Consider the following 72,089-nt stretch of genomic DNA (forward strand, 5'->3'; position numbering starts at 1 on the left):
CACAATTTTTGTTTTTTTTTTTTGAAGAATGAAAACGAACAACATAGGACGCTTGTCAATTTGAAAAGAATTCATTTTTAGGAAAAAAGTGTTTGGTTCATAGCAATATTTTCTCATTCTGCCTATTTTTATCCATTCTTGTCCATTTTAGAATTTCATTTCAGGTAAGAATGAAGAAGAATGAGAATTGAACAAAACATGACCTAAATCACTAACAACATATTAGTTGCTCATGAGATGATAAATACAATGAGGAAGAAGAAAGGAAAAAAAAGGGCTGATGGCCTACGAGATTGATATAGAAAAGGCATATGACATGCTAGAATGGGAATTTATAAAAAAATATTACAAAGTTTGGTTTCCATGATAAATGGATCAATTGGGTGATGCAATGTGTTACTACAGTATCCTTTCAGGTTTTGATCAATGGATCATCCACAAAAACTTTTAAAATTTAAACCAACAGGAGGAGAATGAGACAAAGAAATTAAAAACCAAAAACGTATGGGGTAAGATGCTCCCCTGTTTCTGAGTTTTGAAACCTCTGGGCTCTTTTAGACATTGGAAAACATACCTTCGTAGCAAAGCTTGTTGAATATGTTTTATCGGAACAGATCCAGACTCGTGAAGTGAGTGTTAGTGTGTTACTTATTTTGCCAATAGACCAAAAGTCTTAATATTGATAATTAGTGACAGATAAACAAATTCTAATACATGACATGTAATTGATCAATTTATTATTTTTTTCTTTGGTTCCATGAGTGCTACCCAAACCACTAGGAGGTGGCTAGTGGCTACTATCCCCTGTTTAATGTGGGCCAGCACGATCCACGCTGCCTGGTCCAGAACCCCTCACAAGGGAAGCCCGGCACTAGGCTTGTGGGCCTGTGCTGTTTCGTGCTGAGCCATAGGTGGTACGACTTTTCTTAGAAAATTGAAAAAAAAATAATGAAAAAGTTAAAATAAATTAACAAGATAAATAAGGAATTGGAAACAAAATTTTATTCTATATTTTGATGTATACAATTATTTAATTTATATATGAAATTAAACCAAATTGAAAAATTACAAAAAAATTGGAACTAATTAACAATACTATTGTTGTTAATAAGGCTCAACTTGGAAAGAGTATAAATAAATATGTGTATATTATATTGTAAACTTTGTATTTATATTATACATATTTGTATTTGTATTTGTACTCTTTTCAAATTGATCCTAAATATATATATATATATATATATTATTCTCCACCCATACAATGCAGGACCCATTAAGCTATTGTATTAGTACTTCTAATGTTTCTACTGTGAAACATTTTGGGTTAATGAAATTGGCATACAACTGTTATTTGAATCTGTTTATAGTTGAAAGTTGAAACAGACATACCTTAAAATGCATGCCTGAAAGACTGCTTGTTCAGTGCTGAAATTAATGATTCATAATGTTATGAAACAATACATATCTTTCACCAATTTGTATTGATCAACCCAAAATGTTTTAAGTAAAAACAATAATGGTACCAAACACAGACTTGGCTGGTGAGTGTTTGGTAATTCCTCGATGATCATCAATTCTGAGGACGCCTTCAGTAGAAATTCTGTTGATTTGGCATTGTTTTATATATTTCTTCAGAAATAGTGTTCACTTTCTCTGATTAAATGATAGATCATGTCATGTGAGAGATCTGATTGTGGTATGCAGAAACACTGTTCCCAAATACAAATTGATGGTTTCACAATTAATCTTTGCATTGTTCTGTAAAAGAAGCGCATCAACATGTCTAGTCAATGGGGTCAGGGCTCAGGAAGCAGCATGGAGGAGTCAGTCCCGCAGAAATGTCTATATGGAAAAATATTGCTACTAATGAAAAATCATGTCCCAATGAGAACATTATAGAACAGCCCAGAACCATCAGTAAAGCAAATTAGCAGAACCTCCTCCCCTCTTCCCAATGCATTCCTTAGGCCAAAAGTTAGCATGATTCAGCGTTTCAATTTTAAATAATCTCTAGTCTGCCTTACTGTTTTAAGAATTGAGACTATGTTAGTTGTGAAAATGGAGGGGTAATGTAATTTTTTTCTCCCAAGTCAATTTTATAGATTCCAAATGGAAAAATTCCAGAGGCCCTGAACTAGCTTGTTTTTGATTTCTGCTCTTTTAAGCTTCAAGGTGAATGAAAAATTAGCACGAAGCAATTACTAGTAGAGTAACATAGATTCAATGTTTTAAAACGCATAGACATGATGTGTAGTTTAGAGAGCTTGAGCACAAGGAGGTATTAGTGTTGTGTAGATGTTCTGTATGTTTTTGTTATGAGCTTATGTGGTTGGGATCATATGTAGAGCACAAGGAGGTGTTTGTTATGGGCTTATGTGGTTGGTATCAAGGAGGTATTAGTGTTGTGTAGATGTTATTTTCTTTTTTTTTTTTTTTTTTTTTTTTGAGGTCTAGGGCACAGGTGTGGGGGTGGAGCTGCCGGCTGCGAACAAGCAAATCCATACAATGTTATTCTATTTTTTTGATAATAAAATAAAATTTATCAAAAGAAAAAGAAGTACAAAGGAGAGTGATCAAAAGTTGCTCAAGAGAGAAGAAAAAAACAAACTCCCAAACAAGAAATTCAACCCAAATGCACCTCAACAAAAAAAACAGCAGAAACCCAAAAGCCCAACAATCCACCTAGAACAAAGCCCCACAACCAATAACCCCAAGCAGCCTAAACCAAACACAGCCTCAAAGCCAGCACAATCAAACCCACTTCAAACTCCACAAGAATAATACCCTTTCTCAACAAGACCAAGAAGAAAACCACCCTAAAAATCTGTGACCTTTGAAAGCAAAACATTTCGATGCTTTCTCTATTTTATCAAGTCTTTTCCTTGCTAAAACAAGTACAATGACATTCTAATGATACTATAATAAACAAATTTGGGGAGTTTGCATTCTCTGGATTATATTAATATATAACGGAAGTGTACGCCTCATACACCTTTAGGCTGTAAGTAGTGTACACCTCTACGCTGGAGGCATACACTTCAATTGTTTGTATGCTTTTAGGCTGCGCCTCCAGGCATTTTCTTGCCTGAAAGAAGACAGATCTTTTGGCTTGTAAACGTGCAACTTGATTAGGTTGAACAAAACATATTTTTAACGCAAATGGCGAGGATAATGCATAAAAGAAAGGTTGAGATGATAGCCTAAGATTGAGATGTCACAACATATTCAATACAAACATACATGTTGAGACAACTGACAACACACTGGATGCCATTTGTCAACGGATTTACTTCAATAGTTTTGTGGGCATTTATATATACACATTTAAGATAATAACATAACACCTTCTGTAGCATGATGATCATAACAAAGAATGGGTATAAAAATGAATAACAGATGTAAGAACTCTGGGGGTCAAGAAGACCACTCGCTACCCCGAGTATGTATATCTTAAAGAGTTTCGTTCTGTATAATGTTCTGAATTATATATCCTACACCAGAAAGGAAACAATATATATCAATAGTGAGAATGGAACCTGACAATGTGTGTGTGTGTGTGTGAGAGAGAGAGAGAGAGAGGTTGTGTTTAGAAACGAGTAACAACATTGGCCTTATCATAGTTACAGAACGATCCACGCATGGAACAAGAACTACCATCATGAAGTTGAGCTAGAACTCAAATGGATACAAATTGCCAGATCTGATTCTTGGTTCTTAGATTGGAGATCAACTCTTTGATGTAGATTTTTTACTCACCTTGGCACAAGGCTGGAGTGGAGTTGGCATGGAGTCATGTCTCAATTTTAGATCTTATTAATATGTAATTTTATAAGTTATTCAACATGTAAATTATATAACAATGTGATTATATTTTGTTTTATAATGCATCTTTACATTTCAGTAAATCAGAAATTGATAAACAAATAGTCAATCTAGTACTTACGAAAAATTGGATGTGCATTCCATTTAAGTAATTATTACTTTATTTGAGTCTCATAGGAAAGGACACAAATGTTATTTACAGTGCTAGTAGCTTGCCCTAGTAAGTTTGATCTTCTTCTTATCCCTTTTTTCTCTTCTAGGTATCTTTTGTACAAAATTAGTTGTTTTTTTTTTTTTGATAATTGAATTCACGTTAAAGGTTTTTTGTACAAAATTAGTTGTTAGTAATCTAGTGGTCTTTTTTATATCTGATCTTCTTGTATTGCATACTTTTTTTATAATCCCTTCTTGTAACTTATTTCTTTCTTTTTACCATGTTATTCATTGGTCTGGGACCAAGGATGATGTTGGGGGGAGGGGGGGTAACAGAATGAATCTTGATCATCTATTCCTAATAAAATGGACATGGTTAGAAATAACACTAATATCTTGGTACCAACAAACAAAATTTTTTGGTTGAAACCAACAAATTATCATACAGAAAAAACAAAGGACATACTTCAAATATTCTACAAACTGGGGTTCAGGAAGAAACAACTTTGATTGCTTAGGAGATTAGGAATATTCCGTCATTTCTTTGAGCATGCTAATATATTAAAAGATATTTACCTCTCCAAATCTTGAACGGTTCATCCCACTGTTAACCTCTATATCTGTCATAACTTCCTCAGCTTTTAGCTCTGCATCTGTCAATGTAAGAGCTCTTTGTAGCTTTTTGTGACAGAAGACCTCAACCTCAGCCATGTAAATGGCAGTCACAGGCCGATGGTCAGAAAGCATCTGCTCAGTCCTCTTATAAGTCAATAGCCTCATTCCATTTCCAAATGCAAGAACACGGTCACACCTGAATGATGAACACACATCACAATTAAGAAGAATATGTTGAAATATAATTTTATGCAGCTAGACATGCTTAAATATGGATCAGCAGCAGGATTTGGAATATCCACATATATGAAAATATGATTTTGGTATAATTAGAAGGATAGGTTTACATTTAACATGGTGGAAGATCAGGGATATGGTTTATCTCAAATTCCTCTGACACACCCTACACCTCTGTGATAATAAGGTACAGAGTGGGGGGTAGGTTAATTAATCAGATTTTTTATTTATAGTGCAAAACTAGCTAGAAATTTCCTTAAATTTGTTTACAAGAAAAAGCTTGCTAATATAGAAAACTAAGAAAATTAAGACAATAACAGAATCAATAGGCCACTCAGGTGAAGGAACCAACTAAAATTTGCCTCAAAATGTCTAAATAAAGACTGAAGTCCTTAAGAGAATGGAGCTATTAAGTTCAACCTTGATGGTTTTTAACTTGTGAACCATGGGCCATTTTAGAGGCTATGGTGGATAGATTGTTTTGGTATTGTAAACCTACTAGTGTTGGTGATTCTATTAAAGTGGAGAGTTTGCCCTTATTCTGAGACCTTGGGCTGATGTACTCCCTAGTCCTTAAGTTATGATTAAGCTGAGTAATAGGGTAATTTCTATTCATTTGGATGCCCTTGAATGTTTGCATCATCATGTCAGGGAATTGGTACCATTTGCTACCAAAGTGAACATTTCATTTAAATGGCTTCCAAATTTTGTTGCCCTTTTGGTACAGTCCTAGGGTAGAGAAGCAAGAAACGACTTGGAGGGTTGTTTATGCTTTCTTCTTTCTTGTCTTCTAATAAATTATTTTTGTTATTGATAAAAAAATAGAAAAATAAAAAGAATTATGATTCCTGTACTAGTTTAACATTGAAAATTCTTTTCTATATGCTGATCATGTATAGATGATTTGCAAAGATTCTGATGTATCCCAATTCTCAGCATCGGAGAATTAGTAGGTAAACCAATGAGTTTTCAGAGTGAATCTGATGGGATGGGAGATCCATCATATGGATAGCCGAACCCTGCAGGTAGGTAGGGCGAAATTTCAAAAATCTCCCTCCCATGTGGCAATCACATTCCCTGTTTTAGAAAATCTGCATTTTCGATGATCAATCTTGAACCTAAACCGGACCAGATCTGAAACCAAAAGGTAGGAGAGGGATATACCTGATATAGAGTAACAGTAACTCCCAACGAAGGTGTTCACGCCCAAGGAAAACGCCAAAGACTGCCCCCACTGAAGATGACACAGCGTAGGGTGGAGCAGAATCAGCAGGTGGTTCTTCAGCAAGAATTCGATGGAGGGTGAGTGAGCACGACTTCAGATCAGTTTTTCACAAAAAACTGATATCAAGAACGTTTCTTGATCGCTCCTACAGGTGGAGAACGAACTGGCAATGGCAGCAGCAGGAGGAGAAGGCAAGAGCAGAAGATGGCGTTAGTCTTAGTGGAGCTGTCTTCTCTCTTGTGTCTGTAATCAGAATTGAGTGAACTGGGGTGTGCCCCTTTCCTCCTTTTATAGCCTTAAAGAGAGATCCTCCTAATCCTATTAGGAGTTTCCTAATCCAAATCCTTATTTGGATCTGGACTCTCTTTAAGAGATAAGGATAATCCCTTATCTTATCTACAGAATAAGATCAACCCTCCTAATCTCACTAGGAGTTTCCTGATCCAAATCTTTATTTGGATTTGGACTCTCTGAGTGGATAGGGAGTTATCCCTAACCTATCTGCTGATCTAAATCCCAGAGCCGCCCCTCTTTAATTAATCAAATTAAACCAGTTCGAATTGGGCTTTAAGCCCATTAAGTCTATGCGCTCATTCGGCCTCCAAACTGCTGCCCAGTTGGGTATCCTTGTATGGCGTGGGACCCAAACATTGATCTACACATCAGCCAGATGGGTTCAACCTAGCCTCTCTTACAAGGCTTGGCCGAATTCACTATAGGAGACAGTGAACCCCTGAGCCCATCACCATGGGCTCTTAATGGGCCCAACACTTACACTAAGTGGTCCCTGGGTCAAGCCACCTTATAAAAACCCAAGGACTGTGGGCAGAAGCAAGATTAGCCCATCAGGTATTACCCTCAATGGTCTTACACTTAACCTCTCAGCCCATAATGATCAAACATTGCCCGACAAGAGATGACCTCTCCCTCGGCTGCAAGGAACAATGCTGCACTCTCTACTCACATGGATCCCGGGAATTAAAACCTTTTGCAAACATTTTGAAACCATAATATATATATATATATATGTATGTATGTATATCTTTATATAAATATATTTTACAAAACAAATTTCAACGGTTAAAATCGGTTGCCGGCAGCTTTGGTTTCCATCAGAGAGAGTGCATCCCCAATCATTCACTTTGTCCGACAAAGGGGCTGATTCTGTCACTATGATCACCCACTCAGATGAATTCTCAGACTGTCCCAACATACCCAGGTTTTGACCCCCTCTAAGGATTTCACTGATTGACATATCAAAGATAGCTCAATCCGACACCTAGTGCAGTATCATAATCGAGTCTAGGGGTTAGGTGTAACATTCCAGTTTTGCCCATCAATCTCCAAGGTCTAGGGAAATACTAGAATTCTGGTCCGGTTCAGGGTTTCAAGAAAACCCACACTGCATGTACCTCAGATCTCACCCTAGCAGCTGAGACAAGCCACCCGAACCAACTTGGCGGCACATCAGTGTCAGCCTTGGCAGGATAAATCTCCCCAGATCTATCCAATAGCTATGAAGATTCTAAACTAACACGAGTCTCATATGTGTCCTGTTTAAGGGTATTACACAGAAACACACCATAATAACATGAATCAAATATGTACTTTATTCATTTACATTAAATGTCATAAAGTACATCATTCTGATTGGAGCTAAGGGCATACATTGTCTAACAAAATCTACTCCAGTCAAAATCCAATGTTGACTGACACTAGACATGTATTTAGACTGATTTGCTTGGCAAACAACTATAGCAGGTTGTAATGCAATGTTAGAGTTAGATAATTATGTTTCTGAAAAATGGATTTTTGCTATAGAAACCTAGCCACATGTAAGTATTTTCAGATGATCTTATTATAGTGGCATATGAAGCAAATTACTGATCATATAGAAAGTCAAAATGTTGCCTATCTGATGCTTTTTTTGGAAAGAATCAAGCATATGGAAATTCATTATCATATCATTTCAAATGAATAAGTAATGGGCTACAGGGTGCAAGATCAAGACTAGTGCTCTAAGAGTCCATTCCTCTCACTTTATTTTAGACCTCAGTTATCTAAATACTGGGGGATGGGCTATACCCTGTTGGGTAGCCCCATGAACCCAAAAACAAATAATCTCCAAATGTTGGGATCATTAGAAAGCTTATTCAGTTTTCTATCAGAATAGCCTAATATCACGTATAGACAAGATTTAATCAAGTAGTTACCAATTTAGGAACAAAATATGGGTCTGTAATGGATATATCTACTTTAGGCATATTATGGTCATTGTCTAATAACTTACACTAGATGAATGATTAAGATTCATAAGGTAGGGGTTAAGTTAGGCCTTAGAATTTTTATTTCCTACAAATAGATGATATAAAAGCACTTTAAGGGAGTTTTATCTATTTATGATAAAAAGAAAGTTTTTTCTCTTGGCTTTTAGTTTCTCTGGAAACTTTTGGAACTGCTTGGGTTAGCATCCTTTAGGATGTTTTCCTTTGTTTTCTATCTAAGAAACCCAAGTTTTAATGGTGCTTGAAGTAATTTTACATCATTTTCCTGCTTCTTAGAAAAGGGTGTCATTTTTCACTTGCATCATTTGCAGTCTTGAAGGACCATTAGAACCATGGGCTGGCAATCCTGAGAATGCAAGCGTTGTAATAGCAAATGTTGAAAGGTGTAAATAAATAAAGAAAGCAATAAATACAAATAAGGCAACCTGGAATAATAGCATATTTGTAATAGGTCACTGTAGGTATATGAAAAATTGAACAAAGCAAATAGCTGAAATAATATAAAAAATCATTCTATAAATAGGCATTCATATGGATGAACAAATCAAGAAAATAACTAGAAATTAACAGCAAGACATGTGCGTTTATAGGAGTTGATCTGAAAGCAAATGAACATCAATAGAAATACTGATGCAAAGATAAAAAAAAAAGGTGAAATAAAGCTGAGAAAGTTGCAGGTACATGCCATGCTGGAGTACGCTTCCCAGCCTTTGGGTCTTCTCCACAGTACTTCTCTGAATTGTCCTCATATTTGTATGTAGGTGGAAAATTTAAGGTACCTTCTATCCATCCACCAAATGTATGGCCTTCTCTTATTTCTCTTAGAAGCTATCATAATAACATAAAAGAACTTCAGCACAGCCAGCAATTGAAATTTAATTGTCATCAAACAAAAAAAAAGTATTTGATTGATAAGCTTAAATAAACATGGTGGAACTTCATCAAAAGAATGTTAAACTTCGTGTAAGAAGATACTCCTTGGTAGTCCTAGTGTTCACCGACTTTTAACTAAGGCCTAGAGGGATGTTTGGTACCATGCCAAAGTCCAATTCTGGTTGGTTACGAAACATGCCACGGCATATACACGTTCTTTTAATGGCATGTCTTGTTTTAGAATGAGCTGAGCTTGGTTCCAAAACCCAAAATCTCACAGCATTCCATCCATGGTATTTTATTGTGTTCCAGAATGAGCTACACCCTCCACCCGTAATTCTGCTTCTCAACTACACAAAACCCTTACTTCAATTTTACTGTTGCAAGTCTCTACCGACTCTATGTCTCTCTTTCTAATCCCCCAAAAAAAGTCTCTATGCACTTCTTTTCTCTTGAGCTTTGAGAGGAGAACCTTCATTGAAGAAACCATATCATCGTTTACTCTGTGCTGAAGGTATGCCACATGCTTTTTCCCTCTCATGCTCTCTCTCTGCACTACTTTTTGGATTCATCAAGAGTCCTTTCTCTTCCTTTTTGATTATACAGAATCCAATTTCTCTACTTTATTTTTGGTTGACTTTGCTCTTGTCTGTTCTATTTTGAGATTATAAGGACTGAATCTGTTCTGGGTTTCTCAAATTATTGTTTTTCTTTTGCAAAACATCAGCCAAGAACAAACAGGGTTAAAGAGACATATAACCAATTTCTTCCTGCTTTCTCTACTGGATATTCAAGATGGATTCTGTCTTTTTTTCTTGTTTATTTAAATGGATTCTATTCCAGCCTCTTGTTTCTCTCAACCATTTCATGGGTTGCTAAAAAAGTTATTGAAAAGTAATATAGAAATTAGAAAGCTCAATGACAACAGAATACCAGTCTTGTGGTAAAGTTCCAAGTTCAAGCTGTAAATGAATTTAAAATAATAATGTTTATCAATAATAGAAACTAATATTTCATTAACTTAAAAAATTTATAATACAGTCTTGAGTCTCTTGACTTATTGTCTTGGGCTTCTCTTCCAGTATGGTTCGGGTCCACCTTCTCTAGCAGTTTGGACTCTTAGCTTTTATGACTTTTAGTTGTTTATATTATCAATAATGGCAATTTAAATTTTTTTATCATATTGAAGTAATTGCTTAAAGTATTTTTCTAGAATATTTGTAAAATGTACCGACTGATCACAACACGTGGCAAGGCACATGGTCATGTGGTAATCATATAACACTCTAGTTGTCCACATAACAATTATTAAATAAAAGGTAATTTAAGGTAAAAATGGAGCCAAACAAACAAATATAAGAAAAGACCCTGGTTTGATGCTTGATTAATGGTTTTAGATGTAAATTTATGTTACACATTGTTGGGATTCTTTGCTGTAAATTAGCTATAATTTAGGCTACAAATCAGGTGTAATTAGCTATATAAAATTTTCCTTATTTAGAATAGATTAGGCAAGATTTTCTCTTTTAAAATAGGAAACAAGTCCTAACATTTAGGACTCCAATTGTATATAAAGACATGTTCCGCTGGAATAAACAAATAGGTCATTTAAACCTAATTATTCACATGGTATCAGAGCAACCCTAGACGCCTCCTGTTCTTCCCACAGCCGTCCTAGGTCAGTTCTCTATCTACTGCTTTTCCGGCAGCATTCTACACTGCTTATTCCAGCAGTATTCATCAGCCATCCTAGCTTTTGTCTCATTCCCGGCAGCAACAACAAACACCATCCATGACAAACACCAACGAATCCTCCTCCTCAAACGTCGAAACTGTTATGTTCAACAACAATGGCGGAGACTTTACAAACTACTCATCCACACCCATCACCATCTACAAATTGAATGGCCGAAACTACATCCAATGGTCTCAATCCTTCATGTTTCATGTCCGCAGCAAGGAGAAAGAAGATTATCTCACCGGAAATATCACTAAACCAGATGAAAAAGATGCTGGTTATCGGATTTGGAAGAGAGATAACAGCCAAGTTATGTCTTGGCTAGTGAATTCCATGTAGCCACACATAGGAGAGAATTTTCTCCTATATGAAACAGCTGCAGAGGTCTGGGAAGCTGCAAAAGACACTTATTTTCACAAAGACAACACCCCCGAACTGGTGACAATTGAGGGTGTCTTGCATGATCTCCGACAAGGTGATTTATCTGTGACCGAGTATTACAACAAACTCCATCAAAGCTGGCAGCAACTGGACGCTTTTGAAAAATATTCCTGTGATACTACCGCTGATCTCAAACAATACAAGAAGATAATTGAGAATAAGCGGGTCTACAAATTTTGCTTGGGACTAAATTCAAGTCTTGATGCTGTAAGAGGAAGGATGTTTAGCACAAAACCGCTGCCAAGCTTACGTGAAGCATTCTCTGAGGTCCGAAGGGAAGAGAGTAGACGCCATTTGATGCTAGGGATAGAAAAATCAGCTGGTGGTGGTGAGTCATCAGCCTTGGCTGCCTGAAACCAGCAGCAGCCACGCAAAGGGGGAAGGCCATGGTGTGAACATTGCCGCCGCCCTGGTCATACCAAAGAAACCTGCTGGAAACTCCATGGAAAACCTGCTGATTGGAAGCCAAAGACAGCAGCAGAGAAGGAAACTCGAGGCAACATGGCTGGCAGTTCAGAGCAACTTGCAAATTTTAGCAAAGAGGAACTTGATGGACTGAGAAGGCTGCTGCAATCACAGAAAAATCCACCAGTTGTTGGGTCAGGTTCCATAGCTCAAAAAGGTAACTTTCTTAAGGCTTTGACTGTAAAACAAGAGCACTATAAACCTTGGATTGTAGACTCTGGTACTTCCGATCACATGACAAGAGATAGGCGAGTTTTCCACACATATTCTCCTTGTAATGAAACTCTCACAGTTAGAATTGTAGATGGTTCTTTGGCAAAAGTTGAAGGAATTGGTTCGGTTGTGGTATCTAGGGACATAACACTCAAATTTGTTCTATATGTTCCTAATCTAGACTGCAACCTACTCTCCATAAATAAAACTACCCAAGATCTTAACTGTATAGCTAATTTTTCTCCTTATGCCTGTGAATTTCAGGATTTGACTTCGGGGAGGATGATTGGCGGTGCTAGGAGTCATGCTGGGCTCTATCATCTTGAAGTTCAACCGGATTATGTAAGACAATCTCATCTAGGAGTGAGTGAACCTATTTCTTGTCACAATAATTCTTGTGTGTCTGTTAGTGAGTTGAAAAGTGAAAGTGAGAGGTTGGTGATGGTGTGGCATTACAGGTTAGGTCACCCAAGTTTTATGTACTTATCCAAACTTTTCCCAAGTTTATTCAGAAATAAAAGTGCTAGTTCTTTTTAGTGTGAAATTTTTCAATTTGCAAAACACTCTCGCATTTCATACCCAATTCGGCCATACAAAGCATCGAAACCTTTTTCTATGATCCACGTGATGTTTGGGGTCCATCTCAAGTTCCAAATGTCACAAGAGCTCGGTGGTTCATCTCTTTCATAGATGATCACACACGACTCACATGGATTTTTCTCATGAAAAATAAATCAAAAGTTCCTCAAATATTTAAGAATTTCAAAACAATGATTAAAAATCAATTTCAAACTTTTATTCAAATACTTAGAACTGACAATGGAAGAGAGTTTTTTAACTCTAATCTTGGCTCATATCTATCAACTGAGGGAATCATACACCAAAGTTCCTGTGTAGATACCCCTCAGCAAAATGGGATAGCCGAGAGAAAGAATAGACACCTTCTGGACATTGCTAGGTCTCTATTGTTTTCATCAAATGTTCCAAAACGTTTTTGGGGTGAGGCTATACTTACAGCAGCATACCTAATCAATTACTTCCATCCAAAGTACTAGATTTTTCCACTCCAAATCAAGTATTTTTACAACACTTTCCTCAAAGTCGGCTGATTTCCTCTCTTCAGCTAAAAATATTTGGGTGTACTATGTTTGTGCATATCCATCAACAACATCGAACCAAGCTTGACTCTCGATCCACCAAATGTATCTTTATAGGGTACTCTCCCAACCAAAAGGGTTACAAATGCTTTTGTCCTAACAACCAAAAGTTTTATCACACCATGGATGTCACATTTTTTGAAACCAAACCCTATTACCCCAAAACTGATATTCAGGGGGAGAGTTCTAGTCAAAGTCAACCACAAGAATATCAGTTTTTCTTGGATAGCATAAATTACACACCAGAAACACCGAAAACACCTGAAACACCGTCTCCAAGTGTCCAAATTGAACCTGAACCAAAAACACTTGAAACACCTTCTCCAAGTGTCCAAATTGAACCTAAACTGAAACCAACTGATTCTGAATTTCCCGAGATAATTGTCTATCACAGAAAAAGGGGAGAAGCGAAGGAATTAGAGACTCTAGCAGATTCACAGATACTGCCAGCATCTGAACCTGAGGTAAAAGTCCCTACATCTGACTTACAGATTGTGGAGGAAAATTCTGCAGGTACTAGTTTAAGTGATCATGATAATTCCGATGAGAATCTACCCATTGCACTCAGGAAAGGGGTGAGAGAATGCAGAAGTAGGCCATTGTACCATATTGGCAACTATGTGAATTATGAGGGACTATCTTCATCTTACCAAGCATTCACCAGCAAAATCAATGCTATCTCCATTCCTGATTCAATCCAAGAAGCCATGGCTATCCCAGAATGGAAGAAGGCAGTTAATGAAGAAGTTAGTGCTCTAGTGAAGAATGGTACTTGGGAAATTACTGATTTGCCTCATGGAAAGAATGTGATTGGGTGCAAGTGGATCTTCACTGTAAAAACAAAGGCAGATGGTAGTATTGAGAGATACAAGGCTCGGTTGGTAGCTAAGGGATTTACTCAATCCTATGGCATAGATTATGAGGAGACTTTTGCTCCGGTTGCAAAACTCAACACTATTCGAATAATTCTCTCTCTTGCAGCAAATTTGGATTGGCCCCTCCATCAACTAGATGTCAAGAATGCATTCTTGAACGGGAATCTAGAAGAGGAGGTCTATATGGGCATTCCCCAGGGACTACAGAACTCATCAAACATCAACAAAGTTTGTAGACTAAAGAAGTCACTTTATGGTCATCAAACATCAACAAAGTTTGTAGACTAAAGACAGTCTGATAATACAATGTTTGTCAAACATTCTTCAGAAGGACTGATTTTTGCGTTGATTGTCTATGTTGATGATATTGTTCTAATAGGGGATTATACTGAGGAGTTTCCAAGAGTCAAAGAATTTTTGACTAGAGAGTTTGAGATCAAGGACCTAGGTAAACTCACAAACTTCTTGGGAATGGAAGTGGCTAGGTCTAAGTGGGGCATTGCAGTTTCTCAAAGAAAGTATGTACTGGATCTTCTTAAAGAAACATGTATGCTTGGGTGTAAACCTGCAGAAACACCTATGGACTACACTACCAAACTTGGTTGAAATAAAGAAAGTGCTTCTGTAGATAAGGGAAGATATCAAAGGCTTGTAGGGAAGTTGATCTATCTCTCACATACTAGGCCTAACATAGCATTCTCAGTAAGTGTTGTTAGTCAGTTCATGAACAACCCTACTGAAGAACACATGACAACGGTGTACAGAATCTTGAGATACTTGAAAATGGCTCCAAGAAAGGGACTGTTATTCAGAAAAAAACTCAAGTAGGAAAGTGGAATTGTATTTTGATGCAGACTGGGCAGGCTCAATCACAGATAGACGATCCACTTCTGGATATTGTACCTATGTCTAGGGAAATTTGACAATATGGAGAAGTAAAAAGCAAGCTGTGGTGGCTAGGAGTAGTGCAGAAGCGGAATTTCGAGCTATGGCTCATGGTACTTGTGAAAGAATTTGGGTGAAAAGAGTATTAGCCAAATTGAAGATACCTTATGAGGGAACAATTCAGCTACTGTGTGATAGTCAATCTGCCATCAATATTGCTAAAAATCCAGTTCATCATGACCGAACCAAGCATGTGGAAATAGATCAGCATTTTATCAGAGAAAAGATAGAAGGGAAAGTAATCAAGCCTGTTTACATTCCTTCTAATCTTCAGACTTCCGATATCCTAACTAAAGCACTTCCAAGGGCGCATTTTGAAGATCTTAGTTGCAAACTAGGTATGAGAAATATTTACAACCCAGCTTGAGGGGGAGTGTTGGGATTCTTTGCTGTAAATTAGCTATAATTTAGGCTACAAATCAGGTGTAATTAGCTATATAATTGTTTCCTTATTTAGAATAGATTAGGCAAGATTTTCTCTTTTAAAATAGGAAACAAGTCCTAACATTTAGGACTCCAATTGTATATAAAGACATGTTCTGCTGGAATAAACAAATAGGTCATTCAAACCTAATTATTCACACATAAATATTTTCATTTAAAAACACACCACAGTACAGAACACACCTTTTACAGTGGGGTGTTCAAGAACACACTGCCCCACAGCTTGCAGAACATATGGTGTGTTCCCGAACCATGGTTTTGGAACTTCTGGAACACACCACAGTAGGGTGGTGTGCTCTGATATGAACCACACATTTTCCAGCCACAGTAAAGAACAATCCCTATGTGTTTTACCATCTGGTTGATGTTTTATTTTTTGTGCTTTCCAAGAGTTGTCATAAAATATTTCCATTGTCCAAATGTTAACAGTATAAATACATGATTGCAATAATATTTCAAGTTTTTATCTTTTTTCACACTGATAATCACCATAACAGGAAACATTTAATTGTGGCCCCCATCTTCTGAATGAAGAACAGATTTCCAGTTAAGGGTGGGTCCCCAAATATAAGGGAGGAGCAGCGGTGCATCAACCATTGCAGTAAGCTTCGCAATTTTCTTTGAAATCAGTATTTTCTAGTTTCTTGGTTGTGTGGTTCTCTTTCAAAACAGGATTGTTTTGTCACGGTTGTCAAGGTGATGCCTAGGAGAAAGGCGCCTATGAAAGGGTTGCCTTGCTTAATCACCTACTAGCTATTTTGTACATGCTGTTATTATATATTTTTATATTAATTTTTTGAGATTATGATAATAAAAACAGACATTATTAAACTAAATTATTCAGTTTATGAGTTAAAATACAATTTTCTTTTTATTATTTTCTTATTTGCTTGGGTTCAATCAACACATATATTGGCATCTGCTGTCTTGAACCTTTGAATACTACAAAACCTAAACCAATAAGCAAGGAAGAACATCTCAGCCCCTCTATTTTCTGAATTTTCTTTTCTCATTTTCTTCTCATGAATATATTAATTTTCTATGTTTTAAAATGATGTTTAAACATTTTTTACAAAGATTATAGAAAATCACTAGTGAAAGATGGTTTCTGATTGCTATGGAACCTAGGGAATTACCCTAGGGTTCATAGGTTTTACTTTAATGAAAAATCCAATGCTTAGGCGATAAGGTGCCCCTCTACCACTTGTAAGAATCAAGGAGGGGCTGCAGCTTGCGCCTCTCCCTGGGATGTTGTATGAACTCACTCTAAATCTGCTTCTGAATTAATAAATTTATTATCATTCATCAAAAGGTGCCCCTCTACCATGGTTTTCTGTCCCAGTATCAGACCTGGTACTCATAGAAGAATATACCATTCAGCCTATGACCAAAGCTCTATAGCAGCTTGTGGTTGAAATTCAATCTCTTGGCATTTCTTTCTAGAAACTGGCAACTGGAAAGTAACTTATTTTTCTAGTTGACCCATCTCTTTTACCTAGCCTTTTTTACAGGCAATACCAGCTGAACAGTAGCTAAAAATGGCCATTAGTCTATTATACAATGTTGGTCCTAGCTATCTGGGTCTTGGGAGGGGTATACTTTTTAATTATTATTATTATTATTATTTCACAAAGTTACATCATCCCAACAATCAATTGTTCTAACTTCTAGTATTTTCTTTCTAACCTTCTAGAAGGTTCCATTTCCATCTAAAGAAATATACATATGTGCAATTTCACAAATTTTATTTTTATTAAAGAAAGACAAATAATTTTGAGTTATTCTAAAATTGAAATTGAATCATGTTTAATGCTTTAAACATGTTCTATTAGGAAAATCAATGAAAATTATTTAAAGCATCATCAAGTTAAATGACAAAATAGAAGTAAAGGTTCAATAACCTGGTCCCTCTCAGCCAACTCGGACCATTCGTTTTTGGAGATGAGCTCCAGTGTTTTCTCATATGATAAGTTGATACGGTAGTTCAGATCTCCAAACCATATTATCCTTCTGCAAAGAGAATAATTAGACTTAATAATGCAAGTTCTTTCGAAATAGGATTCATGTAGCTGACCCCATATAGTTGGGACAAGGCGTAGATGATGATGATGATGAATAATTTAAGTTCATTACAGGAAAATAGATGGAATGATGAAGAAAAAGAACTCAAAGACTCGGTGAACTGATAAGTACTATTTATTACGAGGGACATGTATGACTACTGCTATCAGTAGTAGGTCTGCTAACAAGTCCAGTTTCTTGCAAGGTTTAGTAAGTAAACAATTTCCAGCAAGAACATTCTTAAGAAGCAGTTATCTATATCAAAGTGTAAATATTCAGACACAAAGAATATAGTGGTGCTTGGTCTTGGCCTATCTAATACATGGACTCATGGAGAATACAATGTTCCCCAAGCATATTGATGCCTGAACACTTTTGATTTGGTATTGCCTGTCCAATAACCCAGTCTTGAACCGTAAGGGGTAGCCCAGCATACCTCTCAAGGTGGACGCCAAAGAAATATCAGGGTCCTTCAATAAACATACTGGACCAACTCCATGCACATGGTTCAACTCTGCAACCTATCTGAACATCCATATTACTATCTCAAGCAGGTCCCACATGCAGTAGGACAACTCCATATAAGTACCCCGATGTGGTGCACACACTAGGGGTGAGCACTATTCAGTTAAAACTGAAAAACCAAACCGAAAATTTTGGTTTCGGTTTTTTTTTGTTAGATAGTGTATGCCCTTAGCTCTAATCATATTGATGTTTGTCATTTATTGTAAATGAATAAAGTGCATAATTGATTCATGTTATTTTGGTGTGTTTCTGTGTAATACCCTTAAACTTGACACATATGAGACTCGTGTTAGTTTAGAATCTTTACAGTCGTTGGATAGATTTGGGGAGATTTATCCTACCAAGGCTGACACTAATGTGCCACCAAGTTGGTTGGGGTGGCTTGTCTCAGCTGCCAGGGTGAGACCTCAAGTACATGCAGTGTGGGTTTTCTTGAAACCCTGAACCGGACCAAATTCCAGTGTTAACCTGGACCTTAGAGATAGATGGGCAAAACTGGAATGTTACACCTGACCCCTAGACTCGATTATGGTACTGCTCTAAGTATCGGATTGAGTTGTCTTTGATATGCCAATCAGTGAGATCCTTAGCGGGGGTCAAAACCTAGGTATGTTGGGACAGCCCGAGAATTCACCTGAGTGGGTGATCATAGTGACAGGATCAGCCCCTTTGTCGAACAAAGTGAATGATCGGGGAAATGCACTCTCTCTGATGGAAACCTAAACTGTAAGATGGCTGGACCCAAGGACCATTTAGTGTAAATGTTGGGCCCATTAAGAGCCCATGGTGATGGATTCAGGGGTTCACTGTGTCCTACAGTGAATTCGGCCAGGCCTTGTAACAGAGGCTAGGCTGAACCATGTGGCTGATGTGTAGACCAATGATAGGGTCCCACGCCATACAAAGAGAGCCAAGCTAGCCAGCATTAAAAAGAAGTGAGCCTGAAAGCTTAATGGGCCTAAAGCCCATTTCGAACTGTGTTAATTGGATTAATTAAATAGGGGCAAATCTGGGTATGGATCAGTAGATTATCCTCTTATCCACTTAAAGAGTCCAGATCCAAATAGAGATTTGGATCAGGGAACTCCTAATTTGATTAGGAATAGCTGATCTTGATCTGCAGATAAGATAAGGGATTATCCTTATCACTTAAAGAGTTCAGATCCAAATAAAGATTTGGATCAAGAAACTCCTAATCAAATTAGGAGATCATCTCTTTAAGGCTATATATAAAGAGCAAGGTGGACCTGAAAATTACATAACACAATATTGACTGTTTCTGCCTTCAGTTCTTTCTCTCCCTGCTCTTGCCACCCTACCCTGTTCGATCTCCATTTCTTGGAACTGATCAAGATTAGATCTTGATATTGCTTATTGCTAGAAGAAACAATTCTGAAGCTGTGCTCACTACTCCATTCAATTCTTGTTGAAGAATCAAAAGTTCTTGGTGAAGAACTACCTGCTGATCCTGCCTCATCCTAAGTTGTGTCATCTTCAATGGAGGGAGGATTTGGCACAGTCTTTGGGCATGAACACCTGCATTGGGAGGAGCATTTTTGCGTGGATTCCGTATCAAGTATACCTCTTCCTAATCTTGGTTTCAGATTTGGTCTAGTTTGGTTACAAAAACGAACGTTGAAAATGCAACTTTCTAAATTGGAAATACGATTCCCAGATGGGAGTAAAAAATTTTTGAAATTTCGCCCAACCTTCCTACAGGGTTCGGCCATCCATATGATGGATCTCCCATCCCTTCAATTTTTTGTTCAGCTTTTGGTTAAGCCGGTTCAGTTAATTCAATTTTTGGTTAATTTGGTTTTTGATTTCAGTTTTTAGAATTAGAAATTTGGTTAACTGAATTAACCGAACTTTCTATTATTATATATAATATATAATATGTAAGCTATAATATATAACATATTACATATTTATATATTAATATATAATAAAATGAAATTTGATTTCATAATATATAATATATACTATATATTATATGTTACAATATATATACTAGAGTATACATTATTAAAATCTGATTTTACCGAAAACCGAACCAAAAATTTCAGTTTCTCTATAATTTGGTTTCGGTTCTTTTAATTTTTTTAGTTGGGTTTTTAACTGAATAAACCGAATGCTCACCCCTAGTCCACACAACATCAGCAACTTCACTTAATGCATAGGCTGTCAGTGTAGCACCCTGAACTAGCATACCTAAGGGTAAAGGGTTCTTTGGCCAACCTCAAGTGCCAAGCCAGGCCAAGTCATGGTTCCAATTAAGGTTGCATTGATAACACGGTGGATGCATACTTTGTAATAGAAGGTTTCAATCACTAAGCTAGATTCCTTTTGTCTTTCCTTCTTTTGATCAGCAAGGGAATTCATTAGGCACTAAGAAAATTAAAGAAAGTATAACAGGTTGGAGCATTCCAACATAACCCAAGAAACACAAGTTTAAACTCTTGCCCAAAAGAACTGAGGTCTATTAACCCCCTGTTTAGCCAATACATCAGCCATTCCATTTGCAGTTCTCCTAACCCAACCAAAGATAGTGTTGAGCTCCCTTGAGTAGTAGGATATCTTCATAAAGGCATGCTTGTACATCCAATGAGCTGAATTGATTTTCCTTCTCCAAGATAAAATTAATTTTGAATTCCCTTCCACAACTATCTCTGGGAATCCAAGCTGTTTTGCTAGTCTAAGTCCTTGCAAGTTGCAACAGTGCTAGCAATTCAGCTTTAATTGAGTCACCATTACCAAATGGCCTGGAGTACAAAGCCACCACCGAACACAAGTGGTTCCTGAAAACATCCCCTATGCTTGCTCTGCCCGGATTACCCATGGAACTCCCTTCTTTTTGTTTTTCCTTGAAAGGTTAACTTTGGAAGAGGCAGAAAGCATCCTAATAGAGAAATTGGAAAGTAAAAGTGTTTAGGAGAATGATACCTAAATTCAAGTAGCTCTACTCAGCTCAACTGGATGACACCTCAATCAGTTAGTTGAATTCCCAAAATGTTTTTAAACATAAAGAGAAAAGAAATACAGGATTCATGACATATGCAGATGAAAAAATGTTTATTATTAGCTAAGACACATTAGAAAAAACAAGGATTGGGAATGTTCATATTAGATGTACATACAAAATAAAAATAAAAAAAAAAAAGTCTTCAATTGACTTACTCATGGTCATGGATGGATTTTGGAAATTCAACACCAGAAACTGAATGAAAGTTTGTCCTCCGATGTATTTCTTGTACATCAGCATTTCTTTTAAGTTCATCCCCTTCTTTTTCACCTGCTGTTAGGTGACTACAGATGAAACAGAAAAGTGTCTGATAGATAGACATGCTAACAGATATGGATCCCTGGAATATATAAAAACTTATCAAGATACAATTAAGTTTACCAATGGATAGATATAAATGATTAATACAGCTCAAGTCAACAACAATTATAATGATAATAATGATGATAGTTGAAATTAATTAAAATTTTTACGTAAATTTATTGAAAATTGAAGTGATTATCACAACCCACCAAAGAACAGAAACAAAATATCTGAACTTGTAGAGAAGTCACATCCTCTGCATCCATGGTGCAGAAAAATTTCTGCAACCACCAATGAAGTTATGCCACATCGTTCTTTTTGAAATTCATTAAACTTAATGGATTCCAGGCTATTAACGGGCATCTGGACTCCAAAAATGCTAAAATACTTAATCCCGCTCTCAGATTTCTATATCCTCTGTCTCGTATTCTCCCCCCCACCTTCTCTATTCTCCCTCGAGCTCCTCTCTCTCCAACAACCACCCGTCTCACTGATGAGAGTGCTGCTGCAACCATGAACCACTGCCAGTTTTGCTCCTCACCAAGTCATTCTTCCTCCAGCTCTGGTTGCTGTTCTCAATCCATCATTTTTCCTCCGCTGCAACTGCAACCACACCCATTGCCAGCTTCTGGCCATTCTCACAATACCAAGCAATAGGTTAGAGCCCTAACCACCATGACCATGCAAGATTTCTCTTTGAGATTGCAACTTCTGTGCAGATGCCTTTCCCACTCCTGGACATATTCTCTCCCAACAAGAGCTTAGAAAACCTTTCCTTCATCATTTTGACTTCTGGAAGCAGAACCCCACTAGTTAAAGTACCATGTTCAGAGTTCATGAGGAAGAATTTTGTCACAAAATGTACAAGTTAAACCAACTCACCGGAGTCTGAACCTCATGAAGCAGTGGATTTCTGTCAACAACTTTGATGGGTTGCTTTGTCTCCAATTTCGCAAAGCCAATGCCATGACTGTTGACAGATTCGGTGATTGGCAAGCCCAAAGTAGTTTGTTCATCAGAACAACTGTTGTCATCAGTGGGTTCTGCTGAAGTTCCAGAATTGGTCCTATAGTATCCAAATGGATCACCGCTCAAAGTAGAGAAGCTGGTGGTTTCCGTGATTGATCTATATCTAACTGATCCCTTGAGGAGAGAGAGGGATGATAACCTGGGTCATAAAGATCACTGGTGTTTGAGAAGCTGTCCATCTTGAATGTCAGAGCTTGACTTTTATCCAATCCTCAGACAACCATATACTACAATACCTCGGCAGGCTCAATTTTCAAGATTTTGGGAAGCATTGCTGGAAAACCACCATTGATACTTAACTGGGAAGAAGATTAAAATTACGAAAGAGTTCACATTCTTTGGTGTGTCTACAATCCAAATAACTTACTGAATTAGCATGAGAAAATTTTGGATATAAAGTAAGCTGTAATAGAATTCCAAAAAGACCAAAAGCTGGAGAACTGGAAGATTTGAAATTCAAGCCAACTGTTGTAAAAAAAAAGAAAAAATCAAAATGGTCCCCCTTTCTTTCCTCACCTCTTTGAACTTGTACTACTTAATGTAGCTGGGGAATGTTTGAAACTGTTTCCCTCCCAAGATACTCTTTTTCTCCCCTCCTGCTTTTCTCCAAACAAATTCATCTCACCACCATTATCAGTGAACACAAATTGTAGCCATCTGATCAGAAGACATGATTCTAGTGATAGAATGAGAATGAAACAGCACATACAGAAGATGACTTGTATCCCTTTTTCAAAGGCTTAGTGAGGAACAGCAGCCAGAGGGCAGAGGGGGGAGAGAGGAGGAAAAAGGGCAGAGATAAATTTGACAATAGGGTTTTAAGTATTTTGGCCTTTTCTTTGGAGTCCACACACCTGTTAACAGTCTGGACTCCGTATTTAATGGATTTAAAAAAAAATGATTGGCATAACTTCATTTGCAGTTGCAGAAAATTTTCTGCACCGTGGGGCGTGGGTGCAGAGGGTGCGAGTTCCCTTGTAGAAGGTGAAAAAAATCAATTTGTCATTGATTGCAACAATCCTGTATATATGCTTTTTTCTTAAACCTTGTGGAAAATGGTGTTATCATTATATAGAATGGCATCTAATGGTCGTAATTACTCTACGTTCAAGTTGAAACTCTACAAGATATGTATACAAACAGATATGGTAAACAAGAAATATATAGTGATTAAGAATTTAACATGTGTTTAAGATAAAACATAGAACTGTAGAAGTTGTTTATGCTCATTGATCTTTAAATGAGAACCTCATTGTAATAAGAGAAAGCAATGTGTATGGTTGTTCTATGTCCAGTTTTCTTTTCAGGAGTCACATTACCAATGGACAAGACAAAATTTATTTAGTAGACACAAATTATGGAGACTGGTCTGCTGTTATAAAAAGAGTTCATAGAAAAATATGATAAATCACTCACTAGGACAAAAGGTTGCCACAAAAAGATGCCATCAGAGAGATATTTTCAAATGTTTCCCATTCAATAAGGCTTCAGCCATTTGCCTGAAGCAGATCTTGACATTGTTGGCAAATTAAGCTCTTACTAATATTATTTCAGTTGTAGACCTAGGGTCTGTAGAAGAAGAAGAGAGAAAAAGGAGAAGAAGAAGAGGGGGGTATCAAAGAGAAGTGTGTGTGTGTGTTACTGTTCACACCCTCAAAATCACTATTTATATTTTGAAGAGAAATTACAAAAAAGCCAATATTGGGTAACCAAATACAAAAGGATGATGAAAAGACTAAAACACCCTTGCCCAAGCATTCTCAACATTCCTCCTCAAGCTGAACATATATGTCAATCATGCCCAACATGAAAAGATTTTTAGCAAACTTTGGATGGTGAACACCTTTAGTGAAGCAATCAGCTAGTTGGTCTTCCAAACTTACAAATGGAAGGCAAATCTCTTTGCTAGCAATTCTTTCTCTAGTAAAGTGTCTGTCCATGTTAATATGCTTTGTACGTGAAGATGAACAAGACTGCTATCAGTCTTGGACACTAAGGAATTTCAGGTTCGAACAGAAGAGAAAGTGAAGAAGAAAGAGGAGAAAGATTAGTGAGAGAGCAGTAGAACACAGGTTTGAAAGGAAGGACAGATTCAGAATGATCTGCCGCCGCCACTTCAATTTAATATTTATATGTTATGCTAGTTACATGAAAGGACATATTTGCCCTTGGTGTTTACATCATAACACTTAACAATATAAAAAAGCTGAAAAGTAAATAACAGAACTAGAATAACAGAATAACATAACAGATAGACTAGGTATATTCTACCCTACGGACAGAGTGGCCCCACACATCAATTTCTCTACACTCCCCCTCAAGTTGGGAGTAAATGTTTATCATTCCCAACTTGGATAGATCCGCTTCTAGCTTCTTTCTTGATACATCTTTAGTGAGGATATCTGCTAGTTGCATACTGGATGTGATGTAAGGGAGGCATATTTCTTGAGATGAGACCCTCTCTCGTACAAAATGTCGGTCAACTTCAATGTGTTTGGTTCTGTCATGCTGCACTGGATTATGTGCTATATTAATGGCTGCTTAATTATCACAATACAGCATCAGAGGCTTCTCATACTCAATACCCAACTCCTCAAGTAGAGATCTTAGCCATAGGATTTCAGCCACTCCGTTGGCCATGGACCTGTATTCTGCTTCAGCACTAGACCGGGAGACAACACTTTGTTTCTTACTTCTCCAGGAGACATTGTTTCCTCCCACAAGGGCACAATATCCTGAGGTAGATCATCTGTCATCAACACTCCCAGCCCAATCGGCATCTGTATAGACCTCCACCTTCATGTGGTTATTGTTCTTGAACAGTATACCCCTACACGGGCATCTCTTCAAGTAGGCTAAAATTCTTTCTGCAGCAAGAAGATGTGTGGTTCTAGGAGAATGCATGTACTGGCTGACAACACTAACAACATAAATAATATCCGGCCGAGTGAGGCAGAGATATAGGAGCTTTCCTACCAACCGCTGGAACATAACTTTGTGTTCAAGCAGCTCCCCACTCTCTGCACTAATCTTGTGGTTCTGTTCAATGGGTGTATCTGCAGGTTTGACACCCAGCTTTCCAGTTTCAGCCAACAGATCTAAAACATATTCCTCTGAGAGACAAAGATCCCCTGTTTAGATCTAGCAACCTCAATGCCCAAAAAATACCGTAGTGTACCCAGATCTTTCACCTCAAACTCTTGATGAAGGAGCTGTTTGAGGGAATCAATCTCATGGCTGTCATTTCCTGTCACCACAATATCATCAACATATACTGCAAGTAGTGTCAGTGAAGACTCCACCCTCTTGATGAACAGTGTATGACCTGACTGGGCCTATACATAACCGAACTTTCCAAGAGCTAGTCTGAATCTGTCGAACCAAGCTCTAGGTGACTGCTTCAAACCATACAATGCCTTATTGAGCCAGCAGACCTTCTTACTTGTCTCTGTATCATAGTATCCAGGAGGCAACTGCATGTAAACCTCTTCCTGCAAGTCCCCATTCAGGAAGGCATTTTTAACATCCATTTGGTACAAAGGCCAAGTGTGGCTTGCTGCAAGAGATAATAGAACCCGAATGGTGGTCATCTTGGCTACCGGGGCAAATGTCTCCAAGTAATCTATACCATAAGTCTGAGTGAACCCTTTTGTAACTAGCCGAGCTTTGTACCTCTCAATGGATCCATCCGCATTGTGCTTCACAGTAAATACCCATCTGCATCCAACTGGTTTCTTTCCTTTAGGCAAGTCAACTAGCTCCCAGGTATTATTTTTCAACAGGGCATCCATTTCAAGTTGCATTGCACCTCTCCACTCCGGGACTGATAGGGCCTCTTGTACTGTTCTTGGAATAGGGACATTGGAAATGGAACTAAGGTAGGACCTGTAGGTAGGAGATAGGCGATCATAGGATAAAAAATGGGAAATACAGTGGGCTGTAGATGTGGTACAATGTCATTTCCCTTTACGGACTGCAATCGGAAGATCAAGGTCATCTGTAGGAGGTGAAATGGCAACGATAGAAGAAGTCTCTGTGGGTCCTGGGACTGTAATGTCTGAACCTGGAGCCGTAGATGAGATTGGAGCTGGCCTGGACTGCTGATGATCGGGATCAACCTGCCTGCACCGCCTGTGATAGACTCTCAACTCCTGATCCCTCTGACCACCCTCACCATTGCAGCTCCCCCTCAACTCCTGATCCCTCTGGCCACCCTCACCATTGCAACTCCCATCACCCAATGGAATAGGTAAAGGAACTACCCCACTCTCACTGCTCTCCCCCTGAAGACAAGGACTTAAACCCCTACTCTCACTGCTCTCCCCCTGAGGAGAAACCCGAGGATAATAGGGTGTCTCCTCAAAGAAAGTGACATCCATGGAGATGAACTTCCTCCCTATGACAGGATCATAGCAGCAATACCCCTTTTGAGTTTGTGCATAACCAAGGAAAATGCATTTGGAGGCCTTGGGTTCAAACTTGGAGTGATGGGGTCTGAGAAGCTGAACAAAGCAGGTACAACCGAATGTTTTAAGGGGAATAGAAAACAACTCCTCATGTGGGTATAGAAGGGAAAAAGGAGATCGCAAATCAAGAACCCGGGAAGGAATCCGATTAATAAGATATATTGCCGTGAGGATAGCATCACCTCAAAAGCGAATAGGGACATTGGAGGTAAACATAAGACTTCTAGCCACCTCCATGATGTGCCTATTCTTCCTTTCTGCAACCCCATTCTGCTGAGGTGTATGAGGGCAAGAGCTCTGATGGATAACCCCATTAGTAAGAAGGTAAGATGCCAATGACTTAGCAAAGTATTCCTTTGCATTATCAGATCTAAGAACTTTAATCTTGACATCAAACTAGGTTAGGATCATTTGGTGAAAGTTTTGGGTCAGGGCGGGAACCTCATCTCGTGAACGCATAAGATAAACCCAAGAAAACCGGGTATGATCATCAACAAATAACAAAAAATATCTGTACCCACCCATAGAAGGAATGTGATATGGCCCTCAAACATCCGTATGCACAAGATCAAAAGGACGATTACTCCTTTTATTACTCAATGAATAAGAGTTTCTACAATGTTTAGCAAACTCACAGCTTTCTACAATGTTTAGCAAACTCAGGGAGAGTTCTCGTAGGAAACAGACTCTTTAAGGACCGAAAAGACAAATGACCCAATCGGTTATGCTTTGGCATAACCGAACTCACACTCTGGGAAACAAGTGACCTCTTACCCACAGACTCTTCCCGACGAGAACTCTCCCTGAGCAGATAGATCCCATTCGTCTCACGGCCAGTCCCAATCACCTTCTTCGTCTCCAGGTTCTGAAAAAGACACCGGTCAGGGAAGAATGTTACTGAGCAGTTCATGTGTTTGGTAATACTACTGACTGAAAGGAGGTTAGTATCAAGCTTAGGAACATGTAAGACAGAAGACAAGGAGATCGTATCTGATAACTTAATGTCCCCCTTCCCAGAAATAGGAACCAGGGAGCCATCAGCAATAGATACTTTATCCCTACCAGATGACAAATGGTAAGAGGTAAACAGTGAAGGCAAGCTAGTCATGTGGTCGGATGCACCTGAATCTATTACCTAACAAGGTTCAGTAGTACTTGGAGCTGAGGCATGGTAGGCTGAAGCTAGAGTAACTGAATTTACGGTTGTAATCTGACCACCCATCTCAGAAACACTGCCATAACTGATGCTTCCAAAGCTGCCTTCTGCCTGATTTTTAAACTCCATCTCGGTCAAGTCTTAAAACAACACTTGGACTACCAATCACAATCAAAAACAGTATAGGCCTGATCTGTATTCACAGTGTATGTGCACAAAACTGGGATAACTCTGATCTGAAATCAACTAACAAACACAACATTGGCTGTCCGTAGAGCTCTAACCCCTTTAAGAGAGTTCAAAAACCCCAAAAAAACTCTGAAAAACAGCTTAGAAGGAGGTCTGATTTGCCTTTGCAGAATTAGGGTTTTAATCAGTCCTTAAAGTGATCAATTCAGTTGCACAATCTAATCAGTACTGTATAGATAGACTTGCAGTAGGGTTAATATGAAACCCTAGAATCTGATCAATGCTAACAATAAACTTGAGGACAGCTCTACAAGATTCAGTCCAGCACTAGGGCTTGCCGCAAGATCACTTTCAAACTTCTAGTGCAGAAAGAAACAAGGCTGGGACAGTTCGGTGTAAAACAGTAGGGTTTTAATCACAGCAGAACAGTAGGGTTTGCTGTAAAACCCTAGTGAATCGAAGAGATGAAAACCTAGAACGGTTCAGCCTTCCTCTCCAGATAGGTCCAACCTATCTTTTCTTAGAAAAGTAGATGACTTACAAGAAAAGAATTGTTCGCTGCCTTCTAGGGTTACCCGAACCCTAGTCTTCTCTGATCCTTCCTGACCACCAATACTCTGCAACCATAACAAAACTTCCAACAGCTGCTAGCACTTCTGGCGATCTCCAAGAATCAGTCTGTGAACTCCACCTTTTCAGCTTCTAGTCCTAGGAGATTCTCATGTGGTCGGCTGGTATTAGACTCACATAAGAAACCCTAACTTGGCTCTGATACCATGAAGATGATCAAGACTGCTATCAGTCTTGGACACTAAGGAATTTCAGGTTCGAACAGAAGAGAAAGTGAAGAAGAAAGAGGAGAAAGATTAGTGAGAGGGTAGTAGAACACAGGTTTGAAAGGAAGGACAGATTCAGAATGATCTGCCGCCGCCACTTCAATTTAATATTTATATGTTATGCTAGTTACATGAAAGGACATATTTGCCTTTGGTGTTTACATCATAACACTTAACAATATAAAAAAGCTGAAAAGTAAATAACAGAACTAGAATAACAGAATAACATAACAGATAGACTAGGTATATTCTACCCTACGGACAGAGTGGCCCCACAGCTGTGGGGCCCACATCAGTTTCTCTACAGTACGATCATGTTGAACAGGATTGTTAACAATATTTATGGTTGCTTGATTGTCACAATATCATTGGAGTATCTGTTTGGATGCCCATCTTAGTCGATAAGGTCTTCAACCAAAGTAGTTTAGAAACTCCATGAGCCATTGCCTTGTAAGTCCCTATTAAGGAAGGTATTTTTCACATCCATTTGATATAAAGGCCAAGAGTAATAGGCAGCAAGAGACGTGATCACATGAACAGAGTTCATTTTAGCAACTGGAGCAAAGGTTTCCAGATAATCAATGCCATAAGTCTAATTGTACCCTTTGGCACAAGTCGAGCCTTGTACCTCTCAAGCCATCTGCCTTGTGCTTAACAGTGTAAACTAGGAATGGCAACAGGGCGGGTATGGGGCGGGGCATCCCTTCCCCATCCCTGCCCCGTGGCTAAAATCCCCTAACCCATCCCCGCCCTAACCCCGGTATCGGAGTAAAGATTCAACTCCCATCCCTGGCCACATTGAGTAGGGGAATCCCCGACATGTACCCGCCTTGCTACCATTGAACTCGGGGACGGGTAATCCCCGACATACCCGCCCCGTTGACTGTAACTCCAAAATCTGTTCTACTCTCTTGCTTTCTTTTCATTTAACTAAGGTTGGTTTGATGCTGCTGTCAAATCTACAAGATGACATCAATAGATTGTTTTCTAAACACTAAAGATTGGTTCAGTTATAAACACTAAATATTGTTTTCTCGTATCAAATTTTTATTTTATTTTATTGAACCTGTTTTCAACCTTTCATAATTTCATTCAAAGTTTAATGTTATGGTCATTGTTGGAGTCATGGAATGCTTTAAATAAACCATGTCTTTAGATGAAAATGGCACAAGGGATTGAAGTTCACACAATAACAAGCAGGAAATCATTAATCAATTTCAAAACTTGTAAATGATAAAATGATTTTGGAATAATCATACCACTGCAAAGAATGATTCTAGAATATGGAGTGGCCGAGTAGAGGGAAAAACAGAGAGGACGGCGGTCTCAGTGTCTCATTGCTGCTATGGCGGTCGGTGGGCGATTTGAGACTAAGAGAGGGAGAATGGGAGCACAAACCCTCCTCGGCAGTTGATGGCCGAATTGTGAGAGGGAGAACGAACTTTCATTCTCCAGTGGTCGGTGAGCGAATTGTGACTGAGAGAGGGAGAATGGAGCCAAAAGCTGAAAAGCACAAACCCTTCCCAACAGTCAACGACCGAACTGAGACTGAGAGAGGGAGAACGGACTTCATTCTCTGGCGGTCGGCGGGAAAACTGTGATGAAGTGAAGTGAAGTGAAGTCTGAAGAAGAAGAGGTGAAGTCGTGAAGATGAAGTGATGACGGACTGTAGTCTGTGGTCTGCCAAACTAAGAAGAAAGTGGCCGAGTAGAGGGAAAAACAGAGAGGACGGCGGTCTCAGTGTCTCACTGCTGCTATGGCGGCCGGTGGGCGATCTGAGACTGAGAGAGGGAGAATGGGAGCACAAACCCTCTTCGGCAATCGATGACCAAATTGAAAGAGGGAGAACGGACTTCATTCTCCGGTGGTCGGTGAGCGAATTGTGACTGAGAGAGGGAGAATGGAGCCAAAAGCTGAAAAGCACAAACCCTTCCCAATAGTCAACGACCGAACTGAGACTGAGAGAGGGAGAACGGACTTCGTTCTCCAGCGGTTGGCAGGCAAACTGTGATGAAGTGAAGTGAAGTGAAGTTTGAAGAAGAAGAGGTGAAGTCGTGAAGTCGTGAAGATGAAGTGATGACGGATTGTAGCTTGTGGTCTGCCAAACTAAGAAGAAAACAAAACCTAATTCAGTAACTTACAAAATCTATATATATAAGGGCATTAGTGTAATTTACAATCGGGTTTGGGAATTTATATGTAGACCCCATTCCCGACCCATCCCCATTTTTTATCAGGGAAAATCTACCTTTTTCAGGTCAAGTCGGATCGGGGACCTGGTTTTGTGGGTAAACTTGCCATCCCTAGTGTAAACCCACTTACACCCAATAGGAATCTTATCCTTGGGTCAAGGAATAATCTCCTAAGTATAGTTCTTTATTAGGGCCTCCATCTCTTGGTTCATAGCTTCCTTCCAATGAGGGTACTGAATTGCCTCTGTAACACTGTAAGGGATGGAAACAAAAGAAACGGCAGAAATATAGGCACGATAGGAGGGTGAAAGAGCATCATATGACACATAGTTAGTAATAGGATACTTGTCGCATGTCCTCTTCCCTTTTCATAAGGCAATAGGAAGATCAAGGTTAGGATCAATAACAGAATTATCAGGAGACTCAAGATTACTTGAGTTCGAGATATCAGATTGTCATGAATGTAAAACGACCAAAAAACTAGGAAAGTGGAAAAATAAAGGGAGAAGAAAATCTCCCAAAAATTGTATAGGGCTTAGAAAATTACGGGACCACTTCTTGTCACTCCCAAAATGTAAAACAACCCAAATGGTCTAGGGTTTGAAGAAGAAGAAGAAATCATGTTCTCAAGCATTCTCAACAATTTCAATGGAAAGAAATCATGTTCTCAAGCAAATGCATACCTCTCATGGTTCACGGGTCGGTCCACGGGGAAAACCTCCTATTTTCCCTTGTTCCTTCCTGCTCCTGATGAACCTATCTTGGCGCCTCTGGTGATTTGTTCAAGAGATCACCAACTCTCCTAACTCACTTCTTTAACTGAATATTCGATATCCTCATTCAATAATGGTGTCTCCTTAAATAGGAGATTACAAGAGTCCTAATCTTAGGGAGTCTCCTTGCTGAATAGGGAGACTTCCAATTCTATCTTGCTAAGGATAAGATAAGCTAATCCTAATCTGATAATCTACTAACAAGATAAGATAAGAGCAATAAGATAAGAACAATAAGATAAGAACAAGCAAGATGATCCAATCTAATCTAGATAAGGCTGTTGTTGCCGAACTGGGTAGGATGAGAATCATTGAATCATTACTGCTACTGGCGGTGGGTCAGGTTCCTGTTGTTGCCGGCGGCGACGGTACGTCTTCCCGAGGAATGCGTCCATAACATTACTCCCCTCCTGGACTATGAGCTTGTCCTCAAGCTCGAACTTCGGATATGTGGCGTGGAACTCTGCCAATGGGATCCATGTGGCTTCGGCCGATGGTAAATTACACCATTCCGCCAAGACTTCAAGAATTCCACGATTGAAATGAGAGAGGGTGACAGCTTTAGGTTGGGGAACCAGTTTGCCATCTTTCAAGGGTGGCAGAGAGGGGACTTGGTCCGGAGGAACACCCGTAAATGGCTTCAGCAAGGAGATGTGGAAGACATCATGAATCCGGCTGGTCTCTGGCAATTCCAGCTGGTAGGCCACACTGCCAATCCGTCGTAGAACCTTGAAGGGCCCATAGAACTTAGGGGCCAGCTTCGGGGCAGCCCTGTGGCACAAGGAGCGTTGCCGGTAGGGCTGGAGTTTTAACCAAACAAATTGTCCTAGATCGACTGACAGTTCCCGGTGGTGCTTGTCATAGTTGAGCTTCATGCGGAGCTGGGCCTGCTGTAAGCGAAGGTGGACGTCGGCTAGGAGGGCGTCGCGTTCTTGTAAGGAGTGATCAATTGCTTCCAAATGAGTAGAACGGGCTCGTAGGACAGCAAGCGGGGAGGATCCTGGCCATAAACGACGCGAAAGGGAGTCATGCCGAGGGAAGAATGGTAGGCTGTGTTGTAACAGTACTTGGCCCAAGGGAGCCAATCCACCCACCGTCGCGGTTGATCGCCTATGAAACAACGGAGATACATCTCAATTGTGCGGTTGACCACTTCCGTTTGACCGTCGATCTGTGGCCGATAAGCTGATGAGTAGGCCAGGGTGGTGTCGTGTAGCCGAAATAACTCCTTCCAGAAGGCACTAGTGAAAACCGGGTCCCTATCGCTGATGATGGATTCTGGTAACCCATGTAAGCGAAAAACATGTGTAAAGAAGGCGAGGGCAACTGAAGTGGCACTGTACGGGTGTGAAGAGGAATGAAGTGGGCGTATTTAGAGAAGCGATCGACTACCACGAAAAGAACTGATTTGCCACCTACCTTGGGTAGTCCCTCAATGAAGTCCAGGGAGATGTCGGCCCAGATCCGTGTCGGAATGGAAAGGGGCTGAAGGAGGCCTGCCGGGTGTAGGTTTTCCCATTTATGTTGTTGGCACGTGGAGCAATTCTGGACAAAATCTCGAATAGAAGTCTTCATACCTCGGCAATGGAAATCAGCCCGGACGCGGTGTAGTGTTTTCTGAACGCCTTCATGGGTGGAGTTATGGATGTTGGTGATGATGGTGGGAATCAACGGGGAGTCTGGCAGAAGATGGACTCGTCCCTTATATAGTACCAACCCGTCTTGAAGTGACCAATTGGGGTCGGTAGTGTCAGACTGGATCTTCTGGACCAAGAGCGACCATTCCGGGGACTGTGGTGCTGCCTTCTTAATGTCGTCAAACAAAGAGTTCCGGGGTTGGGAAATGCCACACAGAGCCATCGCGTCTTCATCTCACCTAGACAAGGCATCAGCTACGCGATTTGAGGACCCCGCCTTGTATTCCACCCGGAAGTCGAACCCGAGCAGTTTGCTAACCCAATGCTGCTGAGGGGAAGTGGTGAGACGTTGCTCTAATAGGTATTTGAGGCTGTAATGATCAGTTTTGACGACGAACGATCGCCCCCACAAATACGACCTCCAGTGCTGGACGGCTCGGGCTAGGCCGATTAGTTCGCGCTCATAGGCTAGAAGCTTCAGATGCCGATCGGCCAGTCTGCGGCTGAAGAAAGCGACCGGGTGCCCTTGCTGCTGTAATACGGCCCCGATACTTCGAAGGCATCGCACTCGATTGTAAATTCGAGGGCGAAATTTGGTAATTGCAAGACTAGGGTGGAAGACAGGGCATTTCGCAGTGTCAGAAAAGCTTCATCGGCTGCGACGTCCCACCGGAAGGAATTTTTCTTTAACAAGTTGGTTAACGGGGCCGCCAATAATCCATAGTTCTGTACAAATTTGCGGTAGTAACCCGTTAATCCGAGGAACCCGCATAAGGCCTTGGCTGATTGAGGCTTGGGCCATTCTTTTATAGCCTGAATTTTGGAACTATCAACTGTCACACCCTGCCCATGGATGACGTGGCCGAGATAAAGAACCTGTCACTCCCCGAAGGAGCACTTGGACCGTTTGAGGAATAATGTGTTGGCGTAGGAGCTCGAAAACGGTCCGCAGATGGTGCACATGCTCAACCCATGATTTGTTGTAAACGAGGATATCATCAAAGAAAACTAAAACAAATTTGCGTAGATGGGGCTAAAAGACCTCGTTCATTAATGACTGAAATGTGGATGGGGCGTTGGAGAGACCGAATGGCATGACTAAAAATTCGAAGTGGCCATGGTGGGTGCGAAAGGCAGTCTTCTTCACGTCATCGGGAGCCATGCGAACCTGGAAATACCCGGATCTGAGGTCCAACTTAGAGAAATACTGAGCACCATGCAACTCGTCCAGTAGTTCGTCCACAACAAGAATAGGGAACTTATCTTTGATCGTCTGGTCATTGAGTTCTCTATAGTCAACACAGAACCTCCACGATCCATCCTGCTTCGCCACCAACAGAACCGACGAAGAGAAGGGGGAGTGACTTTTGTGTATGATTCCTTGTTTCAGCATCTCTGTACACTGTTTTTCTATCTCGTCCTTCTGTAGGTGAGGTAGCGATAAGGCCGGACAACGACTGGTGCTGAACCCGCCACCAAAGGAATGCGCTGAAGTCCCATAAAATCAGGCCTAGGGTAATTAACCATTTGACCCCAAGAATAATATCGAACCCATCCAATGAGAGTACAAATAAATCAGCAAGAAACAATTCAGAATTTACCTATATCGGCACATCCTTACAAATTCCTGGACTGTGAACTCTCTCACCATTTGCGACGGCTACCTGTAATCGTGGCCGGAGTTCCATTGGTAGTTTCAACTGAAGGGCGGCATGTTCACTTATGAAGTTGTGTGTGCTCCCTGAATCGACGAGAATGCGCACCGGTTGACCTGCTATCTGTGCCTGTAACTGCATGGTCTGAGAGGTTTTAATACCGATGATCGCATGGAGAGAGATCTCTGGCTCAAATATGACGGGTTCTTCTCCATCCTCCTCTTGTTCATCGATGAGGAGGCAAAAAAGCCTCTTGCATCTATGTCCTACCGAGTAGAGGTCATCACAGTTGAAACATTGGCCTCTCGCTCGGCGTTCTGCCATTTCTACCCTGGTCAAACGCTTAATGGGTGGAGCGGCCATGTTACTACCTGTACTTGTCACTGGTCTAGAGGCGGTGGTTGTGTGAGATTTCAGTTCCCGGCTGGTAGCAGAAGAGGGTGCCGTTGTTGCTGATCTTGGGGGTACCCATGAGTTTGGTGGATGACCCACATTAAAAATTCCGCGGCTGAGCTGCAGCTTGCACTCGAACGCGCGGGCTAAGTTCATGACTGTGACCAAATTTGGGGGATTCTGCATCTCGACATCCACCCGCAGGGGTTCTGCTAGCCCTACCGTGAACATATCCACTTGCTGGTCGGGTCGCACGGAGGATGCCCTCGCTTGGTGGGTTTGGAACTGTCGCTGGTATTCAGCCACTGTGTCGGTCTGTTTAAGGTTAATCAGCTCGCCTAGGGGGTTGCTGGTCAGTGGGGGTTCGAACCTAAGAAGGCAATAGGACTTAAACTGGGGCCAACTGAGCCCAGGTTCTTCTTGCTCTAACCGATAAAACCAAAGTTGTGCTTCCTCTATTAAGTGAAAGGCGGCTAGACTTACCTTATCCCGGTCATCTGTCCGTTGATTCCGAAAAAACTGCTCGCAGCGATACAGCCAGCCTAAGGGGTCTCCGTTGCCGTTGTACGACGGGAATTCCAACCTGTGGTACTTGAGGATGACTGCGGCTCCTTGGCTAACAGACTGCTGTTTGCCGGAAGACTCTGGAAGATCTGGTCGGCGGCCGTTAGCGGCTGTCCCTGCTAGAAAGGAATAGCTCCATCAGACGTCGCAGCTCCCTCACTTTGTCTTTGATCTCACAGACTTCGGAGCTGGTCTCCACGAGTTGGTGCTCGAGGTCGTGGACCCTGGATGGTAGCTGTTCCAGATCTCCCATGACGCCTTGCTCTGATACCAAGTTGTTGAGGGCCCGGGAATAGGATCTCGTCACGGGTCGGTCCACGGGGAAAACCTCCTATTTTCCCTTGTTCCTTCATGCTCTTGATGAACCTATCTTGGCGCCTCTGGTGATTTGTTCAAGAGATCACCAACTCTCCTAACTCACTTCTTTAACTGAATATTCGATATCCTCATTCAATAATGGTGTCTCCTTAAATAGGAGATTACAAGAGTCCTAATCTTAAGGAATCTCCTTGCTGAATAGGGAGACTTCCAGTTCTATCTTGCTAAGGATAAGATAAGCTAATCCTAATATGATAATCTACTAACAAGATAAGATAAGAGCAATAAGATAAGAACAAGCAAGATGATCCAATCTAATCTAGATAAGGCTGCTGTTTCCGAACTGGGTAGGATGAGAATCATTGAATCACTGCTGCTGCTGGCGGTGGGTCAGGTTCCTGTTGCTACCGGCGGCGACGGTACGTCTTCCCGAGGAATGCGTCCATAACAGTTCATGACCTATCTAACTACTTCTTGAGTCCCTTCTTGCTTCTAACTTATGAAGGACTATTGCTTTAAGGAAAAGATCATTTAATGCACATTGTAAAAGTGGGAGTTCATTCAATAGCCAAACTCACTAATTACGACTACATCCAACTTGGTGCAGCTATCTCCAGTTTCCCAAAGTTAAATTTGAATGGGCTTTCCTAGACATCATATCCAAAAAGGTAGATCCAACCAGGCATAGGAGGAACACGTAAAAGCTTACTCTTCATACCCCTTCTCCAACACCTCTAGAAAGGATTTCAGCATCTCAGTTAATTGATCATAGAACTCATCTGAGAATTAGTTGCTCTATTTCCCTAGGTTATGATTACTGACAAATCATACTCAGGTTCTAGGACTCTAGGACCTATTCTATAAGATTATTAAATCCGCTGCAGCTTATAACCAACTACTTAGTGGCATTTTCATAGCTCTATTTTTTTTTCAAAAAGTATGAGAAAGATTGGTCTGAAGTGGGTAAGGCACATCAAAGATCCAAAGATTAATTTCACAGAATCATGGAGCAATTTCTTTAATGCAGTTTATAATCTTGTGGTTAGGCCACAAGTCACAACAGTGAATCAAGAATGAATTTTTTGCTATATACAGGTTAAGGCTGTGATTTTGAGTCCCAGTAGAGATGAATGATCCAGACATTATAGTTTGATCTTAAAATAATCAAGACATCTTGTAGTATTCAATTCAAAATACATAAAACTTGCATGCAAATATGCAATACAATGAAATCCATGAAATACAAATTGCTTAAAAAATGCACCTAGCTATTAGTAGTTTTCTCAATAGAAAAAGAAGAAACTGACCTTGTTACCAATGTAACCCATAACACCAACGCCAACAGTAGATACCTTCAGGTTTTGAATATGTCTCCTCAAGCTTCTGCGAACCCATATAGAAAGGAATATCCCTACCATTTGCTTACTTACTATTCTTACAAATGGTGATCTTTTCTTCTGCTGTAATAAAGGTTCCCGATCAAATTTTGCAAGCAAAGCTGTCTCTGATAACCATCTATAATTCCAATTCATAGATGTTGACTTGAAAGAATAAGGCAGCCTCAAAGACTTAGATGCTCCAAAAGATTTAACTGATTTAAAGGGAGTTTGTTTATTGAAAACATGCTTAGCTAGCAATTCCATTGGGGGCTCTGGCCAGCTCAAACCAATCCTTTCTCTCCCACTAAGTGTTTTGGCCAGTTTTCCTTTTTGTTGGGAAAATGATGCTTCAGAAATTCCAATAGAATTCTCTACAGAGAAACAATTTAATCTATCCAATCTCTTTTGTTTAGGAAACTGTTTCTGTAAATCATCAACCATGGATGATCCTGCATTAGCATGTCCAGTCTGATTTACAGCTGTCATATCATTTAACTGGTTTGTACTCATGGTGGGTCCATCCACAATTTCATCAAAATGATCACATTCTTTATCAACTGGCTGCTCTATCTCATCGCTATCACTATCAGTTTCAGGCAGTATTTCATCTTCAATATCTGGGACTCCAGCTGATGGCTTAAACCTCGATGGAGAAGGAGGATCACTATAACACTTGAACTTTTCTCTAACTGGTGGAATTCTATTCAATGTTTCACGAATGATACTCTCCCATTTTGGAACTGGGCGACTATCCTCAGCGCCAAAAATGTTCCCAGCATTTAGTGGGACAATCTCTTGAAAACTGCACTAATAAGGAATTATTATAATTCTAAGTCAAACACCACCAAACATAAAGTTTGAGTTTTCAGACAATAATGTTGGTGAAATAACTAGTGGATGAACAAATAGGGAAAAAAACTCCATTGTCTAGAAATTCCAAAAACCCTATCATTAAAACATTTATGCATGTCCGAAAAAGTTAGGACAACTATGCTGAAGAGAAGACAAAATGCTTGCACAGGAACAGTTTATCATCTTAACAAATAAAATCAGAGTTAGCAGAATTTTGGAAAATAAATTCCAAAATTTACCCAAGCACATATATATCAGCAGGCTTATCCATATCTAGCCAATCTTTGATATCTAGATCATCAGGTGGAAGTTTCCCTCCAACATTCCATGTCCCAATGCAAATCCTAGAAAGAAAGGAGAAGAAAACCTATCAGAGTATGGATCGAAGATTGACTAAAAAAAGTACTAAGACATACTTGTAATTGGAAAAAAAAAAGAACACTACAGTTTTTGACCCAGCTTCATCACACATGAGAAGAGCAACCTACTTGAGTTCTTTGGTGTCTATGTATTGAGACCGAAGGGTCTCTGAGTTCTGTCTCCTCAACCTGGGAAAAGTATCAGAGGTCCCTACAAGTTAAATCCAAGAAATTATTGAATGGAAGAATGTGACAGTATGACAATTCTGCATAAAAATGAATAAAAGGAAACACGGAATTAAAAAAAAAATAACGATAAAAGACTAAGCATATCCCCAATAAAGAATACGAAGCAAAAAAGTTACCTTATAAAGAAAAGCAGACACATACATGGAATAATAATATTCATGCTAATACCTTCAGTAACAAGAAAAACAAGAAAGTGTGCAAGGAATTAATAATTTCGTAGGAAATTCTCACTTTTCTCCATTTTCTCGTTTATAATTAAATTTTAAAGTTGCTTCAAGTGTTATAAACAATATTCTCATAAGGATTAAGGACTTGCCTTTTGGTCATTCACTTAATAGAGCTAACTTTTTTCTCCCCCTTCAAGTAAAAACCAACTCATTCCGAAGGCCAGGTTGTAGAGAGAAAGAAGGAAAATGGTTGGGGAGTTGGGAATAGTTTTCCTTTTCACAAGGAAGACCAAGATACTTTTACTGCTACACATATGGGTAACCAATAGAAATAAAAATAAATAAATTGATATGTACATTACCATTTGGATAGAATTGAAATTCATTCCCTTTCTTGCCCCAATAGGATTCTGCAAAAACTATCATATAATCAACGTTTATACATCTTCAAACACGAAATTCAAGAAAAAAACCGAATAAAGGGTCATTCAAACTCGAGTTCCTCATACCAAAACAGGAAAAATGACACCCAAATTAGGTTTTCTTACTGTTTCTTCTCCTCACCTTCGAGATCAAAATCGTTGTCGCTATCTTCGTCTGTATCTGCGCTGTAATCAGAACCTTCCGTGGTAATGTTGAGCCACTTCCTTAGAACAACTCTGGGCCAGAAGAGCTGTAGGCACGAGCAACCGAAACAACAGAGTTCAGCCCAACTCCACTGCAATTTCCCGATTAATATAGAAAAAAAAAAAGGAGACAAAATCGTCCAAGAAAAATTAGTCAAAGCTTCAAAGAATCCCAAAAGAATGAAGGAAACCCAGATGATGATGGTTTAGAAAAAGAAGAAAAAGAAGAAGAAGAAGAAGAAGTGTACCTCGGATTGTTTTCTCGGTGACTGCTTCATTTCTGCAAGAGAGAGGGAAACACAGAAATCGAGAGGGCAATAAGCACACCCCCAGTTCTCTCACTGTCAATATTAACTGATCCAGAGAAAGGATCACAAGCAGTTAAGCTTAAGCGAGAAGAGTAGCAGTTGTTGAAGATTGGACTCGAGAGGGGGGTGTGCAGGTTAACAATAAATAAGCGGTTGAAAATAACGGCCATGGGAGGAGGTAGATTGCTCGTTAGATTCATTCAAAGTCTCAGGCTCTCGGGGTTCTCAGCTCTCAAAGAGTGCCGCCGAGACGCTGAGTGAGACACGCGCCCTCTTTCTGACTTTCTCTTACCAAAAACTTCCATTTACTTTTTCTTTAAAAAAGGAAAAATTACTAGTAACTACCATCTACTTTGACTGATGACACTTAAGGGCCCGAAATTTTACTCGCGACAGAAAACTACTCTATATTTTCATATTTTAATATTTAACTGGTGAATGACCCCCGTATTAAGTACGGGAAGTTCATTATATATATATATGAATAAACATTAATGATTTCATATATATATGAATAAACATTAATAATTTTTAGTACCATTTTTTATTATTGTTTATAAACTGTCATTTCTTAAGACATTCATACAGTTTACGGCTCCACATAAATTGACCCTTATATGTCAAACTTGTAAAATTATACGGGTCACTAAATTCAACTTGAACCATTTATTACTTTAATTTAACCATTATTATTATTATTATTATTATTATTATTATTATTATTATTATTATTATTATTATTATTATTATTATTATTATTATTATTATATTTTAGTATTTAATTTAAAATTTTTGTTATATAGTAATAATATTAACTAAATTTGTAATTATTTAAATATTTACTTAAAATATTTTTTCCAACTAACTATAATTATTATATAATAGATTTTTTAATTCATATTTTGCATTTAGAAACATTAATGATTTGGCTTAGCAATTTTAATGATTGTTAATAAATATTGATTCTTATTTAAGGTTTAATTACTGTATTCGGTAATTATTATGGGGCATGCTTTGAATAAACATTGATGATAATTGATGATTGTTATTTTGTTTTTTTATTATTTACTTAATTAAGTACTTGATTATTATTATTATTATTATTATTGTTGTTGTTGTTGTTGTTGTTGTTATTAATTATTTCTATAAATAATTGATTGTTATTATTATTTACTTAATTCAGTAATTTTTGGCAAGTAATTATTTGTTTAATTTGAATTATTTCATTTTTTAATTATTTATAATAGATATTTAAGGTAGTCTATTTATTTGATTTAAGAGACTTACCATGTTTTATCTAGACAATGACCCCAAACCAAGTAAGGGACAAGTACAGTATCATTTAATTTGAAATTTACTATTTAACAATAAAAAATCAATGCCCTATTGAGCAACCCACCCCCAAAAAAAGTATCAATAACTTTGAAATCATTAATCTATTTATAAAATAGTAAAATTAGATGGATGTTTAAAACAATATCACTAATACTGCTTAATATTTAGGGACATATGAATGGATAAAATGCATTTAAATAATATCCACTCAAAGAGGCAAAGAATGAAGAAAATCATTCAAAGAGCTGCTAAGAAAAACAATCCATGCCAAACAACATTTGTAGATGCATCCATCCTCTGAAATACGAGAAGAAAAATATATCACGTATGGTTACAATCAACTAATAATTTAATCAGGACTCCAAAGTCCATCCAACAGAGGAAACATGAAAAGAAAGGAGAATAATGAGACCATTCTAAGTATGGAAGTCACCTCCAAGTTAGGTGGCAATGTTTCTTTTGGTCGATCATGGTTACGGATTTTAAGTTTAATCTCCCCACAGTGCACGTAGACTGGCTCGAATTTATCTTTAGGAAAAAGGTAGGGAAACATGCACATAACAAAATGGTATGTTTGAATTATGGGAATTGGGAGATAGAAATAAGAAATGTAGGTTGAAATTATAATTTTGGGCATGTTGATGTGTCAAATTCAAGTCAATTAGAATACTCATAGATTTTTAGTTCATTCACTTAGTAGCAATTTGAATATTTTTTTATTGCATGTCTTTATTGAGTAATATAGATTAATAATATATTAATAATTATGAAATCAGTAATAATAATAAGTATATTATTATTACTATTATTTACTAATAATATATTCTTATTATGTGTGTATTGATTTTGAAATCAGTAATGTTAAATTATCATTATTATTATTATTATCATTATGAAATGATTAATTTGTTATAATTATGATTTTTAGATAATTCCTGAAATAATAATTGCTTTTATATTTCTTTTAGTTTAACAGTAATGGATAATTGCAAGTTTATAATTTAACTTTAATCATATGAAATATTTATTGGAGAATAATAATAGTATTAATTATAATTAATAATAATAATAATGTAAATAAGTAACACTACTTATATATTTATAAAATAATTAATATAAATAAAAAATGATTTTATACCGATTAATAATTAACATTATTAAAGTACTTATTAATTATCATTAATTAATTAACATTCCGAAGTAATAATTATCATTATTATAATTAAGGAATTAATTATCAGTAAGTAATTATAATCAGTAATTAAATTTTATCAGAAATCATTATTATTAGTAATAATTAAGTATAATTATTGATAATAATAGTACAAATATATAGTTATAGTAATTAATATAATTATTAATTATAATTACTAATAATAATATAATTAATTATTTCATATAAATGTATGAATTATAATTTCTGCTAATAATTCTCATACAAATAATTAACATTAAATATTTATTTTCAAAATAATTAATATGAGTTTATATAAATATAAAATGATTATTTTTGAATTATTAATTACCATTATGAAAATCGTTATTAATTATCATTCCGAATTAATAATGAGAAATATTATCAGTGATTATTTAATATCAGTAATTAAGTATTAGCATTAATTATCATAAGAAATTATTATAAGTAATTAATTATTATCAGTGAGTTATTATTATTAGTAACTAATAGCTGAAATTAATTAATTATTATTAGTACTCCTCCCTTTCAAAAAGTTGACTCATCATCAATGACAACATCTTAATAAATACATAATTTGATAAAAATAGGTAAATATCATTAATTTATTTTTTTTATCTTTTGAAAAACTGAATAAGAGAAAAATAAAATGGTTAGCATTGCAAATGAAAAATTATTTGGATTTTTGTAAAAAAAAATTATTGAACATAAAAAACCAATTATTCAAAAATAAAGTCTTTAATCAAAGAGTATTTAAAATTATTTAGTAAATAATAATTTTAAGAAATTAAAATTATTAATTAATTATCTCTCCGAATTAAAATGGGTAATTTCAGCAAATAATTTTAAGTAATTAAAATTTTCTATTAACATTTTTTAATAATAATCAGTATTATTAATAGATTAATAATTATGAATAATAATACGTGTATTATTATTAACTAACAATATATTCTTATTATGTGTGTATTGATTTTGAAATTAGTAATATTAAAGTATTATTATTATTATTACTACTACTATTATTATTTTATTTTTATTTTTATTAAGTAATTAACTTGTTATAAATATGATTTTTAGTTAATTCATAAAATAATATTTGCTTTTATAATTCTTTAAGTTTAACAATATTGAATAATAGAAAGTTTTATAATTTAACTTGCACTAAATGAAGTATTTATTGGAGAATAATAATAGAATTAAATATAATAATAGTATTAATTATAATTACTTGCAACAATAATAATGTAAATAAGTAACACTAATTAGATATTTATAAAATAATATTAATATAAAATGATTATATCTCAATTAATAATTAACATTATGAAAATACTTATTAATTAATTAACATTCTGAAGTAATAATTATCATCATTAGCATTAGTAATAATTAATTATAATTATTGGTAATAATAATAATATAATTATATTAACTAATATAATATTATTAATTATGATTACTTATAATAATATGATTATTTCATATAAATGTATGAATTATAATTTTTTATAATAATTAAAATTAAATATTTATTTTCAAAATAATTAATATGAGTTAATATAAATATAAAATGATTATTTCCGAATTATTAATTACCATTATGAAAATATTTATTAATTACCATTAATTAATCATCATTTTGAATTAATAATGAGCAATATTGTGAGTAATAAATTATCAATAATTTAGCTATATTTATTATAAGAAATAATTTTCAGTAATTAATTATTATCAGTGAATAATTATTATTAGTAATTAATAGCTAGAATTAATTAATTAGAAGTAGTTAGCAGTAAGTAATTAGTAATTAACAATAATTATTATTAGTAACTAATAGTTGTAATTAATTAATTAAAAGTAGTTAATAGTAATTATTATTAGTAATCAATAGCTGGAATTAATTAATTAGTTTAGTAGTTAGCATTAATTAATAACACAATTTCCTTTTTCTTAGGAAATGATTTAAAGTGGGAGCTTTCCACTTCACACAACTTTGCATGGTGGTAGGCTCCACTCTCTATGTTAGTGAGCTCTTTTCTTGAATTTCCATTAATCAAAGTTTCACAGGTGTTCATTTTGTTTAAATCTTTGGAATGACATGTGTCTGCATGTAAGTGAACCACATGTCTAACTGTAGGGGAACCAGCCGTTAAGTAGGGCTTTCAAAAAAAGCCATGAAGTAGCCAAAAGATTCTCATAAAAGAGATGATACCTGAAAAAACTTTAACCAACCAACAGGTATAATAAAAGTGGTAATCAATCACTTGGGTTTTCATTAAAATTTATGGACTATTTTGATTGGTCAAATTTTTCTGATATTACATCTTTTCAGCATTATAGATTCTTCAATACTCTTTTCATAATTTTAGAAATATTTTACCCTTTCATTGAGCCTTAAAATCCTACTTCTTAACCTTTTCTATCTTCTTTCACACACTTGGACAAGGAGAGCTTGAGGTGATGTTTGGCATCGTGCCGTTTACAGGCGTTATATCAAAGAAAGTGGTGCTTCAAATAACACTCTCTTATTTGGTATTATTTTTCTAGAAACCACGCATTGAAAAATCGGGAAAATATGGTTTGGAGCAATGCCAAATTCAATATTTTCTAAGAAAATGACGCATTGCTACCAACGATACAATGATGTGACACCAATGTAACATCATCTTGGATGTTGGTTGGATAATATAGATCAATGTTAAGAACATTACTGTCAATACTGGTTCCAAACAAAACCTGAATCTACACTAATAAATTTGCTTCTACCTCATCAATCCTCAGTTCTCAAATTCCCATGTAGTCGATAGAGAAAATAAACAACAAAAAATCATATATAAATAAAGTATAAAATGAAATGCTGAAAACATAAGGGATGCACACAAATGGCAAATGTGCGTTTTAGTAAATTTACCTCACAGTAACGTCAAGAGCGCTGGAATTTGAAAATACAGGATAGCACTGTTAGAAGTGAAAGTTTGGGCCTTGAGTATCCCTGCCCCAAATTGTAGGAAATTCCTGTAATTTTCAAAAAAAAAAAAAAAACACAGAAGTATTATTATCAATAGGGCAGTGTTTAGCAAATTAAAGAAGCATAATTATGCGGAAAATTACAAGTGCTTGACTTTGGACTATAACAGTAGTTGCTTAGTTCACAATCCGAAAAGGCCATCTTGTCTCCATTTGTTGACCTAATAATCTTTTCATCCTGCAAGTAATCAGCCAGACTTAAGTGGGGAGAACAAAAACTCTAAAAGAGTAGATTAGGAAACGGAAGCAGCGAATAATTTTGACCAGGGCGGGAAAGGAATGCTTCCTCAATAAAGGGGCTAATTGAAAATGTATCCATCACTAGACACTAGGACGGTGGTGGCATATAGTTGAATGGTGTGTGGGACTAGAGTCACTTCTTCAAGGTGTTTTTGTCATGTTAGTGCCAAATTATTTATTTTTGTTTGATTAAGCATTTCCAAGCCATTTTAAACAACACTGAAGGTCTCAAGTTATGTGAAAGCAATTTTTTGGAGAAAATGTTAATTTGATGTTTATTGTAATGGAAACAACATTTTCATCTTTTTGCCTATAGCGGCTAATGACACTTAATTGACATCAAATAACAATATAAAATATATTCATAGCCTAGAATTATGTAATCAAATTATAAGGCATGACCATTGTCTAAGAAAATGAAAATAATATCAAATACTTTTTTTTGGTAGATAACATCACCTGGTTTATGAATCTTTTTCTTACACCAAGTCTAAAATATGAAATAATTAAAAGTTAAAGAATTGAAATGAGAAATTTGGGATAATTTATATAGTTTCAACCTTTTGATCTACACAAGAAGCTTTATAGATTGGATGGTTTGGTTTGGGTCACCGTATACTTATCACATCCCACTTGCTTGATTTGAATCCAGTTTCTCAAATTCTTTTTATTTGTCAATATCTAGAAATCTAAAATGGTAAGACATTGTTGCAAGTTTATCTCGAGTTGTTGACATTGGGTTAGGATGCAAATGGATTGGATCGGATTTGATTTGAGATATATTCAAATCCAATCTGATAATGTAAATCCTATATCATATCCAATCCCATAATCTGATAAATCTTCTCAATTGAAAGAGGTCTATATGCAATTGTCACCTGGATTTATCACTATGGGGGAGGACAAGGTTTTTCAGCTTCAAAAGTCATTGTACAAGCCTCTCGTTACTTGTTTGCCAAATTTTCCACTACTTTACTTGAAGCTGGTTATACGTAGTCTAAATCTGATTATTCTCTATTTATTCAACAAATTGGTGCCTCATTTACTGTTGTTATTGTTTATATAGATTATGCATTTGCCCTCGGCAATGATGCGACAACCATCAAGAAGTTGAAAGATGCGACAACCATCAAGAAGTTTTTCTCAACTCTAGATATTATCGTAAAGATATGGGCCAACTAAAATACTTTATCGGCATTGAAGTAGCGCACAATCGTGATGCCATTTTCCTCTATCAACAGAAATATGCCATGATATCTTATCTGACGCTGGTTTCTCTAATGCTCGATCTGCTGCCTTCCCTATGAAACAAAACAACAGTTTGGATAGAGATGACAATCCTCTTCTAATTGATCCATCCAAGTACAGACGCCTGATTGGCCTACTGCAATATCTTACCATTACCAGGCCCGACTTAGTCTTCTCTATGAATCTTCTCAGTCAGTTTCTTCAACATCCAGGTCATTGGCTTGCTGCACTACATATTTTATGCTACGTTGAAGGCACCATTGGTTTTTGAATTCTGTTATCTTTCTCTAGCGCCCTCTCATTCTAAATGCCTATTGTGATAGTGATTGGGATGGGTGCTCTTCCACCCGTAGGTCAATCATAGGCTATTGTATATTTTTCGGTACCAGCCCCATATCCTGAAAATCCAAGAAGCAAGTTACTGCTTTCAGATCATTTGCAAAAGCAGAATATCGAGCAATGGCCACCACAGCATATGAGATTCAGTGGCTCACGTACTTGCTTCATGACTTTAACGTTTCTTCCACTCCAGCTTGTCTGTTTTGTGACAATCAAGTCCCCTCTTTCTATCTCCAGCAATCCTATGTTGCTGATGTAATTGATTGCCACTTGGTATGAGAAAAAAAAAATTCAATCTAGACTCATTCAACGATCATTCATCTCATCCGCTCATAAGTTGCTGATGTATTCACCCAACCCTTGGTCATAAAAGCCTCATATTGCACATAGACAAGTTGGCTCATATACCCTTCCAACTTGAGAGGGAGTATCATCATATACATATGGCACATGCGAATTAGGATCTGCTCCTCACACAGGATGCCTCACAACGACCTCACAGGCATATCCCACCATGCATTGGGAATATCTCCTGTAAATAATAACACATAAGTACGGGAGATGTTCCCAATGCATGATGAAATGTGCCTGTAAGGTTAGTGTGAGGCACCATGTGTGAGGAACAGATTGGTCTCGGTGCATGCAACAATTCCAGTCCTATTAGGACTCTATCCACTGTTGTAATGGCACTATCTTATCCTCTCTCTCTCTCTCTCTCTCTCTCTCTCTCTCTCTCTCTCTCTTTCATCTCTATTTCTCTTATCCCTTCTCATTTCTATCTTCTACGATACACTTACACACAACTGTATGAATAATAGTGATTATCCTTTTTGTTTCGATTAGCATATTAAGCATCCTACCAGGACCATCTCTCAAGCAAAATCTATCACCAACCAACACAATCTAGAGGGCTCATCTCTCTCCCATTAGTGCCCAAGCCTTTGTTCTAGTGGAGGTAATTGAACCTTACTCACGTTTCTAAATGGACTAGTAAACGTGTATGTACATTTGCACGTGGCAGTATCTCTAAGACAAAACTATTTATAATGCATGGGCAGTTAAATAGTTATAAGTGGGTAGTTTCTGAATAGTGATGAGTGGGCATTTCCTGAAGTGAAAATAAAGGATGTATGCCCTCTTTATGCCCATTGTGTGCTTAGACAAGAGGAATAGAAAATGTCCAACAAAAACTCAAAAAAAAAACAGAGAAATTTGCTCTTTTATAGATAATATAGATATAGATTGCTCCACGTTAGGCTTTGGACTAGGTAAAACTTGGGCCATTTTATTGTTGGTGTTCTTGGAGGCTCTATCAAGCTTTTATTTTGGAAGGAGATTCTTGAGTCATCACTTAATTAGGCTCTATTAGAAGTCACTCACTGGATTCCTAGGCACCTTCTCAATCGCTTATCAAGGATTGCAGAACAATCCTTCCTTCTTCTGACGCTGTGGGAAATCGTACACAAATGCACAGAGATGCAAATCTAGTTGTCCATATTCTAGCTCATCATACTTTGTTTTCTTGGGATCTAATTCCTCTTGATTTTGTATCAATCAAATGCTTTCCTCGGCGATTTACCCTTGTATCCTTAATTTAAATGATTGATGAATGGAATTGCCTTCGGGCCTTACCGAAAAGCTAATGCACCATTTTGCTAAGGCCCAGTAGTATGTGTTCATGCCAATAAATGCTTTCTCTAACCTACAGAAATTTCTATGAAGATAGGGGGACTGCCACTACAACTGTACAACCATGGCTTGGTCTTCAAAACTATATGGTTAAATAAAATTTTAATTTATAAAGCGACAAGTATTGCTCTAACTCTGGTATTGTTTCCTAGTTCAAATTGGAAAGTTTATATCCTTCAATAACAATTCATACTTAATTTAGTTTTTTATCTTAAATAAAAATAGCAGAGAATAATATCGTTAGGCCCAGATCGGACCAGGTTGCCGGCCATTAGAACTAACAAATAAAAGACTACTTTTTATGCTCTTAGAAATGTTGATTTGGTCAAATCTACCTAAGATAGATAGGTTTTAATTTTATCAATTATAATATATAATATTTATTATTTTAAACTTATTTTGATATAAAATATCTTTGAAAGAAAAAGTGGAATTATTTGCTATCTTTCTTTTTTTTTTGCTATTTTTTTTATTTTATTTAGAAAGACCGATAAGGATCCTCTTCTTCTAGAAAAAGTGGATTGTTTAATTATAAATCAAATCTAATTGATTCTCTTCAATCAAATAAAAAAATTCAATTGGTGGGGCTTCTCTTTCAATTACATAGGCTAAATAAATTTTAATTCAAGATAAGTTCTACTCTAGTTCTGAAACTGTTTTGCTTCCTACTAGAAATGAGGAAGTTATCTCATATGTTTGAATTATAAATTAAACCTAATTTTGTTCCTTTGGCTACTTTTTGTTTGCAATGCAAATCTGAATCGGATCTAAATTTTGCACCTGGTTCAGTTTTGCATTGATTTATTTGTAACTATGATTTTCACTCTTGCCTCATGCAAGATCTGCATTGTTAATAGATGCAAATGAGACAAAATTTTGCATTTTTTTCGTCTCATTTGCATCCATTAACAATGCAAATTAAATTTTGCATTTGAAAAACTGGTGGAAAATTTGCACTACTTCCTCCTAAATTCCCTCCCATATTAAGTGGGACCACATCAATTTGCTTCCTACCTTAGTCCCAACAAATAATAAATAGCATTGTCTCATTTGTCTTTCATATAAATTGGGGATCCCATCATATTACTTTATATTTACTTCTTACAAACAAACCAAAATAAACCAAGATTTACATCCTATTTACTTGTGATTTTTTTAGGGACCAAAACAAGTAAAGTCAAATCTGAAACAAATTAATAAAGAGTAAACCAGGAGGTGTTGGCCCAATGTGTATATTTTGTTTTTAAAACCAAAAACAACCACCACATCAGCCAAATTATATAGCAGTTTTTTTTTCCAAAACAACACCATACACTGTGCTTTTTAATTACAAATTAAATAAAACTTAATTTAATCTGGAAAAAAACTCTACTCTGACTACTGCATAGTAGGAATGTGCAATGGGACGGATTTGGGGCAGGGATCATATTCTCTGTCCCTGCCCCCAATTCTGAAATTAATCCCCATTCTCGTCCCAGTGATCCCTATCAGGGAAAAAAAATTGTCCTCCATCCCCGATCCTCACGGGGATGGATTCTCAATGGGAATCCGAATCCTTGAATTTTTTTTTAGATAATAGTATTTTTTGAAAAGTAAATTTACTTAAAATATATAAAAAATTTAAATTACAAATAATGTTTTGATATATATATATATAATCTGAGTCATGGTGGGGTGAGGACCTCAATCCTCATCTCCAACTTTAACCCTGATTAAGGATTTCTATTAATCCCCGTCCTCGTCCCCATTCCCGCCCCCACTAAAAAAATCTCTACTCCGACCCGATGGGTCGGGGAAGTCGGGTCCTCATCGGGGATGGAAAAATTGTCTATCCCTACTCCATGATACTACTTGAGTCATGTTTGGTACCATTGTCTTTCTATACATAAAATAATACAACTGTTATATTATTTGAGGTTGTTTAACAGGTATACAATTAAAAATGCATGAATGAGACGCCATTTGTAAAAATGACAAATTGACATTCTATTTCTTTTTTATTACTTTATTTTTTGGAATTATGAGGCCACACAAGGGAAGGGGGTGGAGACTTGACAGGTGGATTTGATCCCGAATTTTGTAACAACCCACCATAAAACCTACCAAATAAAATATGTCATGTAGCAACTGAAAGTAACTCTCATATGTGATGTAACAAATTAACAACACATATCTCTGGCCAATTTATACTGAACATTTGGTCTCAAATAAAATATTCATATAAATAGTTGCGTATGGTAAAAAGTTATTTATATTAGCTAATGCTAGCTCATCAATACAGGTCATGCATGGTCGTTAATTAAATAATAAATGTATATATTGAAGGCCAAAGATCCAAAGAAAAAAAAAATTGGTTGGGAGTTAAAAGACAGAAATAAACGAAAGGTTCAACTCTATTCGTTTGGACAGTAAAGCACTGGGTCCCTAAGCTGTTCGTACTTTTTGATCACATTAGTGGTGGCCACCAATCACAAGAATGGATCTCAAGCTACTCGGTTGATCTTCCGACCAGCCCGTATATAGGAACCAAGGGAAAAGAACACCCACCAAGTTCTAACAAGTAGCCAGGCTGTGAATTTCAAGTCAGTTTGCATGGTTTTAAGACCGACCCAGTCAGGGGTTCGGTTATCGGGTCAAACAGTCTGACTGTTCAAACTTAATGGTTGGCTCATTTTAACAAAAAAAAAAGTTAAAAAAGAAATAAAAAAAAAATAAAAACCAGTCAAAACCATTCGAATGGTTCAAATGGTTAATTGTACGGATCAACGGTTTATTAACTAAAATCAACGATTTTTATGAAAAATCCAGTTTTGAGAAGAACTGAAACCAGTCGCCTGACCGATTCCCAGTTTTTCCGGTCCAACCGCTCAATCGGGTCCGATTTTGAAAACCATGTCAGTTTGTGTAAAGCGCCTTCTAATAGAGAATTTACTGTCTTTTTCCTCTCATGGGTTGTGTAATGCTTACAGCATAAATTCTAATTGGGTCAAGTAGGAATCTGAATTTGCTCTTCACAAAGCACATCTCATCAATCAACCTTGTATCGCTTTTAAGTGTCCATTAAAAATATCTTTTGTACTTTATATTATCATTTATGAGAAGATATTTTCAATGTGAGTCGCACTATGTGAGCATCAAATTTGAATTTGTCTAAGTAGAGATATTTTCTGCATGAATTGTTATTTTTCTGCCACGTTGAGGCATAGTATGGTCAATCTAAACCGTCCATTTATTATAATTAATTCTTGATTTTGGCCAATTCATTACTCTTTCTGCATGAATTAGCACTTAGGTACATTTGCATTTATGTAGCATAGAATAAATAAATAAAGAATGATAAGTTTACATATGGATATTACACATAAATCCCACAAATGCATCAACAACAGTAAGTCTAAGGCTTAAATGACCACAAACAAAGTATAAATACATAACTTTAACTAAAGAAAAAGTATAAATATATGATAGAAATACATATTTTAATAGTTTGTATGACGTGAGAATTACTTCTTTAGTTTTTTTTTTCTTTGCTGCAAGAATTATTTGATTAGTTGATTAATTTTAAAACATGAAGAATGAATTAAAATATGCATGGATATATTGAGGAAATTAATACAAATCTTATTATTATTAATATATTTAAATATACAAATTTTAATGATCAATTGAAATTGTGTTTCTTATTTGGGTAAAGCTATGATGTCGGACAGGTATGATACTAGAAGTGCTTTTGACCAATCAAAACCCTCCGTGAATTTTAATGAATAATACCTGATTGGTTCACTTTTATGATATTCATTGATTGGTTACCAGTTTTTTTTTTTCATAGTTGAACCCTTTTTATTTTTTGCTTTTTTTATTTTTAGTTGATGTAAGAATTTTTCTAGTATAATATTCAAACCCTTTTTTGTTTTTTTTTTTCGATTTTTAGTTGATATAGCACTACAATATCAACAATTTTGGTCCATATATATTATACGTTGCGATACACACCCAATATACTGAAATTAGGCTATTCCTTCCATGCCCCATGCATGTATATTCCAAAACCGGTCAGTAGGCACTGGTTGATACATTACATCAAATCTTGCCCACAGGAAAAATATATGGAGCATATATACCCAGCTTGGACTCCATGACAAAGATGATAAGGATTACGCCAATCAACCCTATTTGGCAGGTACCCGCCCTACCTGACTCAATGGAGCACTTTTTTCTTCTCTCTCTGTTTTTTATATGAATTTTGGGACGGGGATGGGTTTTGGGATTTCAGAATCCAAGGATAGGTTACCTTATTACGACAACTCTGAGCCTGCTGAATATGTATATTGAATTTACTAAATCCTTAGTATTTAAGATTAAATTACCGATATGCCAAGGGATATATACCTTTTAAATTAGAAATCCTAAGCTTTTCTCATCCCTTATGTGAAGGGTTATTGATAATTTGTGTTTTCTACATGCTCCAATCAAATAATTGGAAATTTTGGTGTTTGTACATATTATTTTGTTGGTTTATTATTTTATTATTTATATATAATAGGAAATTAGATGCGAATTTTAAACTTGACTCACTAACCTGACTTACCCCACCCTCAAATGTAAGGAGAGTAGGGTTGGAGAGGTTTTGGTGAAGGTATGAGTTTAGGAGGTTTAAGAAGGGGACGAGGGTCTACAATTTACAAAACCCTCCCAAAACCTAATCCCACTGCCATCCCTATAATGTGTAATATATAAATATATAACACCAAATGAGAAAAAAAAAAGAATGTTGCATTTTACTTAACTATGGCTCCATTGGCTCCATTTGAATAAACCTTTACTTTTGAGTTTTGGGACGTGGGAAATAAAATTGAACCAAAAAAGTGTTATGAGTGTTTGCAAGAATTTATTCTAAAAGCCTTATAATATGAAATCAAAACTTTTTTAAACCCAAAGAATAAAGCCTAAAATTGGGGCTAGGGTTTTATGCTTGTAGACTTTAGGTTGCATTTGGTTGAAGTGTAAATTTCATTTGCACTGGTGTAAATGAATGGAAGTGCAAATACGTTGAGTGTAAATTCAAGCTTGTTTTTATATTTTACAAAGTAAAATATAAATTAAAATGGTGTGGACTCACCCTTAATGCAAGAAAATGGAGGTAGGAGGAAGGCTATTTGTTTGGCAGTAGGGTAAGAAGCAAGATGATATGGTCCCCATTTTATACAAGAGAGAATTAAGGTAAAAGGAAGGTGGTGCAAATTTTACATTAACTTTTGAAATATGAAATTTGCACTGTTAGTAAGCACAATGAGATAAAAAGTACAAATTTTGTATTAAGTAGAAGTGCAAATTATAGTTAAAACAAATACATAAAAAATTGAACCATATGCAAAATTTGCATCTAGTTTAGATTTCCATCACAAACAAATCGAGCCTTAAAAATACAAATCCTGGAAAATTGTCCAAATAGGCAAATGCAACCTAGATTAGCCTTACTCTATGGATAGAACAGTCGCATTCCTTGGCAGTGGAAATTCTAAATCCAACTCAATATCTAATTACAACACCCCATCTCATACCCTTAACTGGATCATTACCCCTATACCCTATTCATCCACTCTACATTAATTCACATCCCGTGTGTAGGGATGCTCATAATTTGGTTAATTGAACCATGGGCTAATTTTTGAAATTGAATTGGGGTTATTGGTTTTTGAAAAACTGGTAATCGAAATCGAACCAAAGCCGATCGGTTAACCGGTTGATTGGTTTGGTTAACCGTTGATTTTTTGGTTTTTTATTATTTACAATATTTATTATAAAAATATATATAAATATAATAAAATACTAGAAATATATATAATATTATATTTTAAATAATAAATAATATACTATATATTATAAATAAATAAATATTTATATATATAATGCATATTTATTAATTTATAATGTATAGAAAATATAATATATATATATATATATATATATATATATATATATAATACATATATATATACCAATTAATTCGACTAACTGTCGGTTTTTTATTTTGATTAACCGAAACCGAATCGATACCTTTGGTTTTTTTTTTTAAATATTAAACTGAAATCGAACTGACCAATTTAATTAACCAAATTTTTGGTTCGGTTTTTCAAATTTTTTTGCTCACCCCTACCTATCTGCTTGATAAGGTTGCTTTCTCCAAAAGAGAAAGAAAGATAGAAAAGCCATGGTCTTTGGAGGCTTGAACCTTTTGACTTTAAATAAATGGACCTTCACCATATAGACCATCACATGCAGTCATTGGCTTATGTTTGGTTTGATAGAAAATAAGAGATTCCCTCCAATTTCTGTTCCCCTCTCATTCTCTATCGAATCAAATGCAAAAAGAAAAAAAACTCATGGCACAATTAATTGATGTTTACTCAACGTAAGAAAGTACTTTCAATTTTTCACATGGATGTTAAAATCACCTCAACCAACATTCCAATTTTTCAATAGGAGATGTAGCCTTGTCATCTGCCATGAAAAATGGATCGTACTTCCTTCGAGTTAAAATTTCTTCCCAACAATAAAACTATTCCAAGATATTCGAACATGATCTGCATCCATCCGCACATCTCATATACGGTGGGTCTTATTTCATGGTGGGTCCTAATCTTATGGAAAGATGTGGGAATACGGATCATGTTGGAACGGTTTTTTTTTGTTGGAGGAGATTTGAAGGAGCTATTTATTTTTTATTATTTTTCAATTTATTAATGATATGCTCTACTCCTATCGTTATCTGATGCGAAATAACACCAATATACCATGCCCCACTCTGAATTGACAAGGTTTTCTAACCTTCCAACTGTAACTCTCCCCTCCCTTATTCCAATCCAATGGTAAACAGCTAATTTCAGAATAGTAGCTGACCTGCTAATTTCAGAATAGTCGGTGATGCTAACAGAAGCATCAACTACAGAGGATGGTTGGCAAGTCAGCTGTGTACAGCAATGCATAGATCTCCTCATGGAGAGACTGAATCCACTAACCCTTCGGCCAACTTACACTAAGCCGGCAAAGACACATGAGCTTCTTCTGTTAGCGGAATTATCGGTAATCTAGTAATTACTGAACCCTAGACCCTAGAGAACTAGATTAACTTACCTGGTAATTGCAGAATTGTCGACAACAAGAATTCAATCAGTTCGATCTTTATATATATTGATCACGCACTCACACCAAAAAACAAAATAAGGAAAAGAAAAAGACGAAGAACTGAAGAAGATCGAAATAGAGAGGATCAGATTTGAATGCTTCTAATCTTTAATATAATCATCATTCCAGTCAAGAACAGATCCGAACAGCAATTATTAATAGGTAGAGAGATTAAAAGAGCGGAAGAAAGGAATGAAGACGAAGAAAGCAAAATGCATGGGAGAAGAAAAGAAGGCGATTCGCACCTTTGAGCTTGAGTTTTTGAATTGGAGTTTTGTTTCTACTCTCTTGCTTTGCCTGTGGAAGCTAGGAAAGCTACCTGTGAAAAGAAGAGAAGGAAGACTGAAGGATCACTCAGTAGCGAGTAGCCGAGTACAAAGTCGTCGTCGTTCTGGTATGAAGTATGAAGTACTTGAATCCTCTGCTTGAGAAAGGCTCACAGAGCAACTTACTACTGCGCGTCTGCGCTAAGAATTCTGGTCCATTATTCCATTTATATCTGTGATCAGAATATGGCATCCAACTCGGCTGCGCCACGTGGGCTCCCCGATAGCACCCTCTGTTTATGAATTTCAATTACGAAATCACCCCTATATCTGCATGCAATTACCAGACTTCCCGCTTACTTCCATTAATTACTCTTGAGACGGCAGTATTTAGAGGGCTGAAACTTGAAAGTGATAAAATCCATTCGGACAATATTCTTATAGCGCATGAAATATAAAACATAATGAAAAAATTGTGCGGACGGCCTGGCCTGTAACATAGACATGGAATAGGCGTATGATAAGTGATGGTGCGCGATATGAAAGCTTGTTAGAGGAGCTCGGATGCCGGATTATGTAGATCGTTTGGCTGAGTTGTAAAAGAGGAGGATTAGAGTATTTGGGCTACTTTATTTATTGTAGGTATTCCGATGCTTAAATCAGTGAATTAGAGTTTTTTGAGAGTTAGAGAAGTGCTAAATTGTGTGAATCTTATGAGGTTAGAGGTGAGACCCTTATATAGACGAGCTACCGTGAGTCTCACAAAATGCGTTTGGGATCTTTGGCTCATTTGGTTCGGAGATGGTTTTACACTTGAAAGTGGGCTCTGTGTAAGCAGGTAATGTTTATCCAATCCCACCCGAAGAGGGCAGGGTGATAACGAATTCTTCCTACGTGGCATTGTGATCTTGGGGAATTCGAAGGCGATAGCCCGCTTAAGGGGGAGGTCACTCGGCACGTCAAGTAGGTCGCTAATCGAAAACATGTCAAATCAGTGGAAGCAAGTCGCCTCTTACGCCGACTTGAGGTCTTTACTAGTTGTTCGCAGTTTGGCCTATCGGGGTGGTGCCGAGGTATAATTCTACTATTCTGAAATGCCATGTGTCATCATATCATTGGAGGACCAAATTACCCCTCATCAATTGCCCTCCACTCCCAAGTCCAATGTGATCAGTCCGATGAGGGAGTAGTCTTAATCCAAGGTGATTTGGTCTGACTTTCGTCCTTGTTTGTGGTTTGACCAATGGCTTGGGATCGGGTTGGCTTAGTCAATCTGGCCAAGGCACAAGGTAGCGTACCGGGGATCCGCGAACGCCACACAACCATTAGGTTACGTGGATGTCAAAAACACGCTAAACTGATTTTTCCTCGGAATTCGAACCGCTGGATCCAACTGATCTCAATTGTCCATAGTTCAGTTCATCCGTCTATAAATAGGAGCATCGGGGGCTCATTTTTCTCATCCCTATCTTTGGAGTTCTGGTGAAATCGCAGAGTTTGGCATTGTCGGAGTTGTCTGTGAGTTCAGTTTACTCATCCTAGGTGAGTCATCTCCCTTAGTTCTACTTTATTCATAATGTCTGATAGTGAGTCCGGGGAAGAGAGGGGTCCATCCTTCTAGGCCAAGGAAGGGATCTCAGATCAAGACCGACAAGGTTCTCATAAGAGGGCCTCGTCTTCCCGTAGGGCTATAGCACCGGACCAATTCGGTCCCATTGAGCTCTCTGTCGAGAACGTCTACGAGCTCGCAACTCAATATAGGCTTCTGGATTAGTTTAGATATTCCCTTTCCCTTTGGTAGTACCCGTGGGAGCACGAGGAAGGCTAGGTCGCTGTCTTCGAGAAGGCACTGAAAGTGGGTCTTCGGTTTCCCCTTCATCCACTTATTCTTGAGGTGTTGAACTAATATAACATTAGTGTTCAGGTCATGGTTGAACTAGCCTTAGACGACACATGGCCGCCCAATCATCGCTCGACCACCTCGGCCATGTCAGCAAGGCCCAGCTAGCTCCGCGACATACACTGACTCTGCGGCCATGACCATGCTACGCTATTACTGTAGCCCCCCATCTTATCCTCTCAGCCATGTCAGCTACACGCCACGCAAATAAGCACGACCAAGGATAGGAGGAGGGATGAGGACAACTCTGTTGGGGAATAGGACTCTATCCCAAAGACCTTGGCGGTTAACCTCATCTCGACAACCCCGGAAGCCCAATCCACTAGGATACGGATCTCCAGTTATAAAAAGGTACCTTCTGCTCAAGGGATTCCAACTTTTAGCATCCATACTGTTACTCTGCTCGGACCAACACCCTTATTTCTTGGCCTGACCATTCACCACCTTCTACTGACTTGAGCGTCGGAGTATCAACCCGGGGATAACTCCTTGGACCTCTAACATCCTTTCTTGATCACAGGTCTTGAAGCATGGCTCCATCCTTTCACCTCGGCTCCGCCCTGTTTGAAGGACTATTTGACTACCTTCCTCGGTTCGTACACCACCTCAGATCAAGTAGCATCAGATTGGCGCCACTTGTGGGAAACACACAAAAAGCCTTTCTTGAAATCTTTCTCCCTTATCGCGCAACCAAGAAAGTGATCAAGATGCCTAAGAATCAGTTTGATCCCCATATCGGGAATCTCATCGTCGTAGCCCTCCACACCAAGAAACCCTACAGCCTCCAGTCGTGGTTGACCCTGCGTAGTTTTGGGCAATGCAAGAGAAGGTCGACAAGATGTTTGAGATGATGCAAACGCTAGGGTCCGCGGCACCGCCTAATTAGGCCATCCCCCCTCATGCCCCGACGCGCACAAAGGACGGTCCTTACCCCAAGGGCCCTAAAACGTGCCGGCTAGACAAGAAAGAAGTGTGGTTCCATCAAGAAAAGCAAGACATGGCAAAGAAGTCTGTCTCCTCAGCCTACTCTCACGAACCCAACAACCGCAATAGGACACATCAAACTACGCAGATCCCCGCTAAAGAGAGGCTCGGCAAGCGGACACCACTCCGTGTGGTCTTCGTTGTTGAGTCCAGTTCGGTAAAAGACCGCTCTGCATGGCCCAAGAAGGAGAGAGCCATGCGTACCGCAGTCTCGTACAATAGGGACGCCGAGATTCGAGAACTTCGACAACGCTTAGAGGAGTTGGAGCGCAGCCAAGTACATAGAAGCATGGTACCGCCTGTAGATCAGCCCGTGCAACCAACTACACAAACTTTTAAAGAGCCACCCTTTGTCCAAGAGTTCGTAGACGAGGTGCCTCCTACAGGATGGTGGGAACCTCAACTTGACAAATACGACAGGAATACCGACCCCACCGACCATGTCGAAGCATTGAAGGCTCAATTGATGTTGCATGGATCTTCCGAGGACCTGATGTGCAAAGCTCTTGTGGCCACCCTCACGGGCCCAACCCAACTTGGTATTCCTCTCTACCTCCGTGCTCCATAACATCATGGGAGAAGTTGGAGACCCAGTTCCGAGTACAATTCACAGCAAGCCAAAAGCACTAAAAGACTTTGGCTAGCCTCATGCAAGTGTGACAGAGGAAGACAGAATCTCTCAGAGACTACTTACCGTCATTCAGCACGGGCTCCGCCCCTCGCCTTTCAACTTCTCCAGCTCCAAGAACTCTCTACAGACGCTAGTCGCATTGATGAGGCATGCATAAAGTACATCAATGCAAAAGAAGCCCAGGCGTAGCTACAGGACAAAGAAGAAAGGCCCAACAAGAAGAGGAGAGACATAGAGGAGCGGAAGTCAAAGAGATCAGATCAGGACCATAAGAGGCAGGACCGTCGGCCTGATCGCAGACCACCAACACCTTCGCCGACCTATTGGAACTTCACATCGCTGAACACACTGTGGTCTGAAGTTCTGATGCAAATCCGTGACCGCAACTATGTCTGATGGCCCGAAAAGATGAAAACATAGGACAACAAGAGGAATTGCAACAAATATTGTGAGTTCCACAGGGACCACGACCACGACACTTACAATTGCTTTGACCTCCGCAACCATATCGAGGACCTAATCAGGCGTGGGTACCTTGTCGGATTCATCGACAAAAACGAAAAGCCAACATAGGAAAAACTACATGCAGAAAATGCTCGACCACCACCCTGAGCTCCTCCTGTCGGCGTGATCCATGTGATATCCTGGGCGATCGCCACAGAAAGAGAGAGCAGCTCGGAATGCAAGAAATATGCGTGACTATGTGAGATTGACAACCAGGGACACAAAAAGAGGTATGACCAACCAATCACCTTCACCGACAATGACCTCTGGGGAGTCCAGACCCCTCACGACGATGCTCTAGTGATCACAGCCGAGGTTGCCAACTTCGAAGTGCGGCACATCTTAGTTGACATTGGAAGCTCCACCAATGTCCTCTTCGAAGAAGCCTTTGAAAAGCTCAGCATTGACAAAGACCGCATCACCCCCATCAATACTCCCCTGATGGGCTTCTCTGGGGAGTCCCTTTTGCCAACTGGGAGGATAACCCTCCCTTATGATCGGAGATGGTGACGTTACTGCACCATGGTGGATTTCATCGTAGTCCGCTACCCCTCATCATACAACGCCATCCTCGGCATACCAACGTTCAATACTCTACAGGCCATGATTTCCACATTCCACCTCGCTATGAAATTCTCGATCGAATATGGTATAGGGGTAGCACGTGGAGACCAAAGAACTGCATGGAAATGTTACTTGTTTCCAATTTAGGACCGCGCCCGGCTACGGAAACACTGATGGCTGAAGTCTATGATCTACGGGATGAGGTGATGACACAACGCGACCAACCTGTTGATGACCTCATCCAGGTGCCGCTCATTGAGGAAGACCTTAAGAGGACGGTCTGAGTTGGCTCTCTCTTGGACAATCATCTCCAAGAGGAACTAGTGCAGCTATTAAGGGATCACGCCAACGTGTTTGCTTAGTCGGCAGCAGATATGCCAGGGATTGACCCCAAGGTCATCACACACCGCCTGAACACCGACCCTCGCTACTAACCTATCAAGCAGAAGAAGAGAAGCTTCACTTCAGAGTGGTGACAAGTGATCGCCGATGAGGTGCAGAAATTGCGCGACGCCGGTTTCATTCGGGAAGTAAAATACCCCGAATAGATAACCATTGTGGTGATGGTGAAGAAGGCCAATGGGAAGTGGAGAATATGTATCGACTTCACCGACCTAAACAAAGCCTGCCCCAAGGACAACTTTCCCCTACCGAGGATTGACTAGCTCATTGATGCAACAGCAAGGCATAACTCCTAAGTTTCAGGGATGCCTTCTTAGGACGACCAAATTCGGATGCACCCAGACAACTAGGAGAAAACGGCCTTCATCACCGACCACAGGCTATACTACTACAAGGTGATGCCTTTCGGCCTCAAGAACGCCGGCACTACCTATCAATGACTGGTGAATGAGGTCTTCAAGGATCAACTTGGCCGAAACGTGGAGGCTTAGGTCGATGACATGCTTGTGAAGAGCAAGAAGGCCGAGCATCACCTTGTCGACCTAAAGGAAGTCTTCGACACCCTCAAGAAGTACAAGATGAAGTTGAACCCGACCAAATGCACCTTCAAGGTCAGCTCTGGCAAATTCCTGAGGTTCATGGTGACATAGAGGGGAATTGAGGCCAATCCAAAGAAAATACAGGTCGTCCTCGACATGCAATCACCTTGGACTCACAAGGAAGTGCAATGCCTTACCGATAGAATAGCTGCCCTTAGTAGATTCATGTCCAAATCTGCAGACCAATGCCTGCCCTTCTTCAACGCCCTCAAGCGTCTAAAGGACTTCTAATGGACCGAGGAATGTGAACGGTCCTTTCAAGAACTAAAGCAGTATCTGAGCTTGCCGCCTTTCCTCACCAAACCGAGCCTAGGGGATGAGTTGTTGCTCTACCTCTCGGCCAGGGACGAGGTCGTTAGCTCGGTACTAGTCAAAGAGGAAGACCAGGTACAAAGGCTGATCTACTACACTAGCAAAGTCCTATGCAGTGCAGAAACCTGGAAGAGATGGCCTTGGCATTGGTCACCTCGGCATGAAAGCTCAGACCATACTTCCAGGTTCACAGCATTCGGGTGCTCATCGACCAGCCCCTCAAACAGGTAATCTAGAGGCCGAAAGCATATGGCCACCTAATCAAATGGAGCTTGGAGCTGAGTGAGTTCAACATCGACTATGCACCCCAACCCACAATCAAGACCTAGCCCCTGGCCAATTTCATTGCCGAATGCACCTTCACTACCGAGGAACCGACCCCGATGCCATAGGTGTGGACTCTACACGATATTGGAGCATGCCCTCAGGTTTGAATTCAAAGCATTTAACAACGAAGCTGAGTACAAGGCCCTGATCCTTGGACATTGACTTGCCCTAGACCTCGGCTTTCAGAGGGTAGAAGCATTCAACGACTCTCAACTGTTCATATACCGTATCCACGGCCAGTTTGAGACACAGACACCCACAATGGCAAGCTACTTACAGAAGGTGTAGGAGCTCATCCAAAGGCTTGAGAATTTCAATATTTAACAGATTCCTTGAGCTGAGAACATCCGAGCAAACACTTTATCAAGGTTAGCTAGTTCGTCAAAAACAGACCTAGACTCGATAGTGCGGATAGACACCCTGGCCCAACCGAGCATCACACCAATGGCCCTAGTCATCCTCCCAATACAACACGACCCATCCTGGATGGACCCCATCACTCAATACCTCTGGGATGGAACGCTTCCAGAAGACAAGACAGAAGCCAAGAAGCTCCAGCGCAGATCAGCTTGGTACTGCCTTATTTAGGGACAACTTTACCGCCGCTCACATACTCTCGCATACTTGAAATGTCTTTCCCTTGCCGAGGCCGACTATGTCCTCAAGGAAATACATGAAGGCATCTATGGAGATCACCCCAGCACCCGAACGTTGGCTCATAAAGCACTCTGGAAAGGATACTTTTGGCTGATCATGAAGCAGGACGCAATACAGCTCGTATGGAAGTGCAACAGTTGTCAGCGGAACTCTATCCTTCACCATCAGCTAGCGATCCCCTTGAAGCCAATCACCAGCCTATGGTCGTTCGTGTAGTGGGATACAGACATCCTCGGCCCCTTCCCCACCATGGTTGCACAAAAGAAGTTCCTCTTAGTGGCAATGGACTACTTCACAAAATGGGTGGAAGCCGAATCACTAGCACGCATTACCGTGCACAATGCTCAGAATTTTTTCTGGCAAGGTATTGTTTGCTGGTTTGGTATTCCGTGGTCCTCATCATAGACAATGGGACGCAGTTCATTGACTGAAATTCGAAACTCTCTGCACCAATCTAAAGATTGAGCTCCAAACCACCACCGTGCATCAACCTTAGAGCAATGGGTAGATCGAAGTAACCAATCGGACCTTATTGCGCGGCTTGAAAACATAACTTGACCAGGCCAAGGGAAGGTGGGTCGAGGAGCTGCCAAACATACTTTGGGCATATAGGACTACTCAGTGGACAACTACCGGAGAGACACCCTTCAGCCTGACCTATGGGGCCAAAGCCATGGTACCCGTGGAAATAGGCTCACCGACTCTCCGGACCGAGTTTTATGATGAAGACCAGAACGACGAGGACCTCTGTGCAGAGTTAGACCTGGTGGAAGAACTGAAGGATTGAGCACACGTCAAGATGGCAGCACAACAACAGAGGATGGCAAAATATTACAACTCTAAAAGTCCAAATATGGGAGTTCAAAATAGGTGCCATCATCCTCTGCAAAGTCATTGTGCTCATGCTAAGAGAAGGTAAGCTCAGACCAAACTGGGAAGGTCCATATAGAATCACTAGAGTCCTTGGACCCGACACCAATACAAAGGAGTTGGAACACTAGGAACCTCCGAATTTACTACCAATCATTCGCTATCAATAAAGAATTTGTTCAAGATACATGTTGATTGCCCATTACATTGCACACACGCACTACGTACGACACACGACACACACACACACACATCACACACAACACTCGCTGCGCAATACATGCCACGCAACACACGCGTAGCTTGGCACACAACACTGACTCAACTGATCTTTGAACGGCTGGAGCCCGCGATAAGTAGATCGGTAGTGCATTGCCGACGAAGCAAACTGCCTCAACCATCCATGACCCTAACCTAAAGTGGAGAACACCCCCACCCATTGGGGCATAAGGGCGGTCATTAAACTCCACACACCCTCTGACTAACAGTCAGACCAAAGCTAGCCGAGCAACAACTAGGCCCCTGAAGAGCTAGAAAAGCTCTTGAGACTAACAACTGAGCATCCCTAAAGATTGAGAGCTCGGAACATACTCTGGTCACCTAAGCCAGAGTCCAAAAAGATCTCGACTAACTTCCAACCTTGGTTCCGATAAGGCCGAGGACTAAGACTTCACTGAAAGAATGGTAGGATCCATCTAATGGACGCCATAAAGGTTGCGGAATGGGTGGGGCGAATTTCAAAAATTTCCTACCTTCTCCCAACTGGGAATCATATTCCCTGAATTTAGAATACAATATTCAAGGATCTACTTGAACCCTAATCAAACCAGATCTGTACCAAAAGATAAATGGGAGGATTATACCTGATCCGGAGAAGCAGTATCTCCCAAAGTTGGTGTTCACGCCCAAAGAATGCTCCAAGATCTGTCCCTGCTGAAGATGACACAGCTGTGGATGGAACAGAACCAACAGGGTGTGTCCTACACACTGGATCCTTCACAAGAATCCCCTGGATGTACTAAACACTGAATTCTTTCAGTCTTTCTTGCAAGACTGATGTCAAGAACTGGTTTCTTGACTTTCTTTTCTGCAAAGATCAAATCTTGCAACAATGCAGATGGCGGCGGCAGGAGGAGATTTCCAGAAACGAAAAGGCTGAACTGTTTTCTTTTCTGGAGAGAATGAGATCTAATCTCAATTCGCAGGAACCTTTCTTGCTTACCAGAACCTCTTGGATCGAAATCTGATTTCCCTCTCTTGGTTCATTCGAAAATCTCCTCTCTTTTCTTCTTGATTAAGAAATCTCCTAATTAGGAGTTATCCCAATCCAAATCAGTATTTGGATAGGGGATAATCTTAATCCCTTTCCCAGATAGAGTTAGCTTACTCCTGATCTTATCAGGAGGTTACCAGATTCAAATCTGATTTGAATTTGGTCTCTAAGAGTGGATAAGGCTAAGAGCCCAATCCTTTTTGCTAACTTCAATCTCAAATTCGCCCCATTGATGGGTGATCATATCAGCCCACTTCGAAATGGGCTTTTGGCCCATTAAGTATTCAGTGTTTAATTAGTTTCCAATCTGCTGCCCAGTTGGGCTTCTTTGTATGGCGTGGGACCCAAGCATTGATCTACACACCAGCCACATGGGTTCGGCCCAGCCTTTAATACAAGGCCCAGCCAAATTCATTGACAATCTCAATGAACCCCTTGAGTCCATCGTATGAACCCTATGGGCCCAACACTTACATTAAGTGGTCCCTGGGCCAAGCCATCTTATAAAAACCCAGGGACTGTGGGCAGGTGCAAGATTAGCCCATCAGGTATTATCCTAAATGGTCTTACACTTAACCTCTCAGCCCTTAATGATCAAGCACTGCCCGACAAGAGAGGACCTCTCCCTCGGCTGCAAGGAACAGTGCCGCACTCTCCTCTCACATGGATCCCGGGAATTAAAACCATTTGCAAACATTTTGAAACCGTACATATATATGTAAATATATTAATTTTGCAAAAACAAAATTCCAACGATTGAAATCAACTGCCGGCAGTTTGGTTTCCATCAGAGAGAGTGCATTCCCGATCATTACCCTTTGTCCGACAAAGTGGCTGATTCTGTCACTATGACCACCCACTCAGATGAATTCTCAAACTGCCCCAACATACCCAGGTTTTGATCCCCACTAAGGATCTCACTGATTGGCATATCAAAGGCAGGCTGATCCAGCACCTAGTGAAGTGTCATAATCGAATCTAGGGGTCAGGTGTAACTTTCCAGTTTTGCCCATCTATCTCCAAGGTCCAGGGCAAGACTGGAAATCTGGTCCGGTTCAAGGATTCAAGTAATCCCATGCTGTATGTGCCTCGGGTCTTACCTTGATGGCAGAGACAGGCCATCCCAACACTTGGTGGCACACCAGTATCAGCCTTGGCAGGATAAATCTCCCCAGACTTATCCAACGGCTGTGAACATTTAAAACTAACATGAGTCTCTACAAATGTCTAGTTTTAGGGTTTTACACAGAATTAAACCAAACAACATGAATCAAACATGCACTTTATTTATTTCCACTAAATAACAAAAGTACATCAAAATGATTGAAGCTAAGGGCATACAAAACTGTCTAACAGCTCCCACTTGCACTTAGGTCCAATCTGGTACAAGCCGGAGTCCCATACTTTCCACGTGTTTCTCAAACACCTTCTGTGTCAGTGGCTTAGTCAATGGGTCTGCCACATTATCCGCTGATGCTACCTTTTGAATTAGGACGTCCCCTCTACCAACGATCTCCCGCAGTACATGGTACTTCCTCTCGATGTGCTTTGACTTCGAGTGGGCCCGAGGCTCTTTAGCCTGGGCGATCGCTCCATTGTTGTCACACAACAACGGGATGGGTGATGTGCTGGATGGAATCGCTCCCAATTCGTGTATGAATTTCTTCATCCACACGGCTTCCTTGGCAGCTTCACTTGCGGCAATGTACTCGGCCTCGGTTGTGGAGTCTGCAGTGGACCCCTGTTTGCTGCTTTTCCAGCAAACAGCACACGATCCTATCGTGAAAACATACCCAGATGTAGACTTTCTATCATCTGGATCCGACTGGAAATCGGCATCGGTATACCCTAGAACTTGCAGTGAACTACCATCGAATACCAGACAAAACTCTTTCGTCCTTCGAAGGTATTTGAGTATGTTCTTCACAGCGGTCCAATGCTCCTGTCCTGGGTTTGCCTGGAATCTGCTTACCACACTCACCGCCTGAGCTATGTCCGGGCGAGTGCACAACATGGCGTACATGATGCTCCCCACAGCTGAGGCATAGGGAACGTCTCTCATGCTCTCAATCTCCTCAGAAGTCTTGGGAGACATCTTCTTGGAGAGAGTGACTCTGTGCCTGAAAGGAACGTTTCCTTTCTTGGAGTTTTCCATGCTGTATCTTTTGACAATTTTGTCAATGTAAGCAGCCTGGGATAATCCAATTATCCGCTTCGATCTATCTCTATAGAGTCGAAGACCCAGTATGTATGAAGCTTCTCCAAGATCTTTCATGGAGAACTGCTGTGATAGCCATACCTTGACCGAAGTCAACATTCCTACATCATTCCCAATGAGTAGGATATCGTCCACATACAAGACTAAAAAGGTGATCTTATCCCCACTGGATTTCCTGTAAACACAAGGCTCATCCGGATTCTGCTCAAAGTCAAACGTTTTGACTGCAGAATCAAAACGGATGTTCCAACTCCTAGAAGCCTGCTTAAGTCCATATATGGATCTATTAAGTTTACATACCATGTGTTCCTGACCAGCAGCAATGAAGCCTTGCGGCTGCTGCATGTAGATATCTTCACTAAGATCTCCATTCAGGAACGCTGTTTTGACATCCATTTGCCAAATCTCGTAATCATGGTACGCTGCTACAGCTAGCAGGATCCTAATGGATTTAAGCATGGCCACCGGTGAAAAGGTTTCCTCATAGTCGATGCCTTCTTTCTGAGTATACCCTTTCGCCACCAAACGAGCTTTAAAGGTCTCAATCCTGCCATCGGGGCCCTTCTTCCTCTTGTAGATCCATTTGCAACCAATTGCTTTTACCCCGGAGGGCGGATCCACTAGAGTCCAGACTCCATTGGTCTCCATTGAGTCCATCTCTGAGATTTCCCTCCTATCCGTAGCCTCTTCTCCTTCCTCCCCATCCTCGCCCCCATCGCCCTCATCAACAACAAGGTTGTTAACGGCGGGCGGGGTCTCGTCGTCATACACATCCCAAACTTGCATGACGTTAGCTAGCTCCGGACAGTGACACAACGCCCTCCTCCGAAAGACGTTGAATCTCGCCTCATAGGAGCTCAAGGTGTACTCATCCATCTCTTGCCGGTATTCAATCGAGCCACCACCACTTCGGTGGCCTCCTTCACCACCTCTCTCTGCCTTCAGCTCAATAATCTGTTGCTTTAAGCTTCGAACGATGTTTGCTTGCTTGGCTATTTGATTCTTCAGTTTGGCCACCCCCGCTTCCAGCGCGGCAGTGCACTCACCAACCACCTGAAGCTCGGCCAATTGAGCCTTCAGGATCAAGTATTCGATGTTCTCTCTCTCATACATGCCTCACAGATCCCAAAGACGGTCCACCAGAGCAATTGGCGAGCACGCGTTTTGTGGGCAAGAAACGATTTTAGCATAGAGAAACTTAGTTGAAACAACAGAAACAAGTATGAACTTACTTGAGCCGTGACCCGAATGAGTGAGCATTCTAAGGCACCGCTTCTAGTTTCCCCGACTTCCCGACTGATGGCCGTGGTCATGAGCCTGCGGAGAAGCTGTTCTGGCACCCCAATCGTCTCAAGCCCATCTTCGGGATGATGCCCTCCACTTCCATCCGTAGAGAAGGAGGAATGGTAGCCTGATAAACTTCTGGTTCCACCACTACCACATCTTCAACATCACCACATTGCCAAGCCCTTTCCTGTTGACGGGCTGCCCTCTCAGAAGACCTCGGCAGCCGAACCACCTCCATATGGGATTGGGACCACGCACTCCCCCTTCGCCTCTGGTAGTTTTCCTTCATTCGGCGAACGATCTCTTTCTCGCTTGCCATTTCCACACCTACACTACGAAATCATAGTAAAGTAAGTATAGGTTCAAAGAGAGAAGGATTCAACAAGTAAATCAAAGCAACAAGATAGACCGGCCACCCTGTGCATCAGTCCGACGAATAGCAACATCTCAGAGCATGTGTACGCCACCACATCTATCTCATTGGTCATGCTCAGGGCCGACCTCTCCTCCCCAGTAAGCCTGTGCCACTTGGGTTGCTGCACCTTTGTCCTCGGCTTCTGCACTGCAGCCGAGAAAGGTAGGCCCCCAGGACATTGCACAAAGATCTCCTTCCAGTGCTTCACAGAGGATGGGGCCCCGACCAACACTCTGATGTTCTTCCTGGCCGAGAAATAGTAGTAGCCCTACTAGTAAAGCTTCAACTAGAGGAGATAACTCACCATACCTAGGGTCAACTCGATTTCATGAATGACGCAATATGACATAAGGCTGAACAAAAATCTGAAAGAGTTCAACATCAGCTGCACTAGCAACACCCAGTACCATTCAAACACCCCGACTACTCCTTCAAACAAGGGAAACCTTAGCCTGACTTCCAGGTTGCTCTCGTACACGCATACCTCACCCAACCGAGCATCTATTGGTCTCTCACCAGCCTGTGGACACCTCATCCCAAACTCCTTAGGAATGTCATACAAGGCTCGGATCCAAGCCATGTCCCCAAGAGTCGAAATGTAGGGCTGGTCCCGAATCAACGACCAACCTAAGCAGGAAGTTCTACCTCCACTCTAGAAGGACCAACCTCGGCAGACCTCTCTGACTTTACCACCTCAAATTCCCTAACCTCAGACTCATAGTTGGAGCCACTAGAATTGGAAGAAGAATCAGAAGAAGAAGAGGAAGAGGAATGGGAAGACATCTTACCGAACTTGAAGCCGCGAAATCAGAGCAAAAGCCGAGCAATGCCAACAACCCCTTGCCAAGCTATCTAAGCAATTCCTCTCGCAAATGGCAAAGGAGAAATGTCCTTCCCTTCTTATAATCCCCAAAAGTGCAAATCGAAGCCAGATCAATGGTGAAGATCAAGTGCCGCTTTGACAAAGCTTAGGAAGACCAATCGACACGATTGTCACCGCACGTGTAAGGCCTCGGGAATTGAAGCGATGTTCTTGACAAGCAATGGTAAAGGCATTAACTACACCGGTCCGCCTTGAGGCGCCAGTCCAACCAAAATTGCGGACCTCCACGGTCCACCCAATACCACCGGTCCAACCAAGCCCTTGAGTCTCCTCAAGACGCCCAATGATGGACCCCAACGAAAAGAGTCCACGTTGCATCCCAACCAAGCACTCCATTCTTCAACTTCGGAATTGAGGGAGTGGTGTTCGGATTCCGAAATTTCGAGTACAAGTTCCTCAGCTGAAGAACGAAGAGCCCTCCTGTGACACAGCACAGCCGAGCATCAGAGAGGCCTAGACTTCGAAGCCCAATTTAGCTCCTTAACACTTGACCGGGGTAAACGACTGTGCAATGCCTCGACCGAGCACTCCTCTCTTCAACTCTGAAACTTAGGGAGTGGTGTTCGGATTCCGGAATTAGAATTCTTGAAGTTTCATAGGTGACGATCGAAGAAATCCTCATCCGCTACCTACATTGCACGGATGACAAGCTCCGCTAAGCACCGAGGAATACGAAGAGGACAAAACGCTCAACCAAGACTTCAACTTAGAGTTCTTCATTCAAGAAACAAAGCACCCTACTGTGCTACACCTTGGCCGAGCACTTCATTCCTCAACTTCAGAACTAGGGGAGTGGTGTTCAGGTCATGGTTGAGCTTGCCTTAGATGACATGTGTTCTTCCAGTCATTGCCCAATCACCCCAGCTATGTTAGTACGACCCAGCCAGCTCCGTGGCATACACCAACTCCACGACTGTGACCACGCTACACTATTACCATAGCTCCCCATCTATTCCTCTTAGCCACGACAACTACACATCATGCGGATAAGAACAACCAAGGATAGGATGGGGGATGAGGACAACTCCGCTAGGGAATAGGGCTCTATCCTAAAGACCTCGGTGGTTAACCTTATTCGGACAACCCCAGAAGCCCAATCGGACCAGGACACAGATCTCTAGCTATAAAAAGGTACCTCCCGCTGAAGGGATTCCAACTTTTAGCATTCATATTGTTACTCTACTCGGAC

The 72,089-nt window shown here is 39.3% G+C and overlaps 1 protein-coding gene across 12 annotated transcripts; it reads right to left on the minus strand.

Annotated features, from left to right (window-relative positions):
* Positions 1-3,176: 3,176 nt before the first annotated feature.
* On the minus strand, positions 3,177-57,276 carry LOC104605507 (type IV inositol polyphosphate 5-phosphatase 3-like). 12 transcript variants are annotated; one of them, XM_088889021.1, is made up of 14 exons: positions 57,054-57,276; positions 46,192-46,285; positions 45,992-46,095; positions 40,488-40,593; positions 40,178-40,286; positions 39,976-40,023; positions 39,327-39,408; positions 39,078-39,182; positions 37,915-38,788; positions 21,252-21,436; positions 17,390-17,498; positions 9,023-9,165; positions 4,552-4,786; positions 3,177-3,491 (listed from the first exon to the last, which is right to left on the minus strand). In XM_088889021.1, the coding sequence occupies exons 4-14, from the start codon at positions 40,515-40,517 to the stop codon at positions 3,483-3,485; spliced, it is 1,929 nt and encodes a 642-aa protein (XP_088745147.1). In that variant the 5' UTR covers positions 40,518-40,593; positions 45,992-46,095; positions 46,192-46,285; positions 57,054-57,276; the 3' UTR covers positions 3,177-3,482. The 12 variants fall into 12 exon arrangements, with proteins under 12 accessions (XP_088745147.1, XP_088745151.1, XP_088745132.1 ...); XM_088889025.1 differs by having other exon boundaries at positions 40,488-40,519; positions 57,054-57,274; XM_088889006.1 differs by having other exon boundaries at positions 39,976-40,032; positions 40,488-40,519; positions 57,054-57,274.
* Between the last annotated feature and the right edge of the window lie 14,813 nt (positions 57,277-72,089).

The sequence above is a fragment of the Nelumbo nucifera genome, chromosome 1, assembly GCF_055504915.1.
Source record: "Nelumbo nucifera cultivar China Antique chromosome 1, China Antique-T2T, whole genome shotgun sequence".
Lineage (NCBI taxonomy): Eukaryota > Viridiplantae > Streptophyta > Magnoliopsida > Proteales > Nelumbonaceae > Nelumbo > Nelumbo nucifera.

What these genes read in the sequence shown, in the direction of transcription:
- LOC104605507 (XM_088888995.1), bottom strand. Translation starts at nt 40,517, where the DNA reads ATGAAGCAGTCACCGAGAAAACAATCCGAG. An exon ending in TGGGTTACATTGGTAACAAG is followed by an intron (nt 21,437 to 37,914) that starts GTCAGTTTCTTC and finishes TATATATTCCAG; the next exon opens with GGATCCATATCTGTTAGCAT. An exon ending in AAATCCATCCATGACCATGA is followed by an intron (nt 17,499 to 21,251) that starts GTAAGTCAATTG and finishes TTCTCTTTGCAG; the next exon opens with AAGGATAATATGGTTTGGAG.